The sequence below is a fragment of the Capricornis sumatraensis genome, chromosome 7 (assembly GCF_032405125.1).
Source record: "Capricornis sumatraensis isolate serow.1 chromosome 7, serow.2, whole genome shotgun sequence".
NCBI lineage: Eukaryota > Metazoa > Chordata > Mammalia > Artiodactyla > Bovidae > Capricornis > Capricornis sumatraensis.
Window position 1 is genome coordinate 21,242,875 of NC_091075.1, and position 72,089 is coordinate 21,314,963.

The following is a 72,089-nucleotide window of genomic DNA, read 5'->3' on the forward strand; positions in this document are numbered from 1 at the left end:
CATAGCCTGTTGCCTCAAAAACAGTTTTAAGTGACATCAGATCACATGAGGTTTCAAATTCCTTTTAAAGCACTTTCCAGTTGGATGAATCACAAAATAAAATGACCATGGCTCTGGAAAGTAAATAGAAATCCCTTTCTATTTTATTCTTTTACATTACACTGTTGGAAAAGCTCAAACAAGCAGTATAGTTTTCTAAACCACATGGGTCTCACCACAGACCCAGGCATCTCGGTGCTGGTGTCCAAACACTTGGATCAGGGGCTTTGCCTTCATCTCTTTGGGTGGCAACTGAGAAATGGTCCACGGAAAATAAGATGAACAGATGTGGAAAGAAACCAAACTGTGACCCTTAATTTTGCAGGTTGAAGAAACCAGATTATGCCAGACCCTTGCTGCACGCACAGGAAAGAGGTTAATGGTGGGAGCACGTAGGGACAGTGCTATGGTTTGCATAGATTAATTGCTGGTTCAAAACCAAACAGGTTGATGATTGGATCTGTAGTCAAGGATCAGTCAGCTTCTGATGAGAATTAATTGAATGCAGCAAAGGACAATCCTTAGCAATGTGCTAACCACCTGTTATTAGAACCTAACCAATCCTGGACATCGCCGAGGTTGCCTTAAAAACCCAAATGATTCGTCAAACACAATGCATGTCTGAACATAATGAGCCAGGCTACACCAATAAATGTCCTGGGATCACAAGAATTTTTGAACCAAACATCACAAGGCAAGGAACAGAATACCGACAATACATAAGCCATAAAAAATGAAAATGAACAGAAGGAATAAACATTTTGAAACTCACTTCATCAAGCTAATCAACCAGTGCCTAAAACCAGCAATTCTTCTGAAGCCTCTTTAAGAAGCCCACAGAGCACCCCCACTGACACAGCACAGCTGGCACTCCTCTGCTGGACGGGACCCTAAAGACCAGACATAAGTTGCTCAAAAAATTTCTTGAAAGGGGCAAGTCCAGTGGACAACAAACTAGACTCATCCTTGTGGAAGATTTCCATTCTAAAGGGAAAACAATGAGACTGATAAGGTCTCTGATGCTGCTGTTGCTCTGTTGTATTCGACTCTTTGCAACCACATGGACTGTAGCCTGCCAGGCTTCTCTGTCCACTCGATTCTCCAGGCAAGGATACTGCAGTGGGATGCCATGCCCTCCTCCAGGGGATCCTCCAACCCAAGGATCAAACCCAGTTCTCCTGCATTGCAGGCAGATTCTTTACCATCTGAGCTACCAGGGAAGCCCAAGAATACTGGAGTGGGTAGCCTATCCCTTTTCCAGGGGATCTTCCCAGCCCAGGAACTGAACCAGGGTCTCCTGCATTGCAAGCGGATTCTTTACCAGCTGAGCTACCAGAGAAGCCCAGTAAGGTCTCATATAAATAAAACCGTAGTCCTTTCATTGACCCCATGGACTTTTCATAAGTGGTCTGTATTTTCAGTGCAGTGTAACATCACCAAAGTGACTGTCTGCTTTATTGATCTTTGTTAGATACAGTTACAGATAGTGAGTGATAGATCATGTATATAAGGCACATAAGGTCAGATATACACAACAGCCCTTTATCCTAAAGTTAGGTGCAATATCTATGAACCATAATTAAATTTGCTTAAACTGAAATGATTAGGTCCTTGGGGATTTTTGCTTCAGATAGTTGTGGGTGTTTTGTTTGTTTGTGTTTTTTTTTTTTTGGACAGTAGATTTAAAGTAATTAAATATTTTTTTCAAAGCCCTGTAGCATAAATCTATTTGAAATATAACAGCTATGAGAAAGAGAAAAAAGAGGGGAGGGAGGGAGCAAGAAAATGGGTTTTGAAAGGAAAAAAAAAGTGCTAGTTTTAATGAACTGGGAATGGTTTCCATCAATCTATATATAACTCATTAGCTGTCTTGCATAACAGATGATTGGTTTTCATTTGCTCAGTAATAAAAGATTTCCAGTCCTCAGAGTAAAAACCCACATGAGATGTAATATCTTCCCATGTGAATAATTATTCAGTGGTCAAGAAAAGACAGAGGCTTCATCCACAAGTGGCTACCAGATTGAACCAGAATCAAGAGTTCCAGTCAACCCTGGTTTAATTTCCAGCAGAACACATTTTTATCCTTCATTATTTCAAAAAAATATTTGAGTGATGAACATAACAGACAAAAATCCCTTTCCTTATATTCTGGAGGGTGGAGATAGTCAGCAAAATATACAGTGCCATACCATATATGTTACACATTAATAAATGCTAAGGAGAATAATAAAGCTAGAGCTAGGGGTAGACAGGCTTCCTGGGTGGCTCAGGGGTAAAGAATCCACCTGCCAATGCAGGAGACTCAAGCGATGCAGGTTCAATCCCTGGGTCAGGAAGATCCCTGGGAGAAGGAGATGGCAACCCACTCCAGTATTCTTGTCTGGGAAATCCCATGGACAGAGGAGCTGGGTGGACTACAGCCCCTAGGGTGGCAAAGAGTCAGACCCGACTTAGTGACTAAACAAGGAGTAGGAAACAAGGGAGAAGGTTGCAGTTTTATATTGAAAGAGCAGGGAATGACTTATTTAGAGAGTGTCATTTGAGCTAAGATCTGAAAGAGGTAAGCAAGTGAGCAAGGTAGATAGCTAAGAAACAGAATTCCAGGAAAGGGAACACCAAGGGACAAAGTCTGTGGAGGTGGAGTATCGGGTGTGTTTAGTAACAGTAAGGAGGGCACATGTGGATGGACTGGAGTGAGGAGAGGTGGGGCATGGGAGTAGAAATTAAAGGGTTCTCAGGGATCCAAGTTATGGGGCACCTATACATTAATAGGACCTTTCTTTTCACTTTGATTGAGGTAGGGATCCTTTGAAAGATTTTAAGCAAAATAGTAACATATATGACTTATGCGTTAAAAAAGGATCTTTCAAGAAGACTGTTAGCCATGACATGGATGGATATGATGGTTACAATATTCAATTTCAAAAATGTCTGAATTTTTTAAATCTTCAGAGTTAATCTAAAATGAACTTCAAATTCCTCATTTTACAGTGATGATATTAATGTCCAGTGATGATGGGTGACTTTTCCCAAGGTTATGCCAGTAGTAAGTGGTTGAGTCACATTTTTTTTTAATCTGGAGTAGACTAGAAATAGAAGTGATGAGTTCTGTTCTTTGAAACAAGAGAAATTTATTTGGGAAGAGCTCATATACAGAGGGCTAAATGACAAGATTTAATTACACTTTAGGTTTCTATTTGATCTGGCAATTTAATGTAATTATAGCCTAAATCTTCATTATTAGTTATCCTAGTGACAGTGTCATTTACTTTTGCATATTCTAGATGCTCTTATCAGTTTTATTTTATTTTTTTAATTAAATTTTTATTTTTACTTTATTAAACTTTACAATACTGTATTGGTTTTGCCATACATTGACATGAATCCACCACGGGTGTACATGCGTTCCCAAATATGAACCCCCCTCCCACCTCCCTCCCCATAACATCTCTTTGGGTCATCCCCATGCACCAGCCCCAAGCATCCTGTATCCTGCATCGGACATAGACTGGCGATTCGTTTCTTACATGACAGTATACATGTTTCAATGCCATTCTCCCAAATCATCCCACCCTCTCCCTCTCTCTCTGAGTCCAAAAGTCTGCTCTACACATCTGTGTCTCTTTTGCTGTCTCGCATACAGGTTCATCATTGCCATCTTTCTAAATTCCATATATATCTGTTAGTATACTGTATTGGTGTTTTTCTTTCTGGCTTACTTCACTCTGTATAAATGGCTCCAGTTTCATCCATCTCATTAGAACTGATTCAAATGTATTCTTTTTAATGGCTGAGTAATACTCCATTGTGTATATGTACCATGGCTTTCTTATCCATTCATCTGCTGATGGACATCTAGGTTGTTTCCATGTCATGGCTATTATAAACAGTGCGGCGATGAACTTTGGGGTACATGTGTCTCTTTCAATTCTGGTTTCCTCGGTGTGTATGCCCAGCAGTGGGATTGCTGGGTCATAAAGCAGTTCTATTTGCAATTTTTTAAGGAATCTCTACACTGTTCTCCACAATGGCTGTACTTTGCATTCCCACCAACAGTGTAGGAGGGTTCCCTTTTCTCCACACCCTCTCCAGCATTTATTGCTTGTAGACTTTTGGATCGCAGCCATTCTGACTGGTGTGAAGTGGTACCTCATTGTGGTCTTGATTTGCATTTCTCTAATAATGAATGATGTTGAGCATCTTTTCATGTGTTTGTTAGCCATCCGTATGTCTTCTTTGGAGAAATGTCTATTTAGTTCTTTGGCCCATTTTTTGATTGGGTCGTTTATTTTTCTGGAATTGAGCTGCATAAGTTTTTGAGATTAGTTGTTTGTCAGTTGCTTCATTTGCTATTGTTTTCTCCCATTCAGAAGGCTGTCTTTTCACCTTGCTTATAGTTTCCTTTGTTGTGCAGAAGCTTTTAATTTTAATTAGATCCCATTTGTTTATTTTTGCTTTTATTTCCAGAATTCTGGGAGGTGGATCATAGAGGATCCTGCTGTGATTAATGTCGGAGAGTGTTTTGCCTATGTTCTCCTCTAGGAGTTTTATAGTTTCTGGTCTTACATTTAGATCTTTAATCCATTTTGAGTTTATTTTTGTGTGTGGTGTTAGAAAGTGATCTAGTTTCATTCTTTTACAAGTGGTTGACCAGTTTTCCCAGCACCACTTGTTAAAAAGATTGTCTTTACTCCATTGTATATTCTTGCCTCCTTTGTCAAAGATAAGGTGTCCATATGTGTGTGGATTTATCTCTGGGCTTTCTATTTTGTTCCATTGATCTATATTTCCGTCTTTGTGCCAGTACCATACTGTCTTGATGACTGTGGCTTTGTAGTAGAGCCTGAAGTCAGGCAAGTTGATTCCTCCAGTTCCATTCTTCTTTCTCAAGACTGCTTTGGCTATTCGAGGTTTTTTGTATTTCCATACAAATCTTGAAATTATTTGTTCTAGTTCTGTGAAAAATACCAATGGTAGCTTGATAGGGATTGCATTGAATTTGTAGATTGCTTTGGGTAGTATACTCATTTTCACTATATTGATTCTTCCGATCCATGAACATGGTATATTTCTCCATCTATTAGTGTCCTCTTTGATTTCTTTCATCAGTGTTTTATAGTCACTTTTAGAAAAACTTGGAACTGAGGAACAGTCTTACCATGGAGTTGAAAGGCCTAACTTGTCTACAGAGTGGATAAAGTAGACCTGCCTCTAGGTTTGCTAAAAATCTTCCTGGCTACATAAATAAAGCTTCAGTAGGACTAAAAAGCCTTCCTTATAGAGAGTGATTTCAATGAATAACCTTTGATCATATAGACCATGACCACCTTTAGGTTATTCAAATGGCTAGGTGCCTGAATAAAACCCCTTCTGGTTCTTCAAAAGTTAGATCTAAGGCAGATAGAGTTTCCTTATGGAACATAGTCTTCATTAGCCCAAAGGATGGAGTTCCTTTGGAGCACTGTTTGGCTGAAGCTACATATTCTTCAAAGATGGCATCCTTCCCCTCATAGGTGGAGTTGTCATTCTCCTGCAGCCTGAGTACTAACAACAAAGATCAAAATTCAATTTGGATAAACTTCCATCTGAAGGGAATCTGAATACCTTTCATCATATGGAAGAAAAAAAAGTTTTAAAGCGTCAAACACTCAAGGAGCAAGTAGCACTAAAAATAAGCCCAAGAAAAAGTTAAAAGCTCATACAAATTCTAAGTTAAACAAGCACTGTCAAAACCCCAGGGATATGTCAGCCTTTTGAACACTGCCACCATAACCACATCAAGGCATGCAGTAAAAGACTTCAATGAATCAGATTATGAAACAGACAATTAAGCATCCACACATTCTTTTGTCTTCCAGTTTGAAAATAAAAGAAAGAAAAGTGGCTAGCATTCTCACAGAGGTCTTATTAACATGACTAAGTTATCAAAATAGAGCCTATCAGAAGTAGAAATGGGCCAAGTCAACTGGTAGAAAACATAATTAAGGATTGCAGGACAGGTTATAGAAAGGAAAGACAAAAGAAAGGAGGACCTCCACTAGGCTGTTGTAATCTAGATGTGAGGCTGTGAGGAAGGTGTGAAGGGACTGATTCCAAAGTCAACATTAACTACAAAGGAAAGATTGGCCTCTGAAGAGATTTCAAGTGAAAGACTGATAAAACCTGGAGATTAGCTAAATCAACAGAGAGATTAAAAAAACAAACAAACCTCTAGAACGTCATATGTAGATGACCAAAAAGCACATGAAAAGATGTTCAATATCGTTACTTATTAAAGAAATGAAAATGAAAGCTACAATGAGGCATCACCCTCATACAGGTCAGAACGGCCATCATCAAAAAAATGTATAAACTAAATCTGGAAAGGGTGTAGAGAAAAAGGAATCCTTGTACACTGTTGGTGGGAATGTAAATTGGTACAGACACTATGAAGAACTGCATGGAAGTTCTTCAAAAAACTAAAAGTACACAGAGGTGGAAGGAGAAGATAGGATAAATTGAGAGAGTAGCACTGACATATATACACTACCATGTCTAAAACAGACAGCTAGTGGGAAGCTATCGTATAACACAGGGAGCTCAGCTCATTGCTCTGTGATGACCTAGTGGGGTGAGACGGGGCAGGGTTGGGAGGGACCTTCTAGAGGGAGGAGATATATGTATAAATACAGCTGAGTCATACTGTTAGACAGTAGAAACTAATATAACACTGTAAAGCAATTATACTGTAACTAAAAAATATTTTTTAAAAAAACTAAAAATAGAGTTACCATATGATCCAGCAATCCTACTCCTGGGTATATATCTGGAAAAAATCATAACTCTAAAAGATATATGAAAAAAATAAGTAAATCAAAGATACATGCACCCCAATGTTCACTGCAGAACTTAACAACAGCCTGGACATGGAAACAATCTAAATGTCCATTGACAGAGAAATGGATAAAGAAAACATGGTACATAGATATAATGGAATGATACTTAGCCATAAAAAAGAACAAAATAATACCATCTGCAGCAACATGGACTGAGCCCTAGAGATTATCATACTAAGAGAAGTAATTTAGACAGAAAGATAAATATCATATGATACCACTCCTATGTGAAATCTACAAAAAAAAAAAAAAGATACAAATGAACTTATTTACCAAACAGAAAGAGACTCACAGACTTGGAAAACAAGTATATGGTTACCAAAGGGGAAAGACAGGGGTTAGGAGAAGGCAATGGCACCCCACTCCAGTACTCTTGCCTGGAGCCTGGTAGGCTGCAGTCCATGGGGTTGCTAAGAGTCGGACACGACTGAGCATCTTCACTTTCACTTTTCACTTTCTTGCATTGGAGAAGGAAATGGCAACCCACTCCAGTATTCTTGCCTGGAGAATCCCAGGGACTGGGATGCCTGGTGGGCCTCTGTCTATGGGGTCGCACAGAGTCGGACACAACTGAAGTGACTTAGCAGCAGCAGCAGGATAAATTAGGATGTTGGGATTAACATAAATAAACTACTATGTATAAAATGTTGGGGTGGCCAATACTGTATGGCACAGGGAACTCTACTCAATACTATGGGAAATGAACCTGAAAAAGAATATGCATAACTGAATCAGTTTGCTATAAACCTGAAACTAACACAACTTTTTAAATAAGCTATACAAAAATATAATTAAAAGCAATTTTTTAATTAAAAAAAACAAACCTCTAGGACTTCAAATGTAGTAAAAAAAAAATCACTGACAGATGTAAGCAGTTAAAAAAGGAACTGGATTAAAGAGAAGAGAATAAAAATAAAAGCTGCCATTTACTAACTTCCCATGTTCCAAGCACAGTGCATTCATTATCTCATTTAATTTTCTCAACAACTCTATGAGATCTGGTCTATTCATTTACTTATTCATTAACAGTTGCAACTGCCTACTGTGGACCAGGCGCCCTCTTTTGTAAACATAATTTTTTTTTTTATACCTAAGGAAAGTGAAATTCAGACAGGTAAGATAATTTGTCCAAGGTACCCAGAGCCAGGGCTGGAATGTGAGCCAAGATTTGATGGGTTCCAGTGTCGTGTTACGAGTGTTAGTGTTGGATTTGTTGAATTCAAAATATGACAACTGACAATAATTTTAAAAATAGGCCAGTTGTTAAGAAGATAAGGAGAAAAATAGGATGTGTGAGCCACAAAGCTAGTGGCAGTAACCGAGTATGGAAGGACCAGGTCAATCAGCATAGAGAGAGAGAAAGAGAGAGAGAGTGTGTGTCTGGCATAAAGCATCTTTTGAGGGCACTCACCATGGTTAATAATGTGGAGGGTCTAAGGTTATTAATTCTTCTGGTCTCTAGGGCAAGAACAGATGTTGTGGAAGTGAGATGACCCCCGATCATCTTTGACATTCAAAACAGATACAATACGGAAGATATTAATAACATATTAAGTTATTCAATTCACACAGATTAGATAAGCCTACGTTAAGTTATATTTTGAATCAATACCATTCAGGATTGTATTGTGTCTTTCCCAAAAGATATATTGATGTCCTCTACCCCCAGCACCTCTGATTGTGACCTCACTTGAAAATGAGGTCATTGCAGATGGAATTAGTTAAGATGAAGTCACACTGGAATAGAGCGGACCCTTCTCTTTTAGAAGAAGAGACGCAGAGCCACACCAGACGTCACGTGATGAGAGAGGCAGAGACTGGCGATGCATCTGTGAGCTAGGGAACTCTGAGGCTGCCAGCAACCCTGAAAGCCGAGAGCGAGGCAGGGAACACATTGTCCTCAGAGCCCCCAGGAGGAACTGACCTTACCAACAACCTGGTTCAGATTTCTAGCCTCCAGAATTGTGAGAGAGTAAATTTGTTGTTTTAACATACCCCCTTTTATGATACTTTGACAGTGGCCCTAGAAAATGAATACACGTGCTCAACAAACCAAACATTTAAATCATGCTTATGATGCCCAGGAACTGTTTCTAAATACGACACAAAATTAAATCAATTAATCACCACAACAACATAAAATGGTTAAGTACTATTATCTCCATTGTACTGATGAAGAAACTGCGACGGTGAGTTTAGATAACTTGCCAAAGCGAGACCGGAGATCGGAGCCCACACAATCAGGTTCCAGAGTATCTGCACCGAACCACCATACTCTTCCGCGTGCCATTCTCCCAAGACTTCCTATTGCCCCTGCTTTTCAGGACGCCATGGCTGGTACTTAGTCTCATTCGCAAAGCACTGGCAATCTTGGAATGACATAATATCCAAATGATGGCAAGGCTCACTGTTGTATGGGTACAGCATTTCAGCAAACGTTTTACACAGGTAGTTTCATATTTAATCCTTGAAACACTCTGTGGCTGGCCTAATTACTATTATTATTTTAAAATGAAGAAACTTGGGCTTCAAGAGTTTAAGAGCTTGGCCCTACCTCCGCAGCTGGACCTGGAAGTGTTGGATATCAAACTGAGAGCTTGTGACTATAAAATATCCGCTCTTTCTTTTACACAGCCCTTCCTCTGTGAAACCGTCTGTTACTCTATCCTTACCCCTATTCTTACGCCCCGCCTCCCCAACCTCCACTGAACTGACTGCTTTTCTACGCTCTCATCAGAGTCTGCAACGCCACATATTTATATTGCCTTCCCTGCCACTTGGGAAAATGAGCAAGGAGACGAGTCTTATTAATTGTAAAGAATAAGCATAAAATAGGCATTTGCTGAAGGAAGAAATGAATAAACGATGGCACTGAAATACAAAATATTATTTCATCTGTCAATAAAATAAAGTGTACGAGAATGACTACCTGATGATAAATTTCTGCAGTGCTTCCACAACAGACAATGTAGAAAGCTTTGAAATAAACATGCTCACCATATGTAGTTTAGAAAAATGCATTACTGTGGTTTCTACCAAAACAACAGGCATCAGTAGATCTTAAATTAAATCTTACATATTCAGTCTCTCCCTCTCACTCATCCAGTCCCATTCCCTAGGGGTCTAGGTCCTTGGAAGAACTCTGTGTATGCTGATCATAGAATCTTTTGTGTTGTGGAACTTGTTGATAAAGATGGGACACAGTGATTTGAATGACAATTACATAATGTTGGTAAATGTATTATATATATATATATATATATATATATATATATCTACATGTATGTAGGTATGTATATACTTCAAAACAGTTTTGCAGGGTTAACAGAAGTTACACTAACCTTCTGACTCTGGTTAACCATTCACAACATTTACAAAATAACACAGAATAAACAAAACTGCAACGAAGACTGATGAGAGATTTTACAAAGCTGCCCAGGAGGTGGTATACGGATCAGTGGAGAACTGGAAAGCATCCCTGTTGGCCGCCAATTCTCTTCTGGAGTCATCTTTTTGCTTCATTATTAAGACAGACAGGATACTCCCTTCCTCAGGGGGCCAAAAACCAGACCCACTCCACAATAAGCCAGGACCAATGTGCCTTAACTAGGAAGTTGAACTAGGTTTGCCTCAGGGCAACACACTCCCGCAAGTCCCATAAACTTTCCAGGAATCCACCAGATTAGCCAAAAGAAACAATACTGTGAAGTTGAAGGAAAGGGAAGAAGAAAAAAAAACAAAAAGAAAAGAATCCACATGCAACTAAACTATCTTTCCATGTAATCCCCAGCTGACTCAAATTGGCAGTTCTTTAACAGCAAGAGCTAAGAGCAAAAGAGCTATCAGAAACTTCTTTTCCTTATGTGGGAACCTTGCATGTGAAGGTCCAGGCCGAGTCATGGAACAATATGGAAAAACACATGTATGTGTCGTTCACTGCCTATGAGGATAGTCAACCTCTTGTCAGCTTTGTCAACAGCCTATGGGACAGATGTCTGACTTTCAATTCTTGTCTGCTTTCTCACCTCCTTTGTCAATTTATTCCATATGCAGCACACAGGCAAGGAAGGAAATTTGAAGTCTACACTGTAGGGCAGCCATTCATTGCAGTAAATGAAACTATTTCCGTTTCCTAAGAGCTACTAGGAAAAACCATTTAAAAATGCACACACACACAAAGCACACTGGCCACACAGTGTGGAAATACAATGAGTCTAAATTGGTAGCAATTATTCTGGTGTTATTCAGCCACTCAGTGGTGTCCAATTCTTTGGACCCCATGGACTGCAGCACGCCAGGCTTCCCTGGCCTTCACTATCTCCCAGAGTTTGTTCAAACTCATGTTCATTGAAGCAGTGATGCCATCCAACCATCTCCTCTGTTTCCCCCTTCTCCTGCCTTCAATCTTTCCCAGCATCAGGGTCTCTTCCAATGAGTCGGTTCTTTACATAACGTGGCCAAAGTATTGGAGCTTCAGTAGCAGTCCTTGCAATGAACATTTAGGATTGATTTTCTTTAACATTGACTAGTTTGATCTCCTTGCAGTCCCAGGGACTCTCAAGAGTCTTCTCCAACCCCAAAGTTCAAAAGCATCAATTCTTCGGTGCTCAGCTTTGTTTATGGTCCAACTTTCACATCCGTACATGACTACTGGAAAAACCATAGCTTTCACTAGATGGACTTTTATTGGCACAGTTATGTCTCTGCTTTTTAAACCTCTTCTTCAAAAGAGCAAGCATCTTTTAATTTCATGGCTGCAGTCACCATCCACAGTGATTTTGGAAGAAAATAAAGAAAATAAAGTCTGTCACTGTTCCCACTGTTTCTCCATCTATTTACCATGAAGTGATGGGACCAGATGCCATGTTATTCATTTTTTGAATGTTGAGTTATAAGCCAGCTTTTTCATTCTTCTCTTTCACCTTCATCAAGAGGCTCATTAGCTCCTCTTTGCTTTCTGTCTTTAGGGTGGTGTCATATGCATCCATATCTAAGGTTTTTGATATTTTTCCTGGCAATCTTGATTCCAACTTGAGCTTCATCCTGCCTGGCATTTCACATGATGTACTCTGCATAGAAGTTAAATAAGCAGGGTGACAATATACATCCTTGATGTACTCCTTTCCCAATTTGGAACCAGTCCGTTTTTCCATGTCCAGTTCTAACTGTTGCTTCTTGACCTGCATACAGGTTTCTCAGGAGGCAGGTAAGGTGGTCTGGTATTCCCATCTCTTGAAGAATGTTTCACAGTTTGTTGTGATCCTCACAGTCAAAGCTTTAGTATAGTCAATGATGCAGAAGTAGATGTTTTTCTGGAATTATCTTGCTTTTTCTATGGTCCAACAGATGCTGGCAATATGATCTCTGGTTCCTCTGCCTTCTCCAAATTCAGCTTGTACATCTGGAAGTTCTTGGTTTATGTACTGTTTAAACCTATCTTGGAGAATTTTGAGAATTACCTTACTAGTACATAATAGATACATATTGACAAAGTTCATAATGGGATTACATTTATGCTGGATTATATTATAATATAAATATTGAAATTAAAAATTACCTATTGTCAAGTTACATATAAAATCCCTTGGAATTCAAATCCTAAAAGATGATGCTTTTAAAGTGCTTCACACAATATGTGGGCAAATTTAGAAAACTCAGTAGTGGCCACAGGACTGGAAAAGGTGTTTTCATTCCAAAGAAAGCAATGCCAAATAATGTTCAAACTACCATACAATTGCACTCATTTCACATGCTAACAAGGTAAGAACCTATCATTTTGGACTATCTATACTATTTTTCTCCTATATACATAAAACTGAGGGCTAATTGCAATCAATAGTTAATAATTAAAATTTCTAGAAGTCAATAAAACTCATTACTTTCTCCTCCCATAACATGTAAACCATGAATGAAGTTACTTTTTAGATGAGACCATATCAATGAAGACTATCTGACAAAAGATTGTAATGTCTATGTGCTAAACTATCTGACATTTAAATAATGATGTCACAAAGACCAACAGAAAACTGAGGAGGATGGAGCAGTGTATAATACAATAGGGAAACTGTTTTGAATTTAAGGGATGATGACAAAAAAGTGTATCCACTGAATGCTGATGTATCTAAGAGCAAGAGCCCTTATATAACCATGGTAAAGTACTTAATTTTAGCTCTTTAAATATTATATGCCACATATATGTATATGAAAAAAAAAGTGTTAGTCACTCAGTCTGGTACAACTCTCTGCAACCCAATGGACTGTAGCCCACCAGGCTCCTCTGTCCATGGGATTCTCCAGGCAAGAACACTGGAGTGGGCTGCCATTCTCTTCTCCAGGGGATCTTCCCAACCCAGGGATCGAACCTGGGTCTCCTGCATTGCAGGCAGATTCTTAACTGTCTGAGCCACCAGGGGAGCCCATAAATGTGTGTGTGTGTGTGTGTGTGTATGTGTAATTATATATATACACACACGTATATACACACACAAATTTTAATTCTTTCACTCACTCTCCATCACAGGCATGACAAATATTATCATAGATACCAAGAAATTAAATAAACCTGTACAAAGTAATACAGCTAGTTCATGAACTCATGTCTTCTTATTTCAAGTCTAGACCTTTTCCTATGAATGTGGTGGCTGCATTCCCTATAAGCTAACATAAAACAGTAAATACCATCTAATGAGTTTTTGGAGAATCAGGAGTGAAGTCTAAGATAAATTAAGAGTAAATGTTTAAATAAAAGTGAAAAGTCACCTATAAAACTTTTGAGCAGATTGGGTAAGAAAAAATAAAATCATTTATATATTTAATAAAAACTTTGACTTATTACATGAATAATAGTTGGTACTGTATTTATCTACAGCACTTTACTGCTTTCATTTATATGTACATCCAGTCAGTCACTAAATACCATCAAGCATGTACCAGAAACTGGCTGGACACTAGGAAAGTGAAGAAGCAGTCAGATGGATCCCAGTCCTTGCCCAACAGGAGTGCATGATGCTCTAAACTGAATTAAAGGGAACATAAGTTTCAAAGTCACAAGAAAAATGAGGACCTCTCTGCCAAATGAGGATAGTCAAGCAGATGGTAAAGTCAGAGTAAATGCCACAGTATGTAAACATATTGCCAGGAGATGGGGGGACAGAGGATTAGATGGTTGGAAGGCATCATCGACTCGATGGACATGCATTTGAGCAAATTCCAGGAGTTGTTGATGGACAGGGAAGCCAGGCCTGCTGCAGTCCATGGGGTTGCAAAGAGCTGTACACAACTCAGAGACTGATCAATAACATTGCCAGGATTTGTCCTTCCTAAGTTCAACTTGGAAAAATACAAGATAAGCAAATGGTGGAAAACAGCAACCATCATCGATTAAAAATAAATATGGCTGTGGATACCTGATCCAGGCTAATACTTTGTTGTTCCTTCAGACTGACATACTTTAAATAGTTAACATTTATTTAGATAATATATAGAATACTGTATGAGAAAATAACAGAAATGGGGCCCCCTTGTGGCTGTCTCCAGTTTCTTCTCGAAGGTCTCAAACAGTTTAATACTGGTCCCAACTTGACACCTTACTACTAGGAAAATAGAAGCCCTACGATTAATTGTCACCCTCCTTTTACACTGACAGCTTAGGGACAATATTTTTTGCATCTCAAATGGCTTATGAAAGTATGACTTTCAATCACGTTTTTACTAGAAATGATTAAGAAATGCAATCTGATATATCCTTTTACATATTCCATAATATTCTGGCAACCTAACAATGGTTTAGCCTCATTTATAGTTCAGGAACCACATAAGTAATCTAGCTAATGTACTTATCAATCCAAGAGTATGCCTATGCCTATTCCACACATGTGCAGAATAGAATAGATTTAAAAGCTCTTCAAGAGCATATTTTCAAATTGATATGCACAGTGTCTTCCATCAAAGGCAGATGGTCCCTTAACCCTGCTTTAACCTTGTCAGGAATTTGAAGAAAAACTAGTATTTCTTCTCTTTTGTTTCTTTCAACCAGTAAACAATGGGTGTGTGAGCAGGCTTCAGAGGTTTTAACTTGGAATTATTTACTTGAGCATAAAGTTCTATAGGACAACTGCAAAGAAGACAATAAGAAAATAATCTTTGACATAACAGAACTAAACTCCAACATTTTCAGTAGATCATCAGTTCCTCCAAAGCAGAGGAATTTGGTGGAAATATGGGGGCTTGGGCTCCTGTAAAAATTATCTAGTGAAAGATGCATTTTGGCTTCCTAAGAACTACTACTCTTCTGTGCTCCTAACTCTATATACAGAAATTGCTCCCATCTTAGAAGCATGAGTCTTATTTTTGTACACAAACTTATGAGTAAATCCACTACTTAAAATCTTCATTGTCAGTCCTTCTCCAGGTCAGTATGATGTGTGCCATGATGATTTTATCACAGTGTGGGACAGAAGGTAACTAATGAGCCTGTCATAGCAACAACAACCTCTGGTGGAGCGGAAGCACATATTTTATCTGATAAGAATAAGGCAACTAAGCTATTCAGCTCAGTATGCCTTTTCATCTGCTGCTGTCATCATAAAATTCCCAAGTGTTGGATTTCTAGTCTGAGATGTTTCCTTCAGATGAGGTAGGCTCCTGCAATTATCTGCTCTAGTAGAAGCCACTACCAATTGTGCACTCCTTCTTATTGAGCTCAGAGTCATTCTGAACACGATTCTCTGTCCTCCTCCTGAGTACAGGCTTGGTCCATGAAGAACATTATTCTAATATGATTTATTTCCATACTTGACTTATTTCCACATAAAATTTAATTATTCATTTGGGAAGAATTATTTCCCTCATGGCTCAGAGGTAAAGGATCCACCGGCAATGCAGGAGATGTGGATTCGATCCCAGAGTCAGGAAGATCCCCTGGAGGAGCAAAGGGCAACCCACTCCAGTATTCTTGCCTGGAAAATCCCATGAACAGAGAAGCCTGGAGAGCTCCAGTCCATAGGACCACAAAGAGTCAGACATGAATGAGCACAGAGAGTATTTCCCAATTAAGATTTTGGAAAACCAATTTTAGACATCTAATTAGACTGGGCTGGAGAAAAATAAAATGCTGGAGATTATGACTTTAAATGTTTGCTTTCAAAATGAACAAACTCATTAAAAGAGATTGCATTATCCAGAAATTTTGTAAAACATATGGAAAGCAGAAATTAAGAAAATACACATATGTGTGAAAACAATTACTCAATTTGGCAATCAAAATCATACTTCCAGTAGAAAAGAGAAAAAGGAAAGTGTCAAAATAAAATTTCTGACCCCACTTTCTGTATATATCATAAATTGGATCAAATGTAAAGTGGAAAATACACAGAAAACTTAAAATCAATAATATAATGAAAGGAAGCATGCTGCCCAAATACATAGGCATTTAAAGCTGGAAAGAACTTCAGAAATAATCTAAGCATGCTGCTCATTTTTTCAAAAGGAAGTAGAAACCCAGTGCAATTAAAATTTTGCCTACAGTTTTACAACTAGTTAAGGACCAGTTAAGAACCAGGACTAGTTAAGAACCAAGCTGAGGTTCTCAAGCCTCTCAGTGTAGTACTTTCTTCCCACTCCCACTTAAAATAAATCCCAGTAGAAGATAAGCCTTTAACTTTAAACAGAATAAGGATTGCAAGTGCCGAGGGACCAATTCTTGTCTGATATTCTCCACTGTGCTTCTATCCCAGCTCAGCTCAGCCAAACAGGAGGAAGAAGAAACAGATTACAGAAGCAAAGGAGGGTTGCCTCCTTAGGCAGAACTGTGGCAGTAACCCCAAGGAAGAAGAGTAATAGCCGCCATCTTGGATGGCAGCAAGGACATGGGGGAATGGCGGAGCAACGGTACAAAACATATGTTGTCTTTCCTTGCAAACTATAGTAATTCAACCTAAATAATTGCATGTATTAATGCTTGGCAATTGTGGCATTACTCTATCTTTTAAAAAGAAGAGTAAAGAAAGACCTTATATATTAACAGAAGGAAAGTACCATAAGCAAACAAGGCATGACCATGACTCCTGTACTCTAGCAAACTGAAAATTATGCAGTAAAGCCAAACATGGTAATGGGCAGAGATAGCTATAAGAAGCCTATTTGCATATTTTGCAGGCTGCCTGCTCTATTTCAGGAGTTGTCACCTGGAATGGAAGGTAGCCAAGTTATGTTGAACAATCCCCCAAGGAGAGCAGCAATGAACTCTTCCTAGCTCAACAGCCTCCTTGAGCCCCCCAGTGAGGTTATGTGAACAAGCCCAGCTGCAGCTGAAAAAGGCCAATTAGAGGGCAGTACAGATGGCTCTCCCTGTGGAGCTATATTTTTCATACTATAATTTGTTACCGTCAGGCCATACTGAACACAAAAGAGAAGGAATAGGGAAGAGTGGCATCTATGCAGCCCATAGCGCCAACACTGTACTGGCCTATGTAAAGGAATGTATCTTCCAGCAGTGTGTTTTGTTATATCTTGCACCAAAAGGGTAAGAAAGACTGTACTATTTATGATTAGCAAAACCATGGGATTCAAAGGAACCAGAGGCAGTATATTACTAAAAGCACTGTATTGTAGGCACAATAAAATCACAGCAAAAAAAATTTAAATATTCAATCAACAGCTAAGACATTAAAAAAAAAATTTAAGATGCTGAAATTTTTCTTGTGGCTCATGACACTGGCATCAACAAAAACACTATTACTTTTGTTATTGTTTTTTTAATGTTAAAAGTGTGAATTTCCCCAAGATATTTTTGCCTCCCAGTATGCCTTGAAATTTCAACTACTGGCAAAATATCCAATAAGAATCACACTGCAATGTCAGTTTGTGCTCTGTTAAGACTGAGGGTCAGAGTGAAGTATTTTAGTTTTCTTTTTCCTGTCTAGAGTTCAAGAATCATGTGCTGTGCTTGGTCACTCAGTTGTGTCTGACTCTTTGCAACCCCTTGAACCCACTCCTGTGTCCATGGAATTCTCCAGGCAAGAATACTGGAGTGGGTTGCCATTCTGTTCTCCAGGGGAACCTTCCCAACCCTGGGATAGAACCCAGGTATCCCACATTGCAGGCAGATTCTTTGTTGTCTGAGCCACCAGCACAGTGAGTTCTTTTTGCTAACAGGAAGGAAAGTAGAGACACAGTTTGGGAGGGGTACGATGCATGCAAGTAACTTCTTGTGGTGGAAGGAAATTCTCTCTCAATTACTCCAACTTTCTTAATAAAATAAGAAGCTATATAATCAGTTAAAAGAAAGGATAAAGGAAAGGATCTGGAGGTGTAAGGAGAGAGAATGAAGTATAATCCAGAAAAGAGATAATAAAAGGAATCCAAATTGGAAAATAAGAAGTAAAACTTTCACTGTTTGCAGATGACATGATCCTCTACATAGAAAATCCTAAAGACTCCACCAGAAAATTACTAGAGCTAATCAATGAATATAGTTAAGTTGCAGGATATAAAATTAACACTCAGAAATCCCTTGCATTCCTATACACTAATAATGAGAAAGTAGAAAAAGAAGTTAAGGAAACAATTCCATTCACCATTGCAATGTAAAGAACAAAATACTTAGGAATATACCTACCTAAAGAAACTAAAGACCTATATATCAAAAACTATAAAACACTGATGAAAGAAATCAAAGAGGACACTAATAGATGGAGAAATATACCATGTTCATGGATCGGAAGAATCAATACAGTGAAAATGAGTATACTACCCAAAGCAATCAACAGATTCAATGCAATCCCTATCAAGCTACCAGCGGTATTTTTCACAGAACTAGAACAAATAATTTCAAGATTTGTATGGAAATACAAAAAACCTTGAATAGCCAAAGCAATCTTGAGAAAGAAGAATGGAACTGGAGGAATCAACTTGCCTGTTTTCAGGCTCTACTACAAAGCCACAGTCATCAAGACAGTATGGTACTGGCACAAAGACAGACATATAGATCAATGGAACAAAATAGAAAGCCCAGAGATAAATCCGCACACATATGGACACCTTATCTTTGACAAAGGAGGCAAGAATATACAATGGAGTAAAGACAATCTCTTTAACAAGTGGTGCTGGGAAAACTGGTCAACCACTTGTAAAAGAATGAAACTAGATCACTTTCTAACACCACACACAAAAATAAACTCAAAATGGATTAAAGATCTAAATGTAAGACCAGAAACTATAAAATTCCTAGAGGAGATCATAGGCAAAACACTCTCTGACATAAATCACAGCAGGATCCTCTAAGACCCACCTCCCAGAATTCTGGAAATAAAAGCAAAAATAAACAAATGGGATCTAATTAAAATTAAAAGCTTCTGCACAACAAAGGAAACTATAAGCAAGGTGAAAAGACAGCCTTCTGAATGGGAGAAAACAATAGCAAATGAAGCAACTGACAAATAACTAATCTCAAAAATACACAAGCAACTTATGCAGCTCAATTCCAGAAAAATAAACGACCCAATCAAAAACTGGGCCAAAGAACTAAATAGATATTTCTCCAAAGAAGACATACGGATGGCTAACAAACACATTAAAAGATGCTCAACATCACTCATTATTAGAGAAATGCAAATCAATACCACAATGAGGTACCACTTCACACCAGTCAGAATGGCAGCGATCCAAAAGTCTACAAGCAATAAATGCTGGAGAGGGTGTGGAGAAAAGGGAACCCTCTTACACTGTTGGTCGAAATGCAAACTAGTACAGCCACTATGGAAAACAGTGTAGAGATTCCTTTAAAAATTGCAAATAGAACTGCCTTATGACCCAGCAATCCCACTGCTGGGCATACACACAGAGGAAACCAGAATTGAAAGAGACACATGTACCCCAATGTTCATCGCAGCACTGTTTATAATAGCCAGGACATGGAAACAACCTAGATGTCCATCAGCAGATGAATGGATAAGAAAGCCATGGTACATATACACAATGGAGTATTACTCAGCCATTAAAAAGAATACATTTGAATCAGTTCTAATGAGATGGATGAAACTGGAGCCGATTATACAGAGTGAAGTAAGCCAGAAAGAAAAACACCAATACAGTATACTAACACATACATATGGAATTTAGAAAGAGGGTAATGATGACCCTGTATGCGAGACAGCAAAAGAGACACAGATGTATAGAACGGACTCTTGGACTCTGAGAGAGAGGGAGAGGGTGGGATGATTTGGGAGAATGGCATTGAAACATGTATACTGTCATATAAGAAACGAAGTGCCAGTTTATGTCTGATGCAGGATACAGGATGCTTGGGGCTGGTGCATGGGGATGATCCAGAGAGATGATATGGGGTGGGAGGTGGGAGGGTGATTCAGGATTGGGAGCTTGTATACACCCATGGTGGATTCATGTCAATGTATGGCAAAACCAATACAGTATTGTAAAGTAAAATAAAGTAAAAATAAAGTTAAAAAAAAAAAAAGGCGGGTGAGCCATGGGCAGATTAAAAAAAAAAAAAGTCAAATACTGAAACGTATAGAATGCAGTCAAACCACTGTGGATGAGCTAGGTGAAGAACCCATCTATTCTGCAAATACAATGAAAATAACATTAAGCTTCTTTCACAGAATCCTGAATTTTCTGTATTTTAGACAGTGCTGATCTTAGCATCTTTCTATTCCAAAAACCTGTGTTGTGATCTATTGCACAAGAACAAAATACTCCCAAATCTAAACACCTCATCATTGAGAAAGTCTCTTCTACTTTCTGCAAAGACATCTTGATTCACAAATGTCAAGTTTACCCTAGCTAATGAATGTCTTGGTTATAATAACTGCCTGCTAGCTGTAATAAATTTCAGAGCTTGGCCAAAGTGAAAAAAAAAAAAAATGAATGAATGACTTACACAATAGAGCAGGAGTGGCTGGTTAGTTCCACTTTCAAATAGTGCTCATGAATTTAAAGTGAGACCAATTAGTATACAGTTTCAAGCTTTTTTCCCAGTGGCATTCAGCAGAACAGGCATAGGCACACAAGATGGGAGACATATTTAACCAGAGTAAACACAAAAAAGGAGTAAGGGGCAAAAGAATTGAGGGTGTATGCAAGGAACTAACTAAAATTTGAGTTTTGTACAAGGAACCTACAGAATTTGAGTTGTACAATGACATACAATAATGCAAGTGAAGATAAGACAAGTTAAGGGATAATGAAAAGGTGAATTATTAATTGAATGAAAATTTCCATGTGATAGACGAGTTGTTAATTCAGTTTACTAGGAGGAAAGAGTTAGGAATATAGGAGGAAGCAGTCTGAAAGTGAGATAAATGAAATCAAGGTTATGAATTGAATTAAAGCTATTGATAACTACAAGGTGAAGAGGATGGCAATAAGATGGTGCCTGTGATAAGGTAGAAGACAAAAGCCACTGAAGAATTAAAGAAAGTGTGGGGGGTGGTCAAGAGGTCAGAATGTGATGCTGATATCACCGAGAATTCTGACAATGTTAATGCCCTCCAAAGTTCACACTTGTATTTGAACAAGTTAGGGTTCTCACTCATTACATGAAGAGATAATATAAATCATGGGCAATCATGGACTATCTCAGTAAAAGGGTATGAACAGAAACAAATGATAGTATTTAGACTTCAGGTGAGGCATTGAGGAAGGATCTAAGAAAGCCAGTGTCACTCTAGACTGGATGGTGTCAGAAAGTGGGAACAATTCTGTAACTGAGTACTTCAATAAATCTTTCTAGGGAGGGCAGACAAGCAAGGATAAAGCTATAAATGGGGGAAAAAATGCAGCAATTACTCATTTTAGCAGAGACAAAAGGTATTTGGTGTTTTAAATACAGTTACAAAGTAGCCTTATTTTCTCTCTCCTTTATCATAGTCTCAGAGTCTGAGGTTGATATTCTCTGAGATTGTTTATTATCCAATAAAAAAGTAACACAGCAGATGATAACTAGACTTATTGTGGTGATCACTGCATAATGCATAAAAATATTGAAACACTATGTTGTACATCTGAAACTAATAGGATATTGCATGTTAATTATAATTCAATAAAAAAGTAACAAACCAGCTTCCAGATGTCAGGGGATGTTCTCTGGTTTAAAGATTACTTTCTCAACAAGAATAATGTTAAAAGAGAGTGTTGGTAAAATCTTTAAGGAGTAAGAGGAAGGGATTCAGGAGGGTAAATGACTGAAAACAAGTATAGGGCAGGTAAAATCTGACAACATGAGATACAAAGATGTATTTGTTTGTTTAAATAGGAGGTTGGGTGGATTGACTGGAAGCAGCAATAAGAAGTAAGGATGGTACTTCTTCCATCTCTAGGCCCAACAAAAAAAGAAAACCAGTCATGATGAAAGAGGGCTACAGAAGAAGCAATGTCTACAAGGGGACATTCGATTTTGGTAATAGCAGAAGATAAAGGGAATATTCACAGAAGAAAATGAAGATATGTGTATAATGGAAATGTTTCAAAAGATTGAGAACAGTAGAAGACAGGGATGCCACATGAGGGATGATCTGGTCCTCTGGCAGATAACAGTCGTAATGCTGTGAGTGTTTATGGGAAGGAGGGAGGGGATAGAAAAATTCACCAGAAATTACTCAAAACTCTGGACTCTGACTTGAATCACGGCATCTGCATTGGAGCAATCTTCATCTTTGCACAAATACTATCAAAACTATCAAAACTCTTGCCACAAATACTATCAAAACTCTGACCCACAAAGGGTACTCTTACTCTTAAAATGTAGGCTTCCCTTCCCTTCAGACTATAAAGAGTTACTGTTGCTGTGTGTGCTGTGCTCAGTCATGTCCAATGCTTTGTGACCCCATGGACTGTAACCTGCCAGGCTCCTCTGTCCATGGGGACTCTCTAGGCAGGAATACTGGAGTGGGTTGCCAAGCCTTTCTTCCGGAGATCTTCCCAATCCAGGGATCAAACCCAGGTCTCCTGTACTGCAGGTGGATTCTTTACCATCTGAGCCACCAGGGAAGCCTCTACTTGCTAGTTCATTGAAATGTTTTCATTACTTGAATTTTCCCATTGATTCAAACAATCCAGAAGGTCCTCAGTTAATCCAATGTATTATGTAGTAACCTGACATTACATTTATTTTTGGAAAAGTCTCCAGATGACTCTAAGAATTTTCTTCCTATTCTTTACTGAGTAATTAAATAATTAATTGTGGATCTCATTTACTCGTTCTTTTAGTACTTGCTTCAATTAGGCAGTCATTTAACTTAACTGTTCAGTCATTAAAATAGGCATTACTGGACCACCATAGGCAAAACACTATGCTAAGGACTGTTTATTCCATTTATTCAGTCATGAATTTTGATGTATTACTAGGAAGTAGCATATCATTGTGTTTACGAACGGGGCCTCAGGGAGACTTCCCTAGTGGTCCAGTGGTTAAGATTCTGCCCTCCCACGTAGCGGGTATGGGTTTGATCCCTGGTCAAGGATCTAAGATCCCACATACCTTGTGGCCAAAAAACCAAAACATAAAACAGATGTAATATTTTAACAAATTCAATAAAGCCTTTAAAAATAGTCCACATACCCCCCTGCCCCCGCAAAAAAATCTTAAAGAATCAGGGCCCAGGACCTAACTATCTGGACCTGGACAGCAGATTCACTGCTGATGACTGAGTGACCTACCTTGTGTAAGCACTCTGTTTCAATCTCTGCATTTGTAAAATGGAGTTAATAATATTAACAGTACCTAGCTCATTTCACAACCTCTGAGCTAGGTACTGTTAATATTAAATATGCTAAGACATGGAAAATATTCAGACCAGTGACTTCTTGACTTCTAGATAACATATGCCACAGTGTTACTTGCCATGGTTATTACAGTTACTGATTTCATCACCTTTATTTTATCATAGTACAGTGAGAAAAGCCCTTTATCTATATTTGAATGTCAGCTGTGGAAACTATTTAATGTCTCTGAGATTTCCCTATCTGTAAAATGTATAGCACAGTACTAATTTTAACAGGATCATGAGAGGATTAAACGCTATGGTAAATATGCAAATGGCTAATATAAAGTAGGCATATAGTAAGTATTAGTTTCCTGCCCTCTCATTTACCACTATTAACATGAAACCTAAATATATTTCCAAAGACAACACTCTTCTTCACGTGTTGCTTAGCCTTCAGAGCATAATACAAGTACAGACAAGTACCCAATGAAGTTTGTACACACCTAAGAGGCAAGTATCACTAAGCAGAGAGGAATAGAGAGTCACTTCCTTTAGAAGTAAGAATTTCTATAAGCACCAATCTTCCTTTAGTATTAAAAATTTCACCTAGTACATGGAGGCAGAGAAAAATGATCCAAGGTAGGTACTGGAGTTTTATATAAAGTAATCTGGTTTGCCCTCTTAGAGGCAGAAGAGAATAAATTTTTTTTTCAAGAGATAGAGTGCAAAATTTCTAAAGCATCATTCAATGACTTCTGCCTGAAACTACACAACTTTCCATCCCTTTAGTCTCTTACTTCAACCAGTTGAACAGCTTTCTTCCAATTTCAAACTAGCCCTGTGATAATGCCATCCCAGAAAGGCACTATCAGATTCAAGGAGGTATCATGATTCCCCGCATCATTCAAGTAAAATCAAAATGGAGGAGACACTTCTAAGTGCTCACATTCTAAGCCATGACACTGAAGAGAATAATCAAGTCTAAGAACACCGTGAATGACTAATGTGGAGGGGTAATGTGCTGGCTACTGAGCATCCAGCAATGAATAGGTTATAGGCAAAGGGTCAGTGATGGTAAAGGAGCTGAAGTAATCAAGACACAATTAGGAGCAAACACTGTATCAAATTGGAGATGACTTGTACCTGGGGATACTAAGGAGAAGAAAGATTGTAGGATAATTTCTAGATTTCTGGCTTGGATGACAAGGTAAGTAGTGATATAATTCACCGACAGAAAACAAGATGGATAGATATTTGGTTTCTGTTCCTTTATTTCTTCAAAGGAGGCAAAAATAGAGAATATATTTTGTGTTGGTATTACTAAATATACCACTTGAGAACTCAGGGGGGAAAGAATGGATCTATTAACTGCTGAGTTAAATCAACATATACACTAGAGATAAAGCAATGGGAATAGAAGAGAGCGGCCAACCCAGGAGACCATGTCCCTCCCTGCTTCTTCCTTGCCATTCACAGTTACGCAAAACAGTAACATTAAGATGGAGAGTCATCTTCAGACATTTCTACTGCACTCTCAGTAATGTAAACTATATGGTTGCCAAGAATAAAATGGTGCTTTGAGCACTCTCTTATCCCAGCTCTGTGCACTATTTCCCTCATTTTCTCTAGCTAATGAAGAGAAGAATCAATCCAACACTATATATACCATGTACTTGATAAGTAGTATTTTAAGGCCTAAACTAATTGACTCCTGATAAGGGAAGATATTTCCTCAACACTTCTAAAGATTCTATACCACGTCCAAAATTCCCAACAGTGGTAGATCTGTGGACCAATCCAGCAGAAAGTCAAACTGAAGGAACTAGGTCAAAAGTTTAGTACTATTCCTACTGGGCAGCAGGAATTATGAGTTATATTTTCCCCCAGATTTTTTTCTACTTTTCTGTGTTAAAAATGCTCATAATAAATATGCATTGCCTTAATAATCAGGAAAAAAAATTTAATGAAGTCAGTCTGGCAAAATCTTCCAGATCAGCCAAAGATGCTGGCGGAGTCAACTGAAAAGGAGGTTTCATGAAAATCACTGGGGGATATGCTCAGCACAGAGTTACTGGATAGCTGAAGAAGACTAAAGCAGGGAACGTCATCAACTAGCAAGTACTCTCAAGGTCCTGTTTTTGTTTTATGAAATATGGTCAAGACCTCCCAGAAGAGCCTGTAACAAACATAACCTTCAAAACAGGAATTATTCATCTAATGATTTCTGCAGGCAGCAAAAATGAGTCCTTCCTCTGCAGAAGTAATTTTCTGCAAGGCAAGTTAAATTTATGGCATTATGTCAGTTTCATAAGCCAGGAACTTTGAATCTATCTAGAAGAGACAAACTAAGGACCACTTTGCATCCAGAAGAAACTGAAATGTAATGTCGATATCCTTCCAATGGAAAGAATTCTTCATTTTTGTTTTCAAGCACATATAGTCATCTTACATTATAGAAATGGAATGGTTCAATGATAGTTGTTTAGACTTGGCTTCATGAGTTAACCAATAGTGCAAGACAAAGGCAAAAAGAGCTACTATTACTCAGAATTAAGAGAATAAAAATCACTGCTCCTTTGTTCAAGCTGTTTTCTTTCTTTTGAGACCTAGCACAACATCAATTTCAAGTTAAAATGAAGTGTTACACTTCAATAAAGTTGGAAACCAAATACTGAACTTATAGTACACAATGGAGTGAGCAGCCTACAAATGGAAGGAAAATAGTCAGGCTTTTTTGCCTATGTTTATTTGCCAAAATGAAAAGAAATTCAAAGCCATCAAGCACTTACATACCATGTCTAGCATTTAATACGATATTTTTACACTGCAACAGAAGTAAAAACAGTTTGGTGTACCGCTAAGGAGTATGTAAAATAGTGCATTTCCATCCCCTCATTAGATGGCCTGATCCACCAGCAAAGGCCATCACATAAACCAGGATGAGGCTTTGACCACCACCAAGTCCTAAATGAGAGTCTTCAGTTCCTAGGAAGATTTGGCTCAAATATCAGACATGGTTGGTGAAAACTAGAAAAGTGGGTTGACTTTTTTCTATGAAAAGAAACATCATAAATGCTAGAAAGTGTCTTGATTCTTTTCATCAATGGGAAATGAATTATAATTAAGGAAACTTTCCTTTCTCCGGACACATTTCTTTACACGTCTTAAGCTATATGAGAACAGTATGGCACTGTCCTCAGAAATCTCTGTGGACACACAGCGTCCAGTCTTACATTTCTGTCCCTTACTTGTTTGTTTAGCCACAAACTTATCCAGAAGCCTATGCATTACTTTGTTCTCTTTCCAAGATGCACTTACAAGCTTATTTGGAATCATTTCAAGTCCTGATAAGGGCAGTTAAATTTAACTGGAAAGGTTTGAGAAGCCTGAAAGAGGAAATCATGGAAGAAAATGATAAGCTGTTTTTAGAAAGAGGTTGCTTGAAAAAAGTTGAACACAGATACTCACATTGTAAATGTATCAAATGCCATGAACTGTGTTTTAATAGTTGAAGCAGTAAATTTTCTGTTATGTGGGCTTTACTACAACAACAAAAATAGCTCAAATAAAAGGAAAAAAAAAATTCCACCACAGACTGACAGCATCTCAGAATTATAAATAACTTTAAATGTTGTCTAGGCAAATGTTTTTTAAGTTGCTGGCAGCAACCATTGTGTAAGTCATGAAGTCAGCTTACATAAGACCAACATATTTTCACAAAATAATAGAAGAGAGAACCTCTGAGTATGTCACATATAATAAGGGCAAGTATAGTTTAATGAAACTGTGCTTCAGTTGTATGTGTGTGCTTGTGCTTATGCACTGAGTTGTAATATAAAATGTATTTCTTACCATATGTTACAGTTTTAAAAGTTAGAGGTATCTAGACTGACCCAATTTTTCATCTTATGCAACTATAGCCTCCTCAAATTTCTGATCCTTACATTAAAGATGCAAAGTAGAAGATTCTAAGTTTACCAGTGGTTGAGTACAAAAATGACAATAGACCTAATTAATAAAATAAGATATAGACAAATACCAAGATCATGGGCATGTCCAATCTTGACATAAGTGTAAGACTGTAGGACTGATGTTGACTAGTAGATAGCCTGTGTGATCTGTCATTTATAAAAATGACTCAGGAGGTGAACTTGAAAAATGTAGGACAAGTCATTTCCATGCCAAGGAACACAACAGGATAGAAATGAAGTCATAAGGCTTTTTAAGATTTAAAGAAAGCAAAATCTCTTCGGGGAAAAGCAACTGGAATTCTGCAGAAATTATTTCAATTAAACTGTGTGACAAATATTCTGGGGTTCAAGGAAATGAAAATGTAGTGGGACAATATAAAGCCACTAGAAGCGATTTTTCTTATTTATATGCAATCTTAACAAAAAATATATGGAATATTTCTGTCTCTGCAGTCCTGAAAAACAAAATTATATGCCCTAGGGAAATAATGAGAAAGAAAACAAGAATAGTATAAAATAGGCAATTCTTTGCACAGAGAATTATAGTGAATTTATTCTAAAAAAGGTACAATTTTAAAAGGCAACAAGCAAGAAAGAAGGAGAAAGCAAAGTCACTAGTAATTTCCATATTTACACATGGCATTTAGCTCTTTCAGATAGTGAAATAGCCACTAAGTAGTTCATGTGGGTATAGACACACTTTGAGTAGCCACAGATGAAACTGGTAGTGGGTAAGGTGGCAAATCTGGGGGAAAATGGCTAAATTATGGGGCTTCCCTGGTGGCTCAGATGATAAAGAATCTGCCTGCAATGCAGAAGTACCAGGTTCAATTCCTGGGTCGGGAAGATCCCCTGAAGGAGGAATGGCAACCCACTCTAGTATTCTTGCCCAGAGAATCCCATGGACAGAGGAGCTTGGTGGGCTACATCCATGGCGTCGCATACACTTAAAACGATTACAGGATCTAACTTCTTAGCTATGTTCCTTGTGAAAACATACAGTAAATAATTTCATTTATTTCCCTGAAGGAAAAGTCTTACAGAGAAAACAATTTACAAATGGTTGGAAACCATCAGCTCACATACTGTAAAACTAATAAAAAGCAATCTACCTTCATGCAGAATCATGGTGAATACAAATCTAGACTAATGTATTGCAATTCTGGCCCCAGGGATCTAAGAAACATATAATGGAGTCTGAGAAAACCTATAGAGTTGGACATTTCTAAACCAATTAAAATTTGATATAATCTTCAATATTTTCAAAAAATTGATCAAGTATAGTAAGTGTTATCTTTATCTTTGGTACCACTGAATATTGAGTGAGGGTAAACTATTCAATAAAAGTCAAAGTTATCTTAACCTTAAATTCTTACTGGTCTGTCATAATAAACTAGAACATTTCAGTCAACAATAGGGTTTTTTTTCTGCAGCATTCACCTTTTTATAAATAAGATGTTTCAACACATATGCCCCTTCTTCCTGATCTTCTGAGACCCACTAGGCACTCCTGGCACAGAAAACACGGACTTTACTTCTGGTCTAAGTCACTCATCAATGACAGTCAGATGCTTTCCTGAAACATATGACAAAATAGAAAATGCAATACATCCTAAAATAACATTTACCCTATACACAATAGGGTACCAACAAGAACTTCCTGAAAACCTAGAATTAAAATTTTCTACTTCCAGAAATGCTGAAAATAAAAACCCAAAAGCAAAGACCTTTATGCAAGATAACCTTTTCTGCTGTACTGAAAATAATTTCTTGGCAGCACTCAAAACATTCCACAATTTTTCTTAGACAAAAGAGGTTTTACTGTGGCTTAAGAGGCTCTACAGCAAGGATATTCAAACAAACTGTACTTGAAAGCAGTTAAGAGAAGTCACCACTTAACCTACTCAGAAAAAAAAAAAATGGGGAAAAGGAAAACACTATCACCTTCTGAAAAGTAAAGTGATAAATTATTCCTAAATGACTAAAATGGCTACCTAAAGAAGTAACCAAAGTGACATAAGTGAGTAATTGAGGAATCTAAAACATCAAAATTCTAATTCACATGATTTAGAGATACAAAGAGCTTCCCTAGCAACTCAAGGATAAAGAATCTGTCTGTCAGTGCAGGAGACACAAGAGACACGAGTTCGATTCCTGGGTCAGGAAGATCTCCTGGAAGAGATCTTTGATCTCCTTGCCTATGAGGAAATGGCAACCCAGTCCAGTATTCTTGCCTGGAAAATCCCATGGACAGAGGAGCCTGGCGGGCTACAGTCTATGCGGTCACAAAAGAGTCAGACACGACTTAGTGACTGACAACAACAACAACTGAAATGTGATCATATATTGAAAAGGTGAAAACTATTTATACCCACCTCCTAAAGAAGAAACCTAATGTCTAATTTATAATGATTCTTATGGAAAAATTAAGGATAACCAACATGAAGTCAATTTTAAAGGAAAAAAAAAAAATCAAAATATGTCAAATGTTTTATTCTAGTAAAACTTAACCAGCAGGATACATGCATCTGGCTTTGATGGATAAACAGTCCCCTGGCTTACCCTCCAGCAGCTATAAAACTGAACAAAATATGTGAAAGGAAAAAAAAAAAACCCATGAAAGAAAAACTTTGTTCTCATTAGAGGATAGCATTTGTTCTCATTAGAGGATAGTCTCATTATAGGACTGAGATATTGAAATGATCAAATTAATTTATAAATCATTTAATTGTTTGCCTCTTCAAAGAAAGATTAAGAAGATCAGGACACTTAATAATGTAACATTAATAATGTTGAGTGTCTAAAAATAAGCCAAGAAACAGGCATATGTTACCCATAAGTGAGGAGAAATTTCAGTCAATAAAAATAGACCGAGAAATTACAGAACTTTTAAAACAAAGCTATTATAAATATGCTCTGCATGCTCAGGGATTAAAGAAAGCATAAAATAATGAGAAAAACAAAGCTATAAAAATAAAGTTGAAATTTTAGAGATGAAAAACACAATCTGAAATGACATTTTAACTGGGTGAGTATAAAAGTGGATTAGACACTGCAGAAGAAAATTTCAGTGAATCTGAAGTCACAGCAACAAAAGCAATTAAAACAAAACCATAAGAAAAAGATAAAAAACTGAACAGAAACACAGTGACTGGTTGAACAAAAAAATATATATGGTCAAAATGTTTTAAATTTAATGAGAACTATAAACCTAGAGATTCCAAACACTCAAAAAACTGGAAAAAGGAAAAACATGAAGGAAATACAAATAAGATACATTATAATCATATCACTAGAAATTAGTTATAAGAAGAAATAATTAAATCAGGTAGGACAAAAAGATACAATTCATACAGAGATAACAATGACCAATGAATTTTTGCCAGCCACTCTTCAAACTGCAATATAGTGAAACTGCATCTTTAAATGCACACCAATTGGAAAGGAAAAAGTAAAGCAGTGATTACTCTCAGACAACATGATTAAGTATGAAAAAAATTATAAGGAAGCTCTAAAATATTATTAGAACTAATAAGTAAGTTTAGAAAGATAGCAAGATATGTGGTAAAAAGGTAAAAATCAGTTGTATTTCTGCTATTTTCAACAATTAAAAAATAAAATTTTCTAAATTCCATTTTTCAGAAAATAATTAAATACATTAAATGTAATAAAATAGGTGTAAGACCTATTAATTGAAAACTACCTAGAATCAATAATAGAATTTAAGGATTTCTAAAAATATGGACTGAAACACTTATTTTTAAGATGGAAAATCTTTTCTAATTGATCTATGGATTCAATGTAATTCCAATCAAAATCCTATCAGACTTTTCAGAGAAATTGATAAACTGATTTAAAAATATATATGGAAATTCAAAGCACAATTCTGAAAAAAAAAAAAGCTGCAGGAATACTACCAGTTTTTGAAACTTATTATGAGTGCACATTAATAAGACAATGTGATATTCATAGACATAGCAATGAAACAGACTAGAGAGTCCAGAAATAGACACATTCTTGGAAGGTCAATTGATTTTATACAAATGAGATGAGATCGCAGAGTCAGACACAACTGAACAACTACATAAGAAAAAGTCCCTTGAAACATATTATTTACCTAAAAAGGAAATTTAAAATTATAAAAACTTTTATAAGAAAACATAAGAGAAAATCTTCAAGGCAGGCAAAATTTCCAGAAATAGGTCAACATAAAGTACCATCAAATTGTAGTAACTGTGATTTTAAAATTCTGTTGGAGAAGACTCTTGAGAGTCCCTTGGACTACAAGGAGATCTAACCAGTCCATCCTAAAGGAGATCAGTCCTGGGTGTTCATTGGAAGGATTGATGTTGAAGCTGAAATTCCAATACTTTGGCCATCTGATGCAAAGACCTGACTCATTGGGAAAGACCCTGATGCTGGGAAAGATTGAGGGCAGGAGGAGAAAGGGGTGACAGAGGATGAGATGGTTGGTTGGCATCACCAACTCAATGGACATGGGTTTGGGTGGACTCCGGCAGTTGGTGATGGACAGGGAGGCCTGGCGTGCTGCAGTTCATGGGGTAGCAAAGAGTCGGATACGACTGAGCAACTGAACTGAACTTTCCAAAGAATTGCAAATGAAGCAACTGACAAAGGATTAACCTCCAAAATACACAAGCAGTTCATGCAGCTCAATATCAGAAAAACAACCCAATGAAAAGATGAGTGGACGACCCAAACACATATTTTTTCCAAAGAAGACATGCAGATGGTCAACAAACACATGAAAAAAATGCTCAAAATTGCTCATTATTAGAGAAATGCAAATCAAAACTAGAATGAGAGGCATCACTTCACCCCAGTCAGATTGGCCATCATCTAAAAGTCTATAAACAATAAATGCTGGAAAGTGTGTTGAGAAAACAGAACCCTCCAACAGTGTTGGTGGGAATGTAAACTGATACAACCACTAGGGAGAATGGTATGAAGGTTCCTTAAAAAACTAAAAATACAGCTACCATATGAGCCAGCAATCCTACTTCTGGGCATACATCCAGAGAAAAACCACAATTCAAAAAGAGACATGTAACTCAATGTTCACTGCAGCACTATCTACACTAGCTCAAACACAGAAGCAACCTAGATGTCCATCAACAGAAAAAAGCATAAAAAGTTGTGATACATATATACAATGGAATATTACTCAGTCATAAAAAGGAACAAATTTGAGTCAGTTGAACTGAGGTAGACAAACCTACAGCTTGTTGTACAGCATGAAGTAAGTCAGAAAGAGAAAAACAAATATTGTATATTAAAGCATATCCATGGAATCAATAAAGATGATACTGATGAACATACCTGCAGGGCAAGACTAGAGACAGACAGAGAGAATGGACTTGTAGACACAGTGAGGGAAGGAGAGGGTGGAACAAATGGAGAGAGTAGCATTGAATATATACATTACCATGTGGGAAACAGCTAGTGGGAAGCTGCTATACAACACAGGGAGCTCTACCTGGTGCTCTGTGATAACCTGGAGGGGTGGGATTGAATGATGGGGAGGCAAGGAGGCTCCAGAGGGAGGGGATATATATACTGATGCTGATTCACACTGTTGTATGCCATAAACCAACAAAACATTTTACAGCAATTATCTCCCAATTAAAAACCAATAAAAATAAATTTTAAAAAATAATGAAAAAACAAGTAAAAATTAAAATAAAGTCACAGAGCAGGAAAAAATATTTGTAACTCATATATATCTGATATAGAACTTCTATCCAGAATATATAAACAACGTCTAAAATTCAGGAAGAAATTAAGGAATAAATTAAATACAGGCAAAAAGTTTGAATAGAAACTTCACAGATGATATACCAATGACAAAAAGGTATATAAATAGATGCAATCATCATTGTTCATAGGGTAATGTCAATTAAAAATAACAGTAAGACTAAAATTCAGAAGATTTATAACACCAAATGTTGATGAGGATGTGGAGCAACTACAACTTTCATAAATTGCTCGCAGGATTGTAAAATGATACAGATTCTTTAGAAAACAGCTTTGCAATGTCTTAAACAGTAAAGCATGCATTTACATTCCAATCCACCATTAGCATTCTTAAATATCTCCCAAAGAGAAATGGAAACATATAGCCACACAAAGACATTACACACAAAGGTTCAGTTGAGTTTGTGACAAAAGCTAGACATAATATTTACAAGTGTCTATGAACTTGTGAATGGTGAATGGATTTACAAAGTGCAGAAAATCCATACAAACGCAGGCCCGTAAGGGTGCCCGTGGCAGCCAGGGACAGCTCTGTACGCACTTGAACTGTTCTGTTTCATTCAAAAATCCTTTCAAAATATTTTAGTTTTACCTTCCAAAAAAAAAAATGACAAGATGCTAGATTCTTGTTATATCAATCTCTTGGTCTTGTCAGATCCCCCATATAAAAAAGCTAGTAAACAGCAATGAGAAGGAACAATCTACTGATATGCACAACACTGCAGACAGTGACTGCAGCCACGAAATTTAAAGATGCTGCTCCTTAGAAAGAAAGCTATGACAAACAGTGTATTAAGAAGCAGAGTCATCACTCTGCTGACAAAGGTCCATACAGTCACTATGGTTTTTCTAGCACTCATGTATAGATGTGAGAGTTGGACCATAAAGAAGGCCGAGCACCAAAGAACTGATGCTTTCAGATTGTGTTACTGAAGAAGACTCTTGAGAGTCCCTTGGACAGCAAGGAGATCAAGCCGGTCAATCCTAAAGGAAATCAACCCTGAATATTCATTGGAAGTACTGATGCTATGAAGTGATAGTGAATGACAGAGAAGCCTGGTGTACTATAGTCCATGGGGTCACAAAGAGTTGGACATGACTTAGTGACTGAACAAGAGCATGAATAATATGAATGACACTCAAAATCATTATACTAAGTGAAAGTAGCTAAAACCCGAAAGAATGCATACTTAATCATTCCATTTGTATAAAAGTCTAGAAAAGGCAATAGGGAGTTCATGATCTGAGCCACAGTCAGCTCCCAGTCTTGTTTTCGTTGACTGTATAGAGCTTCTCCACGTTTGGCTACAAAGCATGTAATCAATCTGATTTCGGTGTTGACCATCTGGTAACGTCCATGTGTAGAGTCTTCTCTTGTGTTGTTGGAAGAGGGTGTTTGCTATAACCAGTGCATTCTCTTGGCAAAACTCTATTAGCCTGTGCCCTGCTTCATTCTGTACACCAAAGCCAAATTTCCCTGTTACTCCAGGTGTTTCTTGGCTTCCTACTTTTGCATTCCAGTCCCCTATAATGAAAAGGACATCTTTTGGGGGTGTTGGTTCTACAAGGTCTTGTAGGTCTTTATAGAACCTCTCAACTTCAGCTTCTTCAGCACTACTGCTCAGGGTATAGACTTGGATTACCATGATATTGAATGGTTTGCCTTGGAAACGAATGGAGACCATTTTGTCGTTTTTGAGATTGCATCTAAGTACTGCATTTTGGACTCTTTTGTTGACCATGACAGCTACTCTATTTCTTCTAAGAGATTCTTGCCGACGGTAGTAGATATAATGGTGATCTGAGTTATATTCATGCATTCCAGTCCATGTTAGTTTGCTGATTCCTAAAATGTCGACGTTCACTCATGCCATCTCCTGTTTCACCGCTTCCAATTTGCCTTGATTAATGGACCTAACATTCCAGGTTCCTATGCAACATTGTTCTTTGCAGCATCGGACCTTGCTTCCATCACCAGTCACATCCACAACTGGGTGTTGCTTTTGCTTTGGCTGTCTCTTCATTTATTCTGGGGCTATTTCTCCACTGATCTCCAGTAGCATATTGGGCACCTACCGACCTGGGGAGTTCATCTTTCAGTGTCCTATCTTTTTGCCTTTTCATACTGTTCATGGGGTTCTCAAGGCAAGAAAACTATAGTGGTTTGCCATTCCCTTCTCCAGTGGAACACATTCTGTCAGACCTCTCCACCATGACCCGCCCATCTTGGGTGGCCCTACATGGCATGGCTCATAGCTTCATTGAGTTGGACTAAGCTGTGGTCCATGTGATTAGACTGGTTAGTTTTCTGTGATTGTGGTTTTCAGTCTGTCTGCCTTCTGATGGTGAAAGATTAGAGGCTTATGGAAGCTTCCTGATGGGAGAGACTGATTGAGGGGGAAACTGGGTCTTGTTTAGATCATGCTCAGTAAATCTTTAATCCAATTTTCTGTTGATGGGTAGAGCTGTGTTCCCTACCTGCTATTTACCTGGGGCCAACTATGGTGGAGGTAATGAAGATAATGGTGACCTCCTTCAAAAGGTCCCATGCATGCACTGCTGCACTCTGTGCCCCAACCCTGCAGCAGGCCACCACTGACGCATGCCGCCCCAGAGACTCCTGGACACTCACAGGCAAGTCTGGGTTGGTCTCCTGTGGGGTCACTGCTGCTTTCTCCTGGATTCTGGTACACAGAAGCCTCTGTTTGTGCCCTCCAAGAGTCTGTTTCCCAGTCATGTGTAACTTCTGGCAGCTCTATGGTGGGGTTAATGGCGACCTCCTCCAAGAGGGCTTATGCCATACCCAATTCTGCTGCACCCAGAACCCCTCCCCCTGCGGCAGGCCACTGCTGACCCATACTTCCACAGGAGATGCTCAAACACAGTTCTCTCTCAGTCTCTGTGGGGTCCTGGGTCCTGAGGCACACAAGGTTTGTTTGAACCCTCTGAGTGTCTCTGGCAGTGATGGGGTTTGATTTTAAATGCCAATTTGGCCCTCCTACCATCTTGCTTGGGCTTCTCCTTTGCCCTTGGGCATGGGGTATCCTCTCACAGCCACTTCAGTGCCTACCATCTTACTGGGGTTTCACTGAACTTGGACGTGCAGTATCTCCTCACTGCCACTCCGGTGAAGCACAGCCGTGGCTCCTGACCTTGGACATAGTGAATCTCATGGCGGTGCACTCCAGTGCCGCACAGGTGCTGCTTGCTTTAGCGCCCTAAATCAAATCTCTTATGATTATACAGTGGAAGTAAGAAACATATTTAAGGGACTAGATCTGACAAACAGAATGCCTGAAGAACTATGGGTGGAAGTTCACGACACTGTATAGGAGACAGGGATCAAGATCATCCCCAAGGAAAAAAAATGCAAAAAAGCAAAATGGCTGTCTGAGGAGGCATTACAAATAGCTTTGAAAAGAAGAGAAGCTAAAAGCATAGCAGAAAAGGAAATATATACCCACTTGAATGCAGAGTTGCAAAGAATAGCAAGGAGAGATAAGAAAGCCTTCATCACTGATCAGTGCAAAGAATTAGAGGAAAACAAGAGAATGGAAAAGACTATGCAGCAGTGGCCATAGGACTGGAAAAGGTCAGTTTTCATTCTAATTCCAAAGAAAGGCAATGCCAAAGAATGTTCAAACTCCTGCATAATTTCTCTTCAAGAAAATTAGAGACACCAAGGGAACACTTCATGCAAAGACAGGCTCAATAAAGGACAGAAATGGTATGGACCTAACAGAATCAAAAGATATACAGAAGAGGTGGCAAGAATACAAAAAAGATCTTCACGACCTGGATAATCACAATGGTATGATCACTCATCTAGAGCTAGACATCCTGGAATGTGAAGTCAAGCGGGCCTTAGAAAGCATCACTATCAACAAAGCTAATGGAGGTGACGGAATCCCAGTTGAGCTATTCCAAATCCTGAAAGATGATGCTGTCAAAGTGCTGCACTCAGTATGCCAGCAAATTTGGAAAACTCAGCAGTGGCCACAGGACTGGAAAAGCTCAGTTTTCATTCCCATCCCAAAGAAAGGCAATGCCAAAGAATGCTCAAACTACCACACAATTGCACTCATCTCACAAGCTAGTAAAGTAATGCTCAAAATTCTCCAAGCCAGGCTTCAATAATACATGAACTGTGAAATTCCAGATGTTCAAACTGGTTTTCAAACAGGCAGAGGAACCAGAGATCAAATTGCCAACATCTGCTGGATCATCAAAAAAGCAAGAGAGTTCCAGAAAAAATATCTATTTCTGCTTTATTGACTATGCCAAAGCCTTTGACTGTGTGAACAACAAAAAACTGTGGAAAATTCTTCAAGAGATGGGAATACCAGACCCCCTGATCTGCCTCTTGAGAAATGTGTATGCAGGTCAGGAAGCAACAGTTAGAACTGGACATGGAACAACAGACTGGTTCCAAATAGGAAAAGGAGTACGTCAAGGCTGTATATTGTCACCCTGCTTATTTAACTTCTATGCAGAGTACATCATGAGAAATGCTGGACTGGAAGAAGCACAAGCTGGAATCAAGATTGCCAGGAAAGATATCAATAATCTCAGATATGCAGATGACACCACCCTTATGGCAGAAAGTGAAGAAGAACTAGAAAGCCTCTTGATGAAAGTGAAAGAGGAGAGTGAACAAGTTGGCTTAAAGCTCAACATTCAGAAAACAAAGATCGTGGTACCTGGTCCCATCATGTCACGGCAAATAGATGCGGAAACAGTGGAAACAGTGGCAGACTATTATTTCTTTGGGCTCCAAAATCACTGCAAATGGTGACTGCAGCCATGAAATTAAAAGACACTCATTCCTTGGAAGGAAAGTTATGACCAACCTAGACAGCATATTAAAAAGCAGAGACATTACTTTGCCAACAAAGGTCCGTCTAGTCAAGGTTATGGTTTTTCCAGTGGTCATGTATGGATGTGAGTGTTGGACTATAAAGAAAGCTGAATGCCAAAGAATTGATGCTTTTGAACTGTGGTGTTGGACAAGACTCTTGAGAGTCCCTTGGACTGGAAGGAGATCCAACAAGTCCATCCTAAATGAGATCAGTCCTGAGTATTCATTGGAAGGACTGATGTTGAAGCTGAAACTCCAATACTTTGGCCACCTGATGCAAAGAACTGACTCATCTGAAAAGACCCTGATGCTGGGAAAGATTGAGGGCATGAGGAGAAGGGGACGACAGAGGATGAGATGGTTGGATGGCATCACCAACTGGATGGACATGAGTTTGAGTAAACTCCGGGAGTTGGTGATGGACAGGTAGGCCTGGTGTGCTGCAGTCCATGGGGTCGCAAAGAGTGTGACTCGACTGAACGACTCAACTGGACTCGAAAAGGCAAATCTAATCTACATCTATGTGAAGAAAACACACCAGTGGTTATCTAGGTCAGGAAGAAATTGGAGCATTACCAATGTAGAAGCCCAAAGAAACTTCCTAAAACGATGGAAGTTTTCTGTATCTTGATTACTGTACACAGAATAATTTCAAATTGTAGCGCTGGAAAAGACTCTTGAGAATCTCTTGGACTGCAAGGAGATCAAACTAGTCAATCCTAAAGGAAATCAACCATGAATATTCATTGGAAGGATTAATGTTGAAGTTCTAATACTTTTACCATCTGATACAAAGTGCCAACTCATTGGAAAAGACTGCAATGATGGGAAATAGTGAAGACAAAGGAAGGGAGCAGTAGAGGATGAGATGGTTAGAAAGCATCACTGACTCAATGAAGATAAGTGAAAGTCACTCACTTGTGTCCACCTCTTTCTGACCCCATGGACGATAGAGTCCATGGAATTCTCCAGGCCAAAATACTGAAGTGGGTAGCTGTTCTCTTCTCCAGGGGATCTTCCCAACCCAGGGATAGTACCCAGATCTCCCGCATTGCAGGCAGATTCATTACCAGCTGAGCCACAAGGGAAGCCTCCAATGAAGATATGTTGAGCAAACTTTGGGAGATAGTAAAGGACAGGGAAGTCTGGCATGCTGCAGTCCATAGAGTTACAAAGAGTTGGACATGACTTAGCAACTGAACAACAACAATATGAAAACTGTGAAAGTGTTAGTCATTCAGTCATGTCTGATTCTTTGTGACCCCATGGATGGTAGCCCACCAGGCTCCTCTGTCCATGGAATTCGCCAGCCAAGAATACTGGAGTGGGTAACAACAATATACATGTCAAATGTATCTAATTGTACACTTAAACAAATATATTTTATTGAATATAAACCCTACCCCAATAAAACTGATTTGAAATATGTATTAAGAGACAAGTTCTGTATACTGAATGAACGCTTATCTAAAACATCTGGAGAATAGGAAGCAGATAAATAAATATTCAATGAGGCGCTGTTATATGTATCATCCCTATTTCTTTATATCCAATGAATTAGAAGGCTATATATGATAAATTTTACACTGTAGCTGTGTTAACTGAAAGTGTTTCTATAATCGAAAAACTGTTTTTCAATATTGTTGTACCCTGGAATCATTTTATGAAAAAGGATTATTAATATTGTATTATAGAAAATTAAAGCATAGATAATTGGGTTAAAACCAATCTGAAAGTAAATATAAGCTCAAATAAAGCTATAAAGTAGCTATGTAATAAAATATTACATTTGTCCCTATATATAAATATGCTATTTATCTAGCTCACACTACAAATAAATTAGAAATTTGGAATTTATTGACTCTACAATTAATATGAAACTATTAAATAATTTTTAAAAGCTGAATTATGAGTTATTATTTTATTTAGTCACCCAGTTTTCAGATCAAACAATATGCTTTTTGTGAGAATACCTGATTGACACGTGACTTCTCAAAGAAAACAAATTATGAAATTTTACATCTTAACAGGCTAAAGAAAATTAAAAAAAAAAAAAACCAGCACCTTCTCATGTAGAGCACATCTTTGTCTTGTCCACTCTTTGGTTTTATTTTCTATCTTGTAATTTTTGTTTAATAATCATCTCTTGTAGTCACTCTAGCAGATAAATTACAAAAGGATATCATGTAGAGGAATCTTTCAAACTGTTGAATTAATTTCTTACCTTTCAACCAGATCTACAGTTTAAAGCAGAATTAACCTAACATGAAGGTTAAAAGAAGTTTTTCTTTTTATTACCTACTCTGAAGTTTGATATTCCCACCTCTTAAGAATTTTCCACAGTCTGTTGGGATCCACACAGTCAAAGACTTTGACATGGTCAATAAAGCAGAAATAGATGTTTTTCTGGAACTCTCTTGCTTTTTCAATGATCTAACGATTGTCGGCAAGTTGATCTCTGGTTCTTTTGCCTTTTCTAAATCCAGCTTGTACATCTGGAAGTTCATGGTTCACAGACTGTCGAAGCCTGGCTTGGAGAATTCTGAGCATTACTTTGCTAGAGTGTGAGATGAGTACAATTGTGTGGCAGTTTGAACATTCTTTGGCATTGGAATGAAAACTGACTTTTTCCAGTCCTATGGGCACTGCTCAGTTTTCCAAATTTGCTGACATATTGAGGGCAGCACTTTCACAGCATCATCGTTTAGGATTTGAAATAGCTCAACTGGAATTCATCACCTCCACTAGCTTTCATATTGATGCTCCTAAGGCCCACTTGATTTTGCATTCCAGGATGTCTGACTCTAAGTGAGTGATCCCACCATGGTGGTTTTCTGGGTCATTTCTGTGTATTCTTGCCACCTCTTCTTATCTTCTGCCTCTATTAGGTCCATACCATTTCTGTTATTGTGCCCATCTTTGCATGAAATGTTCACTTTGTATCTCTAATTTTTCTTGAAGAGATCTCTAGTCTTTCCCATTCTGTTGTTTTCTCTATCTTTTTGCATTGATCACTGAGGAATGCTTATCTCTTATCTCTCCTTGCTATTCTTTGGAACTCTGCATTCAAATGGGTATATCTTTCCTTTTCTCCTTTGCCTTTAAGTTCAGTTCAGTTCAGTCACTCAGTCCTGTCCAATTCTTTGCGACCCCATGAACTGCAGCATGCCAGGCCTCCCTGTCCATCACCAACTCCCGGAGTTCATTCAGACTCACGTCCATCGAGTCCGTGATGCCATCCAGCCATCTCATCGTCTGTCGTCCCCTTCTCCTCCTGCCCCAATCCCTCCCAACATCAGAGTCTTTTCCAATGAGTCAGCTCTTCACATGAGGTGGCCAAAGTACTGGAGCTTCAGCTTTAGCATCATTCCTTCCAAAGAAATCCCAGGGCTTAACTCCTTCAGAATGGACTGGTTGGATCTCCTTGCAGTCCAAGGGACACTCAAGAGTCTTCTCCAACACCACAGTTCAAAAGCATCAATTCTTCGGCGCTCAGCCTTCTTCACAGTCCAACTCTCACATCCATACATGACCACTGGAAAAACCATATCCTTGACTAGACGGACCTTAGTCGGCAAAGTAATGTCTCTGCTTTTGAATATGCTATCTAGGTTGGTCATAATTTTTCTTCCAAGGAGTAAGCGTCTTTTAATTTCATGGCTGCAGTCACCATCTGCAGTGATTTTGGAGTCCCCAAAAATAAAGTCTGACACTGTTTCCACTGTTTCCCCATCTATTTCCCATGAAGTGATGGGACCGGATGCCATGATCTTCGTTTTCTGAATGTTGAGCTTTAAGACAACTTGTTCACTCTCCTCTTTCACTTTCATCAAGAGGCTTTTTAGTTCCTCTTCACTTTCTGCCATAAGGGTGGTGTCATCTGCATATCTGAGATTATTGATATTTCTCCCGGCAATCTTGATTCCCGCTTATGCTTCTTCCAGCCCCAGCGTTTCTCATGATGTACTCTGCATAGAAGTTAAATAAGCAGGGTGACAATATACAGCCTTGACGTACTCCTTTTCCTATTTGGAACCAGTCTGTTTTTCCATGTCCAGTTCTAACTGTTGCTTCCTGACCTGCATACACATTTCTCAAGAGGCAGATCAGGAGGTCTGGTATTCCCATCTCTTGAAGAATTTTCCACAGTTTCTTGTGATCCACACAGTCAAAGGCTTTGGCATAGTCAATAAAGCAGAAATAGATGTTTTTCTGAAACTCTCTTGCTTTTTCGATGATCCAGCAGATGTTGGCAATTTGATCTCTGGTTCCTCTGCCTTTTCTAAAACCAGCTTGAACATCAGGAAGTTCATGGTTCACATATTGTTGAATCCTGGCTTGGAGAATTTTGAGCATTACTTTACTACTAGACCACCTTTGCCTTTAAGGAAGATGAGAATACCAGACCAACTTACCTGCCTCCTGAGAAATCTGTATGTCAAGAAGCAATAGTTAGAACTGGACATGGAAAAACAGACTGGTTCCAAATTGGGAAAGGAGTATGTCATGGCTGTATATTGTCACCCTGCTTATTTAACTTATATGCAGAGTACATCATGCGAAATGATGTACTGGATGAAGTACAAGCTGGAATCAAGATTGCCAGGAGAAATATCAATAACCTCAGATATGCACATGACACCACCTTTATGGCAGGAAGCGAAGAAGAAATAAAGAGCCTCTTGAGAAAGAGAAAGAAGAGAGTGAAAAAACTGACTTAAAACTCAACATTCATAAAACGAAGATCATGGCATCCAGTTCCATCACTTCATGGCAAGTAGACGGGAAAACAATGGAAACAGTGAGAGACTTTTTTGGGGGCGGCTCCAAAATCACTGCAGATAGTGACTGCAGTCATGAAATTAAAAGACGCTTGCTCCTTGAAAGAAAAGCTATGATCAACCTAGACAGCATATTAAAAAGCAGAGACATTACTTTGCTGACAAACGTCCATCTAGTCAAAGCTATGGTTTTTTCAGTATAGATGTATACCGTCATGTATAGATGTGAGAATTGGACTATAAGGAAAGCTGAGTGACAAAAACTGATGCTTTTGAACTGTGGTGTTGAAGAAGACTCTTGAGAGTCCTTTGGGCTGCAAGGAGATCCAACCAGTCCATCCTAAAGGAGATCAGTCCTGGGTGTTCACTGGAAGGACTGATGCTGAAGCTGAAGCTCCAATACTCTGGTCACCTGTTGCAAAGAACTGACTCATTGGAAAAGACCCTGATGCTGGGTAAGATAGAAGGCAGGAAGAGAAGGGGATGACAGAGGATGAGATGGTTAGATGGCATCACCAACTCGATGGATATGAGTTTGAGCAACCTCCAGGAGTCAGTGATGGAGCTGGCATTCTGCAGTCCATGCGGTCACAAAGAGTCGTACATGCCTGAGCAACTGAACTGAACTCTGAAGCTACATTTATTATATCATTAACTCTTTTACTTTACATACACTAAGAATATACAGTGTGGCAAACACTGATAGGGATATAAAGATAAGGCAAGATTCACAATATCAGAGTCTACAGAAGATACATATTTAAGGGGAAAAGATTCTGCCTGTATTCTTTGGAATCCTACCTCCAAATAATTTACTACTGATAATAAACTACTTAGAGAGTTTACAATAACTCAAGTGTATTTCCTTTCCTCTGAGATGTCAATCAAATCCAACAGAAAAGAACTAAAATTATCCATGGAAATGGTACAAATTACTTCATAATAAATGAAACACAGGAAGATTTTGTTTTAAATCACTTTCTGGAGCAATTCATCCGTGAGTATAGGTATCTTGTTTTACGGATTTTGTTAAAGATTTAGTTTATATGACCACTCCATAATGCTTTTCTACCTGCCACGAGCAGGAATATATTAGATGAATTAGATCTCTGCTTCCTTTGATGCACATTGTCTCATTGTTCTGTATTAACTACCTGTGATTAATCTTTTAACAATAAAAAACAACAAAAAATAGTAATAAAGCAAAAGCAACACAATAGTCCATTTTAGCAGTCAAGAAAAATATCTAAAACAGAAAAATTACTCTCTATACACATGCAAGGATTGCTAAAATCAAATTCAGACATTAATAACTGATCCAAGATGTCTCAGAACTTCATAACCCATGGCTGTCAAAAATCACTGATATAATAAAAGAACACCAGAAATTGAGGTTGTGTTAATGTGGTATGGGTAGGGATGAATTTCCAGGGTAATCTGACAAATATATCAAAGGACTGAAAACCTAGAACTGAAGAATCCAAATAAAAACTAAGTCAAAACATGCCATTTTTATTTTCAAGACAGTTAAACCAATTGCTCTTTTTTTTTTTTTGGAATGAGAAGGAATCATTGATAATTGAAGCAGCATAAGATGCTCATACTTTTTTGATGGAATTATGCCAGAAAGAAAGAAATCTTCAAACAGTTTTCAAATGCAAAGTGGTCAGGAGGTACTTTTGGAAGGTCAGCTGATTAATCTTGAGGGTTCTTCCCTCTTTTTCCAAATGTCACATATCACAGAGCCAGCCTTAGAATTCTCACAGAACGATGTTTTTTGGTAGTTCAGATGAGATTCCCCAGTGTCTCAAATGGTACAGAATCTGCCTGCAATTGAGCCCTAGGCTCAATTCTTGGGTCCAGAGGATCCCCTGGAGAAGGGAATGGATACCCACTCCAGTATTCTTGCCTGGAGAATCCCCTGAACAGAGGAGCCTGGAGGGCTACAGTCCATAGGGTCACAAAGAGTTGGACATGACTGAGCAACAAAGCATGACAAAGTGCACTCCAGAGTTGGTGTACTTGATCAACATTCTTTTAACAATAAGGAAGCCAGAAAGTATGAGGTATTATAAGAAAATGGACCATCTCATACACGTAATATTTGTGTCATTCAGGATTCTCCAGAGAAACACCACCAACAGGATACAGACAGATAGGTAGACAGGCAGATGAGATAAGAGATGGGCTTCCCAGGTGGCTCAGTGGGTAAAGAACCTGACTTCAATGCAGGAGATGCCAGAGATGCTGGTTCGATTCCTGGGTCAGGAAGATCCCCTGGAGGAAGGCATGGCAACCCACTTCAGTATTCTTGCCTAGAGAATCCCACGGACAGAGGAGCCTGGCAGCTGCAGTCCATAAGTCAAAAAAGAATCAGACACTACTGAAGCAACTGAGCATAGCACAGAGATAGAGATGTATGTAAAGATTTATTATAGGAATTGGCTCATGCCATTATGGAGGCTGAGATGTCTCTCATCTCCTGAGCTCATAATGTAAGTCCCGGGCCAAGTGTAAAGGTCTGAGAAGCAGGAGCTCCAATATTCCAGGATAGGAGAGGATGGATATCTCATCTCAAGAAGAGAGAAAATTTGTCTTCCTCTGCTTTTTCTGTTCCACTGAGGCCACTGAGTGAACTGGAAGATGTGCAGTTCTGTCGGCGAGGGCAGGTATTCTTTAGTCAGCCTCCCAGTTCACATGTTAATCTCTTCCCAAAATACCCTCACAGACACACTGGGAAATAATGTTTTACGAGCTATCTAGATATCGCTCAGGCCAGTAAAGCTAACATAAAATTAATTATCACAGTATCCTAATTGAAATACTTTTGTTTATCTGCTTTGGCAAGGAGCAGAAACCCACCCAAACCACCTCATGTTAAAAGAGTTAATTCCAGGCTACAACATGGTATCTCAGAGACAAAACACAGAAGTGTAGCGTGAACTGACCTCGAAAAACTATTAGAAACCAAAGATTCTTTGACTTCCAGGACTCCTATGGTCAGTTCATTGGTAACTCCTTACTGTATATGGAGTTCATGCTTATAAATGTGCAAGGAAGACCTTCTTCAGTCTGGCTCAACTCACTTACCAACCTGATCACCTAGCACACCTGTCCCATTCCCATCACTACATCACTCACTGCTGCTGCTGCTGCTGCTGCTGCTGCTGCTGCTAAGTCACTTCAGTCATGTCCGACTCTGTGCGACCCCAGAGACAGTAGCCCACCAGGCTCCCCCGTTGCTGGGATTCTCCAGGCAAGAACACTGGAGTGGGTTGCCATTTCCTTCTCCAATGCGTGAAAGTGAAAAGTGAAAGTGAAGTGGCTCAGTCGTGCCCGACTCTTCGCGACTCCGTGGACTGCAGCCCACCAGGCTCCTCGGTCCATGGGATTTTCCAGGCAAGAGTTCTGGGTGGGGTCCCATTGCCTTCTCCTACTCCTCACTATTCCTTAGCACATCCCACTCTCTCCTCTATCCATGACTTCCCTCGCACCCAGTCTTAGTTTCCTTTCAGCTCTGTTGAAAAATTACCCACACTAAGAAATCCACAAAAACAAACCAACCACTCCCTTTTCCAAAAAGTTTATCCCAATCTCCCCAATTAGGGTTAATCTTCTCTTCCTTATCCTGTTATGTTACAGTCTTTCTCTTCATAAAGATGATCTCCCGGGGCGTGGGGTGGACAACAAATATACAACAGAAGGCTTTTTGAAAAGGACTCTAAAGCTCCAGTAAAGGACCACACCCTCAAACTCTGAACACAGAGTAAAGTCCCCAACATAAACTGATAACCCTCCTTGTTAGAAAAACCAGGTACGTGCTCCCCTCATATAGCGTTCAATAGTTTACCGTCATTTCAGCTAAAACAATAATGCACAATTATCTAACTAGAAGTATTCATTTAGTCAAAACAAGGGGAAACAGACAGCACAAGTTGGTGAACATTCATAAAGTTGAGTTACATTCCCAGGATTCTGTGGGTTATCTTACAGAGTTAAAACAGGAAGATAAAGAACAGTGATACCTACATCTCAGATCCCAACCTATCACCTCCATTAGGGCATGGCTTTATGCCAGTTGCCTTAGTGGCAATCAAGTTAAAGCAAACTTTCCCTTAGGAAACCCCAAAATACCATGAGGGAGCTAGAATAGAAAAAAAGATAGGCTGTGAGGGCATATTTTCGTTTTTAAGCATATAGGTAGAAATGTTAGCAGATCCCAAAACAATGGTGATTTTCCAGGAATCTTCAAAAGACACTAAATAATTTTTAAGACTCAGTGATAAACAAAATTAAGCTGAGAATCAGCAAATAATTCATGTGCTACTATTTTTTTAATCTATTTGTTCATTCAGCAGATATTTACAGATTATCTACCATACACTAAGTTCTGGCCCTGGTCTTCAAGGAGCAAGTGTGTTCAGTCATGTCTGACTCTTTGTGATTGCATGGACTGTAGCCAGCCAGGCTCTCCTGTCCATGGAATTTTCCAGGCCAGAGTACTGGAGTGGGTTGCCATTTCCTTCTCCAGGGAATCTTCCTAACACAGGGATCGAACCCATGTCTCTTGCATCTACTGCATTGACAGGCAGATTCTTTACCAACTGAGCTACTAGGGAAGCCCCGGTTTTTAAGGAGACACAGATGTTTTCCAGGAGACATAGAGACTTAACCAGAAAGGATGCACAACTTGCTTTAATGTAATATGAACACTACAATATCACTTTTTTTTTTTTGTCTATTGGATTTCTTTATGAAGTATCTGCTATGCAGAATTTGAATTTATGATTCTTTTCCTTTTATGGTATGCTATTTTGTGTATTTAGAGAAGATTACAAAACTACTCATTATCAAGGATTCTTGAACTATATATTCTGGAAAACTGTCTAAAAACCTCAGTGACACACTAATAATAAATAGCATAACAATATTTTACCATCTTCTATTTACATATATCTCATATCTATGAAGAGATAACATCCCCATTTTATACAGAAAATGAAATTGAGGCGCAGAGAAATTATTTTGCAAAGTCACAAGCTCTAAAGTACAAATTCAAAATTCATTGTGCATCATGAACACCCTGTTAAAATACCTACATTGTTGGGTCCCATCCCCACTGCTTCTGATTCAGGAGGTCTTAAATGAGGTCTAACAACTTGGATTTATTTCTAGCAGTTTCCCAGGTGAAAATACTAATGGTAACAAAATATTCTGAGGACACAAAAAAGGAGAGTCCTTCTCAAAACTAGGAAAGGAGAAACACTATTTACAGAAAAGATGATATTGGAACTGGACCCCTAAAAGATGTCTAGTTCACCAAGCAGGAGATGTATGAGGCAGGCCCACAGGAGCAGATTCAGAGGTATAAGAACTCAATATATACTTTTTGGCAACTGAGTAGGAGGGGACATGAGGTCACTTTCTCAGGTGATGGTATCATTCTATACATTTCCCTCCTTATAATGGGAGGGTAGAAGAAAATGATAAAGATACAAATAAACTTAAAGAAAGAGAAGGATGCTGAGGTAATTTACACTTGATAAAATCAAAGCCATCAACGTGACTAGTCAAGTTTAAGAAAGATGTTTTAGGACTATTCTAAGCATGGATGTGAGAATTGGGCTATAAGGAAAGCTGAGTGCCAAAGAATTGATGCTTTTGAACTGTGGTGTTGGAGAAGACTCTTGAGAGTCCCTTGGACTGCAAAGAGATCCAACCAGTCCATTCTAAAGGAGATCAGTCCTGAGTGTTTATTGGAAGGACTGATGTTGAAGCTGAAATTCCAATACTTTGGCCACCTGATACGAAGAGCTGACTCATTGGAAAAGACCCTGATGCTGGGAGGGATTGAAGGTGGGAGGAGAAGGGGATGACAGAGGATGAGATGGCTGGATGGCATCACTGACTCAATGGGCATGAGTTTGAGTAAACTCCAGGAGTTGGTGGTGGACAGGGAGGCCTGGCATGCTGCAGTCCGTGGGGTCGTGAAGAGTCGGACATGACTGAGTGACTGAATTGAAGTATCTTATTTCTGGATTTCTCTGAACATCGTTACCTGGTTGGAACTTCTACTTTTACACTGGTTTCCACTGTTTTTTTACGATATCAACTGCAACAGTCCTACTTTTTCTAAGAGTCATCTTACTTTTCACTCACTCACTTTACAGAATGAGTCTTAGGAACATGGCTTGCTTGGTGGCTGGATTATATATGTATATTTATACACACACACTCTTAAGCTTACACTGGTCTATAATACATACACTAATGTTCACACTTGTTTAATACAAGCACATTAAAAAAAACATTTGGTTGTTAAAAATTGATGTTTATTAGTAGAGACAGTTAAATTTCAAGAGCTGTCACAATCTAATGCTGTGGTTTTTGTGGTTGTTTTGGAGTACAGTATAAGCATATTGCACAATGCAAAACCCAGCTGCTTGTCTTCCCTGTGCAATGAAGTATAATTCTTTGGGAAGCCGGATATCTGGTTATTAGTATATATCCATTCTCTGGTTCCACTCTCTCAAATAAAGTTTTGTCTGACAGATGTCGCACAATCTTCACCAGATCAAAACCACATCTGGCAAACAAAGAAGGACACTGTCAATATTCCAATGGAGCCATGATATTTGCCCCCAACATTCTCTCGTATCACTTCAGTCCTACTTGAGACAAAAGTTGAAACATTTCTCACTCCAGAAAATATTTCCAGGGTACCATTTCTCCAGTGAAAGGATAACAGAATCAGTTGAGTTTCTAGTAGTTATACGTCCATTGTTTACTTGAATAAATAAATACCAGTATGACTTTGAGTAACTTATTTAACATCTGTTCCTTAGTTTCTCTGCCTGTAAGATGAGAATAGAAGTAGTATGCACATCATATGGTTGTTAGGAATATTAAATCAATTATTATGACTATGAGTTAATATAAGCTAACCTAATCAGTTAATATAAGGTCTCACTTTATTGACATCTCCATTTCTCTTCCATTTATTGAAATCTACTGTTATGGGGGGAAAAAAAGCTGCAGTTAGATATATTTAGTCCACTGTTTTCTAAATTTAAAAAAACTGTATTTGTATTGCACCAGGTTGGGTATGTTTTTATAAGATTAAGAAATAACTTGAACTTGTACAGGATGTACATTTTTTTTTCATTTTGATTTGCTGGCCTTCTGGGCATGTTGGATATGAGGGCGGTGGAAACAAAATGGTCCCTGGGGTTCAAATTTGCCAGGAAAAATGAAGAAGTTTTACACGAAGAGTTGGGAACACAATTTTTGAAGTGAAAATTATTTATTTTGTGAATTCAGACCAGTAATGTTAAGGTAATTGTATTCTGGATGTGTATAGGAGCTCTGCATGATTTTTAAAAATATTCCTAAGATTTCTTTCTTCTAGACTCATAGAACCTTAAATGAAGTACATAAATACAGTTATAGAATGATTTCATGTGACCAAAACTAAGATAATGTTATTAAAATGTGCTTATTGGTGGTGGTAAAACTATTTTGTATGATACTATTGATGGCTTACAGTGAACGATGTCAGATTTGTGGTCTCTGAAGAAGATTTAGCTTCAGGACCAGGGACCAGGCTTGATCACCTAAGAGCTTTTGTGTAGCAGAGTTTTATTAAAGTAAGAAAAGGGACAGAGAACACTTCTGACATAGACATAGAAGGGGGATGATAGTGCCCCCCTTGCTGGTGTTTGCAAGGGAGTTATACACTTTTTTAAATTGGTTATTACAATTAATCAAAAGAATATCTCAAGGTTGTAAAAATTTTACCAGACCGACTCCCACAATTTACATTTTAGGATAATAGGATTAGAACTTAGCAATAGCAAGATCCTACCAGACCCACTCCCATAATATACATTCTAAAATATCAGGATTAGCCAGAAGGTTTTCAGGAAGGAGAAACTGTCCTGAAGCAGGATAGCTGTTGTTATATAATCCCTAGTACAGAGTTCAAACTGAGTTGTTTGTTGTGTAATCATGAGTTTGAGACTTAAGTTTTATGTGACTGACTAAGGAATGCAGAGGGGAAAAAAATTGTCTTTTCCTCCTCCTTGAGAATTCCAGACCCCTATCTCTTCCTTGAGAGCCCCAGACCCCTTTCTCCTCCTCGGGGAACCTGTACTTCTTATCAACCTGCCTAGGAATTGACTCTCTCACACTATCATTAATACATGACATGATGCATTTGTCAAATTGAAAAGAACTTTACAGCACTAAAAGTGACCTTAATGTCGGCAAATAAAAGTAATTTAGGAAATCATGAAATCCCAAACAGGAATGATGACTATCAAAGGAGGATCTATTTATTATAAACATATGAGGAACTCACTGAAAGGGTTGGGGGACTTGTAAGTAACCTGAAATGTATGGAATCTGTTAAACTTATGACAAAATGAAATGCACATAAGTGCTGTATCCTAGTTATTAAGTTGTTTCCTATGGTTGATATTAATAGTTTCCAAGTCTGCTACTATTGTACAAGTATACTAGAATTGAACGTTTAAGTAAAGGATAGTGGATGGTAACTGTCAGATTTCTCACTGATGTAGTAAGGATTTATAGGTAAGTACGGCGAAGAGCCTTGAATGACCCATGTGTAATGCACTGGAATTGAAGACATCAATAGGAAAACATGTTCAGGGTAATGCAGGTGCAGATGATTACATACATAAATATCTGTAAGTCTGTGTATAGAAAGCAGTTAATATAGACATATATTTAATGAAATGATTTCTCATAGGCAAAGAGAATGCATAGATCCAGATCTTAGATTCTAATACTATTCTCCAATAAAAGAAGTACGGATAGACAGTTGATTCTAGGACAGGGGCAGGAAATAAACAATATGGGCCTGGAAAAAAAAAGACAGAAAGAGAAAGGCAGAAAGTTGGAGGAAGGGAAGGAGAAACTCACATTGATGAGGACATTTCAAAGAAGCATAGGTACCAAAAGAAAGAGATCCCAGAAGCTAAGGCTGGAATGCTTTGAGTAATATAAAGTAGTGTTGAATACCCCAAATATAAAATAAATATTCATAACTCTATACTGACATAAATGAATGAATAAAGAAATGTATGAAGAGTAAGATAAATTAATCGATGCAGAAAAATACTAAAGTATTTAGGTAGATACTCCTCCCTTAACAAAGGGAAATATAATTTCCCATTCCTTAAGTACAGGCTATACACAGTAACTTCTTTCCAATGAATATAGTTACATAAAGGGAAAGGAAAAATAAGAACTTTACAAAGGAGAAGCACGACCCACACATCAGCAAGGTGATGAAAGTCATTATTAGTGATGACAAATCAGGTCAACAGCTTAATATGAACCTGAATATGAAGTGATGAGAATTTGCATTTTATCCCTGTAGTCTTTCTCCCATGAATACATAAATATTGTTTAGTCATGAGAAAAAATACCAGAAAAATTCCAACAAAGAGGCAGCCTACAAAATACCTGATCAGTATTCTTCAAAACTGTGAAGATCAAAAACAAAGAAAGTAAGAATCCATCACAGCCAAGAGGAGCCTAGTGAAAAAATGCAAGTGAATGTAATGTGCTATCCTGGCTAGAATCCTGGAATTGAAAAAAGGGTATTATGCAGAGAAATCTGAATAAAGTATGGATTTGGCTAGTAATGTGTTAGTATTGTTTCATTTCCAAATCTGCTGACATATTGAGTGCAGCACTTTAAGGGCATCATCTCTTAGGATTTTAAATAGCTCAGCTGGAATTCCATTGCCTCCACTAGCTTTGTTTCATAGTAATGCTTTCTAAGGGCCATTTGACTTCACATTCCAGGATAAAAAAGGAGAGTGAAAAAGCTGGCTTAAAACTTAACATTCAAAAAATGAAGATCATGGCATCTGGTCCCATCACTCCATGGCAAATAGAAGGGGGGAAAGTGGGAGCAGTGACAGATTTTACATTCCTGGGCTCCGAAAATCACTGTGGACAGTGACTGCAGCCATGAAATTAAGACATTTGCTCATTGGAAGGAAACCTATGATAAACCTAGACAGCACATTAAAAAGCAAAGACATCACTTTGCCAACAAAGGCCCACATAGTCAAAGCCATGGTTTTTCCAGTGGTCATTATGGATGTGACAGCGGACTATAAAGAAGGCTGAGCACTAAAGAACTGATGCTTTTGAACTGTGGTGCTGGAGAAGATTCAAGAGTCCCCTGGACTACAAGGAGATCCAACCACTCAATCCTAAAGGAAATCAACCCTGAATGTTCATTGGAAGGACTGATGCTGAAGCTGAAGTTCTAATTCTTTGGTTACCTGATGTGAAGAGCCGACTCAATGGAAAAGACCCTAATGCTGGGAAAGACTGAAGGCAAGAGGAGAAGAGGACAGAAGAGGATGAGATATTTAGATAGCATCATTTACTCAATGGACATGAATTGGAGCAACTCCAGGACAGAGGAAAGACAGGAAGCTTGGCATAATGCTGCAGTCCATGGGGTTGCAAAGAGTTGGCACAACTTTGCAACTGGACAACAACAATTGTTTCAACAACTGTAACAAATGTACCAGACCAAAATGAATAATACTAAGGTGAATATTAACAATTAGAAGAATTTGGCACAGGGTGTTCTAAAAAATAAAGTCTATTTTCAAAGATATGCTCATCAGGAGAAGCAAATGTGATGAGATGTGGAGCTCGTTTATGTCCAGGATATTTCCTGTATTAGTTTAGGCTCTAAACATATCTTAGAACAGTGGGTTATACCAGCTTTGCAATGACTGACCCAATTGACATGACTTCAGGAAGAACACAGGATAGTACCGAAACTTTCTGGTTACGTTACACATTTGTGGGAAATAGAGACATGTAATATGACCTTGAAATGGTGTTATCTGCAATGCTGTGACAGGTGTAGATTCTGGGAGCAGCAAGTAGCATTCCCGATCATTGATACTGTATAGGAATTAAAAGTCAGAATTTCTTCAAGGACAATGAGTTAATTTTTATGCTAGCTATTAACTAGAATTCCTATTCATTGATGCCATTTTTGCTGTCTAAACTCAGCTGTCTTCATACCATGCTGGCTCTAAGTCAAGTCTGGGGGGAGTATTGAAATGAAAACAAGAAATGGTCAAAATGAGCAATGATCTTTACCACTTAAATTCTAGCATGTACATATTTACCATGATGATAATGAATATTAAGTTTTAGGCTTCCTCATTGGCATTAATCCTTATGAAGATTGTGTGCTTGTTTTATATTCTTAATTTTATGTTTATTTTCTTTAAAAAGAGCCTCTGAAATCATATGACACCCAAAGACCCAACTGCTCATCATATAATTGAAAGAAGGACTATCACAGACATTTTAACCCACAAATAATTTTAAGTATCAGTTCAATCAAATAATTTCAGCATTTAACAGTAAAGTAGATACTTGCAGTAGAACTGGTAACCACTGGCAAATGAAGTCACTGTTTTACTCCCTATATGCTCCCCTAGGGAAAGAACTAAGGGGAACTGAGAAAATCAAATATAAGAAATCCAGAATGGTTTGTGTATGTGTGTGAAGCTGATTATCAGCTACTATGCATTAACCTATTAATTATTTAACAATATCACATTAAACATGATATTTAAGTACTAACAAATGATAATATTGTAAGAGAATTCTTTATGATTTCTGTCTGATTCTCTAATATAAGTTAAACTATGACAATCTCATTAAATCCTTGAATGGTTTAAAGCTGTTTTTCTCTTTTTTTTTTAAGAAGTGATGAAAAAATGTTTATTCTCTAATCCATTCCAGGGTACATCATCCTGTCTTGCTAATACAACATAGAAAGGGGAAAGACTGCTTTCATTAATGTCCTCCCCCATCTACAAGACCCACTTCATGAACTGCTTACTGTATCAGACACTGGACTAGATGCCACAGAGCAAACTGATCAAAGAATCTCTAGCCTAGAACACCTCCCAAACTGGTGGATAATGAAAACATGACAGGCAACTATTACACACGATAGTAAAACAATGCAGAAATGGCATATTCTCATGAAACGAGACAGTTATCCCTTAGTTGACTGGCAGCGGCCACATAACACTTACTAGAGCTGGTGACCACTGAGAAGAACAGAAGAGTTTTGAGTAAGTCATACTGCAAACAGTTTGGTGTTGTTGAGCAAAAATTTTGGTATAATGGTTGTTAAAAGTTAAGGCTAGAGAGTTAAACGATGACAACATCATGAAGGAACTTAACATAGGATATGAAAGAACAGAACTTTAGCCTGCAGACGACACATCACTGAGCAATTTCAAAAAAGGGAAATACATGGTCATAACCAGAACAGTCTGATGGCTGTGTGCCAACGTGTATCAAAGAGCCAAAAATTAGGAGCAGGAAGGTCAATGAGGAGACTGTTGTAATCAACAAGACCCTGGTAGTTAGACTGGTAAGAAGTGATTCAAATGTTAGAAGCAGTTCTGGATCAACACAACAGAGCAGAAAGATCCTGCATGTATCATCTCCAACAGACACACCAAAACTACAATGATACAATGATAGAATGATTGTCTCTGAGAAGGACCTGAACATTAGCAGAATAGCTTTTCTACCACTAAGGATATAAAGAAAAGGCAATTATCAAGATGGGCAGGAGTGGTAGGGATACAGTCTAATCAGAATTCATATCCCAAGTGCACAACCCTATCAAGAGGGATATCACAGCCACCGAGGTCACTTCTGAGGAGCACAGTGTCCAAGACCCACATCGGGCTCCACAGCCCAATGGATGTGAACCAGGAAGGTGAGCCCCCATAATATCTGGCTTTGAAAACCAGCATGGCTTATATCCAGGAGAGCTGGAGGGCTTTGAGAAACAAAGAGACTACCCTTGAAGGCCTCATGAAACTCACTGTAAATAGTAGCACAAAGGCAGCAGCTTAAAAATCACATGAATAATATAAGAAAGAGTATGACTAATTTTAGAGCATATGTGGGGGTGCTATGCAGGGACCTGGTGGCAATTTCTCAAGGACAGAGTGCTAGCAGGTATAGTTTATTTTTATTTTCCTTCCACCCAGTTGGCCCAGCACTGAAAGTCACCATTTCTGTCCTCTCTATTAATCTAGCTAACAACAAGTGCCCTGCCCTGATTAATGTTGCCGTAAGAAAAGGCAATGCCAAAGAATGATCAAACTACCACACAATTGCACTCATACTACATGCTAGGAAAGGAATACTCAAAATTCTCCAAGCCAGGCTTCAACAATACATGAACCATGAACTTACAGATGTTCAAGCTGGTTTTAGAAAAGGCAGAGGAACCAGAGATCAAATTGCCAACATCCGCTGGATCATGGAAAAAGCAAGAGAGTTCCAGAAATCATCTGTTTCTGCTTTATTGACTATGCCAAAGCCTTTGACTGTGTGGATCATAATAAACTGTGGAAAATTCTGAAAGAGACAGGAATACCAGACCATCTGACCTGCCTCTTCCAGAAACCTATATGCAGGTCAGGAAGCAACAGTTAGAACTGGACATGGAACAACAGACTGGTTCCAAATAGGAAAAGGAGTATGTCCAGGCTGTCGATTGTCACCCTGCTTATTTAACTTATATGCAGAGTACATCATGAGAAATGCTGGGCTGGAAGAAGCACAAGCTGGAATCAAGATGGCCAGGAGAAATATCAATAACCTCAGATATGCAGATGACACCACCCTTATGGCAGAAAGTGAAGAGGAACTAAAAAGCCTCTTGATGAAAGTGAAAGAGGAGAGTGAACAAGTTGGCTTAAAGCTCAACATTCAGAAAATGAAGATCATAGCATCTGGTCCCATCACTTCATGGGAAATAGATGGGGAAACAGTGGAAACAATGTCAGACTTTATTTTTTGGGGCTCCAAAATCACTGCAGATGGTGATTGCAGCCATGAAATTAAAATATGCTTACTCCTTGGAAGGAAAGTTATGACCAACCTAGATAGCATATTGAAAAGCAGAGACATTACTTTGCCAACAAAGGTCCATCTAGTCAAGGCTATGGTTTTTCCCGTGGTCATGTATGGATGTGAAAGTTGGACTGTGAAGAAGGCTGAGTGCCAAAGAATTGATGCTTTTGAACTGTGGTGTTAGAGAAGACTCTTGAGAGTCCCTTGGACTGCAAGGAGATCCCACCAGTCCACCCTAAAGGAAATCAGTTCTGGGTGTTCTTTGGAAGGACTGATGGTAAAGCTGAAGCTCCAGTACTTTGGCCACCTCATGTGAAGAATTGACTCATTGGAAAAGACTCTGATGCTGGGAGGGATTGGGGGCAGGAGGAGAAGGGGACGACAGAGGATGAGATGGCTGGATGGCATCACCGACTCATGAGTTTGGGTGAACTCCGGGAGTTGGTGATGGACAGGGAGGCCTGGCGTGCTGCAATTCATGGGGTCGCAAAGAGTCAGACACGACTGAGCTACTGAACTGAACTGAACTGAAGGACCCCTGAGAGTCCCTTGGACTGCAAAGAGATCCAACCAGTCCATCCTACAGGAAATCAGTCTTAAATATTCATTGGAAGGACTGATGTTGAAGCTGAAACTCTAACACTTTGGCCACCTCATGTGAAGAGCTGACTCATTGGAAAAGACCTTGATGCTGGGAAAGACTGAAGGCGGGAGGAGAAGGGGACGACAGAGGATGAGATGGTTGGATTGTATCACCGACTCTATGAGTTTGAGTAAACTCCAGGAGTTGGTGACGGACAGGGAGGCCTGGGGTACTGCAATCCATGGGGTTGCAAGCAGTCAGACATGACTGAGCAACTAAACTGAAGGACCTGCCCTGCCCAGCATGCCCACTCTAACTGGCTCCTGCCAAACAGCTCCCATCCCATCCCACATGGTGAGCATCTCTGGCTGGCACCAATATACCTTGAAAGTGGCTCCCATTCTAAAACCCCAAGCCCACACACCAGTGTACCCACAACAGTCATGGTGGGGCCTTGCAGCTAGTCACTCAAAGAGCCAGCCCCAACCTCCAGTATACCCACAGCAGTCACAACAAGGCCTTGTACACAGCCAGCCAGGGACCAGACACTCCCACCAGGGCATCCATAGCAGTTCAGGCCAGGTATTACAATGGCTGGCCTGGGTACCAACCCAGCCAACCAGCAAACCCACAACCATTATGGCCTGACCATAACAGCAGGGTCCACACAGCCCATGCAAGGGATACCCCTAGAACACTTAGATTTGGTAATTAGGGGGTATTGCACCCCAGAGTCCCACAGGACATTTTCTACGTAAGGCAATGTTTTCAAGACCAGGATATATAGCTGATATGCCTAATACATAGAATTAAACACAGAGAGTTAGGCAAAACAAAGTAATGAAGGAAGACCTTCCAAACAAAAGAACACAGACAAAACTACAGGAGAAAAAAAAAATGAAATGGAGAAAAGCAATTTATCAGGTAAAGAGTTAAAAATAACAGTTATAAAAGTTGACAAACCACTGTCCAGTTTCACCAAAAAGAGAGAAGACCCAAATAAACAAGATAAGGAATGAAAGAGGAGAAATCACAACTGATACTGCAGGAATACCAAAAAAAAAAAAAAAAAAAAACTGTATAAGAATACTATCAACAATTATATGACAACTGAGAAGAAATAGACAAGTTTCTAGAAACATGAACCCCACTAAAACTGAATAAAGAAGAAATAAATAACTTGAATAGACCAATTACTAGAAATGAAATAGAATCTGTAATTTTAAAAAATTTCCTACAAATAAAAGGCCAGGACCAGATAGCTTCACAGGCAAAATCTACCAAAGAACTTATACCAATCTTTCTCAAACTCTTCCAAAAGAGTGAAAAGGAAAACACACTCCCAAAGACATTCTATGAAGCCACCATCACCATAATACCAAAATCAGACAAACACTACCAAAAAAGAAAATTACAGGCCAATATCTTTGATGAATTCAGACTCAAAAATTCTTAACAAAATATTAGCAAACCAAAACCAACAACACATAAAAAACCATGACAAAGTTGGATTCATCCCAGGGTCACAAGGATGGTTCAACATACGCAAAATCAATATGATACACCACATTAACAAAAGAAAAGACAAAAACCACTGCTCATCTCAATAAAGGTAGAAAAAGCATTTGATAAAATTCAACATCCATTCATAATACAAACCCCTAAGAAAGAGGGTATAGATGAAACATATCTCAGCATAACAAAAACTATTTTTGAGAAACACACTGCTAATAATATACTCCACAGTGAAAAGCTGGAAGCCTTCCCACCAAAATCAGGAACAAGACTAGGATGCTCTCACCACTTCTGTTCTGCACAGTACTGAAAGTTCTAGCTGTAAAAATCAGACAAGAAAAAGAAATGAAAGGTATTCAGATTGGTAGGGAAGAGGTAAAACTGTCATTATATGCAGATGACACAACATCATATATAAAAACCCTGCAGTCCATGGGGTCACAGAGAGTTGGACACGACTGATCAACTAAGCAACAACAAAGACTCTAGACAAAGACTACTAGAAATGACAAATGAATTCAGCAAGGTCCCGGGACACAAGATTGACATACCGAAATTTGCTGCATTTCTTTACACTAAATGAAATATCAGAAAGGGAACAGAAACAAACAATTCCTTTTAAAATAACATCCAAAAAATGCTTACAATTAAACCTCACCAAGGAGGTAAAAGAATTATATGCTGAGAACTAAACAAAACATTAATGAAGGAAATTGAAGATGGTTCAAAGAAATGGAAAGATACTTACTATGCTTGGATTAGAAGCTTTAATATTCTTAAAATGACCAAAAATGTAGTCCAATCCTTATCAAACTACCCATGACATTTTTCACAGAACTAGAACAAATAATTCTAAAATTTATATGAAACCATAAAAGACCCAGAACTGCCAAAGCAATCCTGAGGAAAAAGAACAAACCAGAAGACATAACCCGCCCAGACTTCAGACAATACTACTACAAGGCTACAGTAATTACATTATAGTATTGGCCCAAACCAGACATACCAATCAACGTAACAGAATAGAGAACTTGGGACAATTAATCTTCAACAAAGGAGGAAAGAATACACAATGGGGAAAAGACAGTCTCTTCAGTTAGTAGTACTAGGAAAGTTGAGGCAACCACATGCAAATCAAGGAAGTTAGAACACACCATCACACCATACACAAAAATAAACTCAAAATGGATTATAGACCAAATATAAGATAGCCAAAGACTCCTTCAAGAGAAGATAGGCAAAATGGACATAAACTGTACCAATGTTTTCCTATGTCAGTCTCCCAAGGCAACAGAAATAAAAGCAAAAATAAACAAATGGGACCTAATCAAACTTAAGCTTTCACACAGCAAAGGAAACCATAAAAAAAAAAAAGACAACCTACAGAATGGGAGAAAACATTTGCAAACAATGTGACTGACAAGGACTTAATTTCCAAAACAAATAGCACATACAACTCCATAACAAAATAAACAATCCCAACAAAAAACAGAAGACATCAATCGATACTTCTCCAAAAAAGACATGCAGATGGTGAACATCATTGCTAATTATTAGGGAAATTATGCTCATCATTGCTAATTATTAGAGAAATGCAAATCAAAATTATAATGAGGAACTGCCTCACAGTCAGAATGGCCATCATTAAAACTTTAGAAACAACAAATGTTGGAGGAGGTATGGAGTAAAGGGAACCCTTCTACATTGTTGGTGGGAATGTAAATCGGTGCAGCCACTACAGAAAACAGTATGGAGGTTCCTCAAAATATTAAAAACGGAGTTGCCATATGATCCAGCAATCCCATTCCTAGACATATATCCCGACAAAATTATAACTCTAAAAGATATGTGGACCCATATGCTCATAAGCAGCACTATTTACAGTAGCCAGGACATAGAAGCAACCTAAATGTCCATCTAAAGAGGACATTTATGTACACATACATATATGCACACACAATGGAATACTATTTAGCCATTAAAAAAGAATGAAATAATGCCATTTGCAATAACATGGATGGACCTAGAGATGATCATATTAAGTGAAGTCAGAAAAAGAGACAAATATCATATGACAGGTAGAATGTAAAATACGACACAAATAAACATATCTATGAAACAGACTCACAAACATAGAGAACAGACTTGTGTTTGCCAAGAGGGTTTGGTGAGGGAAGGAACGGTTGGGAATTTAGGATTAGCAGATGCAAACTATTGTATACAGGGTGGAAACAAGGTCCTACTCTACAGCACAAAGAACTATATTCAATGTATGTAATAAACCATGATGGAAAAGAATGTGAAAAAGAATCTATACAGATATAACTGAATCATTTTGCCATATGGCAGAATTGGTACAACACTGTAAATTAACTATTAATATATTTCAGTAAAATTGTTTAAAAAGAAAGTTGTAAAGATGCTCCCTGAACTTTGGAGAAGAATAGATGAACACAGTGAGAACTTCAAGAAAGAAATAGAAAATATAAAAAAAGAACCACAGAGCGGAATAATACAATAAATGAAATGAAAAATGCAGTAGAGAAAATCAACAGCAGATTTGAGAATGTGTGAGAACAAACCAGTGATCTTGAAGCCATGGTAGTGGAAATCACCCAATCAGAAAAGGAAAAACAAAGAGAAATTTTTTAAATGAAAATAAAAAATTGAACTGAAACATGTATACTATCATGTAAGAAATGAATCGCCAGTCTATGTTCGATACAGGATACAGGATGCTTGGGGCTGGTGCACAGGGATGATCCAGAGAGATGATATGGCGTGGGAGGTGGGAGGGGGGTTCAGGATTGGGAACTCATGTACACCCGTGGTGGATTCATGTCAATATATGGCAAAACCAATACAGTACTGTAAAGTAAGATGAAGTAAAAATAGAAATTAATATATATATATATAATAAAATAAAATAAAAATTTTAATGAAAAAATTAAAACAATGTAAGTGACATCTGGGATGTTAAGTATACCAGTATGTACATGATAGGGATCCCAGAAACAGAAGAGAGAGATAAAGGGACAACAAATCTACTCAAAAAATAATTACTGAAAACTCCTCTAACTTGGCCAAGGCAATAAACATCAAAGTCCAGAAAGTGGGGAGAGTCTCAAACAAAATGAACCCACAGGTCCCCATTCCCAAACATACTATGATTAAAATGTCAAAGTTGAAGAGAGAATTTTAAAAGCTGCAAGAGAAAGACAACTAGCTGTGTACAAAGCAACCCCCACAAAATTATGAGTTGACTTTTCAGCAGAAACTTTATAAGCCAGAAAGGAGTGACATGATATATTCAAAATGATAAAGGGAAAAAACTTATAACCAAGAATACCTTACCCAGGAAGACTATCATTCAGAAGCGAAAAAGAGATTAAAAAGTTTCCCAGGCAAACAAAAGCTAACGGGGTTCATCAATACTATACCAGCCTTCCAAAAAATGTAAAAGGGAAAGAAAAAATGGAGAGAAAAAAACATAACTAGAAACAAGATTCAAAAAAAAATCTCAATTGAAAATGTGAATGGATAGTAAAAGTGGTTGACCAGCCACCTATGAATCTAGCATGAATGTTCAAAAGTCAAAAATAACATCATCTGTATCTAAAATAATTACTAATTAATTTCTATTTTAATACACATAATAGATGCAAAATATGACGTCATGAACATAAAATTGTTGTGGAAGGGGAGTAAAAACGTTGTGCTTTTAGAAGGTCCTCAGACTTAAGTAATCATCAACCTAAAACAGAATCATATATACATAAGTTACATATGAAACTCATGATAACCACAAACCAAAAAACACATACACAAAAAATGAAAAGAAATAAAGACAAACATTTATAACTCAAAGTTGTCATCAAATCACAGGGGAGAGCACAAGAAGAATGGAACAGATAAGAATTTAAAAAGTAGATTATCATCACATTCTTTTTTCATAGTTTTGTAAGTTAACTGAGAGAGTCTGCCTCTGCAATAAACATCTCGTATCTTACATTACTTTTGGGATGTGATGGAATACAATAAATCTAGAAATTCTGAGCAAATTACTGTTGTTATATACAAAATATCAAAATTTGCAAAATTTTGGCCTTTCTCTAAGACCTCATGACAAAATATCTTAGTAGAGGAAGCCATATCAATCACAAATAATGTCTTATTAATGATTTTGAGCTTGCCAATAACTATTCTTTCTTTAAATTATTTTTCAGCTCTCCAAAAATGTCTCAACATTTACATACATATGTCTCAACATTTATATTTATCCTGACAGACTACTTGAGGATTCTTTACATAATTTACATAATCTTACATTCTTTACATAATCTTATTTTGACAGTTTCTTAAAATTTATCTTTTATGCATCCATTGGCCGTAATCAAAATTTCATGAACTCCAAATGTCATAGTTGGCTGTGGATTTATTTAGAGTAACAATAAAGAAAAAGTGATGTGGAGCTGAAGCTCCATATCAGCTCATGCTATGTCTGAAGAGAGTAAAAATTAAAGAAAAAAGAATTCACCTGGCCAAATACATCTCTGAGATCAACTGAATATTGTTGAAAGGCTTATCTGTAAGGTTTCCAGGCTTCTTTGTATCACTTCTTTAAGGTAGGCTAGGACCTTGTTAAATAGAATACTTATTCTGTTCATTGCTTTGTTTTCTGCCAGAAAATTGAGAAGTCCCTGCTCCCCACAATTCAGTATTAGTAACATGGAAATAGAGCCGTACATAGGTAAATAACTTATTCACAACTGTTACCACAAATATGCACAGCTCAACATATACAGCCCACACTTTCCCGGTTCATGCATAGTAAACATTTTGAAACAAATTTTTTCTAACTCACAGAGGTAGTTCACGGATTATAATATTGAAACAATCAGTGGAAGGGCTTCCGTGGTGGCTCAGTGGTAAAGAATCTGCCTGCCAATACAGGCGATGTGGGTTCAGTCCATGACCTGGGAAGATCCCACAGGCCCTGGAGCAACTAAGGCTGGGTGCCACAACTATCGAGCCTGTGCTCCAGAGCCTGGGAGCCCCAACTACTTAAGTCCACGTGTCTTAGAGCCCGCACTCTGCAAAAGGAGAACTTACCACAGTGAGAAACCTGTGCACCACAGCTACAGAGTAGCCCCCTCTCACTTCAACTAGAGAAAAGCCCGTGCAGCAACAAAAACCCAGCCCAAAGAAAAATAAATTAGCACGTGTATGTATGATAAGTCGCTTCAGTACTCTTTGTAACCCTATGGACTGTAGCCGGCCAGGCTCCTCTGTGCATGGGATTCTCCTGACAAGAATACTGGAGTGGGTTACCATTTCCTCCTCCAGGGGATCTTCTCGACCCAGGGACTGAACCCATGTGTCTTGTGTCTCCTGCATTGGGAGGTGGGTTCTTTACCATTAGTGCCACCTGGGAATAATTAGGTAAAAGAACAAGGTTCAATTCTTGGGTCCAGAAGATCCCCTGAAGAAGGGAATGGATACTCCAGTATTCTTGCCTGGAGAATCCCATGAACAGAGGAGCCTGGAGGGCTACAGTCCACAAAGAGTTGGACATGACTGAGCAACAAAGCACGACAAAGTACACTCCAGAGTCAGTGCACTTGATCAACATGCTTTTAACAATAAGGAAACCAGAGAAGATGAGGTATTATAAGAAAATGGGCCATCTCATATGTATAATATTTGTGTCATTCGGGATTCTCCAGAGAAAGAGGACCAACAGGATATATAAATATACACATACTGATAGAGATGGCTTCCCAGGTGGCTCAGTGGGTAAACAACCTGCCTGCAATGCAGGAGATGCCAGAGATACCAGTTCGATTCCTGGGTTGGGAAGATCCCCTGGACAGAGGAGCCTGGCGGGCTATAGTCCATAGGTTGCAAAGAGTCAGACACAACTGAAGTAACTGAACATTAGTACAAGACAGCACAGAGACAGAGATAAAGATGTATGTAAAGACCTATTATAGGAACTGGCTCATGCCATTATGGAGGCTGAGATGCCTCTCTGCTGAGCTCATAATATAAATCCTGGTCCAAGTTTGAAGGTCTGAGAAGCAGAATAATTAAGTAAATAAAGTTACTGTAAAACAAATACAAATAAAAATAATCACCTCAGTGAAAAATCAAACATTCATGAAAATTTGACTTTCTTGGAAGAATAAAAAAAAAAATAGTTTTATTTTGAGATAGGACAATGATGAAGACACTATGGTACTGTTATCCTAGCCCTGGAATACATAGGAAAAACAATCATTAAGAAAGCAGGGTTCCCTTTGACGGACTCTTAGGTAAGATATTTAAGCTATATGTATCGTAGATTGCACATGTTCTATATATCCAACAGCGATCCAACAGATAAGCACAGCATGAAATAATGTATTTAAAAGTAGATATTTTACCTTAGGAATATTAAGGAACATCAATAAATATTTTTGGATCTAACATGACAATTCATAACCACAGTACCTTAAAATACTAAGTTTACTGTTCCTCTGGCTCTCTAGACGTTGTCCCTTTTATGTGTCTTACCAACTCTTCCCCTGTCCTCAGCCCCTACACACATACTGACTTGGCTTCTTTAGGATCTTTTAGGTTAAACTTAAGGTTTAAGTCCTGATACTCAAGTTTTAGGTATTTATTTCAGAATTTTTACAGAAGTCATTGATGCCAAAGTCTCTGAGTTACTAAGTGATTCTGTGTTTGTAGAGATTCAGCTGAATACTCACATCCAGACTTTTCAAAAAATCCGAGCTCCTGCCTCTCCTTGACATTAACCCAGCCCCAGTCTCTTTCCCTCATCATCTACATGACTTCAGAGATGAGTTTTTTTAAACTGGCTGATTCTTCTGTTAATCAAAAATAGTCATTTTTCTGGGTCACTGGAAAAAAAGGAGTTGAACATATCTAACAGAAAGCTTTATATAATGACTAGGAAGATTGTAAATCTCTTTGGAAGCTGAAAAACTATTCTATTTTGAGAAAGAGCAAGAAAAATTTACCTTTTATTAATCAGGGTAGAATAATTCTTAACATTGAAATAGTTTTTACTATTGTATTGCTATCTGCAAATGAGAGCAGAAGTTTCAAGTTCATTGTTCACAGATGAATGAAAACCTTACGGTCTTCAGAAAAATAAAGCAAGATTGGATAGTTATTTAATTCATGAATCCAAACAACTGAAACTGGTGGTCATAATTATTGAAAAAATGTTCATTAATAAAGTCTTGGCTATTAAAAAAGCAATTTTAAAAATGGCAATAGACAGCATGGCCAAGTTGATGAAGTAGTCATACTATGACCTCCTGCCATAGGCACACTAAAATTACTATTTACAGAGCAACTACTGAACCGAAGACAGCAGAAAAGATCTTTCACAACCAAGATGGGTGGGATAGGCAAAGACATGGGATAGTTAAAATCCATACACCTAGGTGGAAAACCCACACATGGGGGGGATAATTACAACTGCAAAGTTTATCCCCCAAAGTGCAAGAGGGTCCAAGCTCCATATCAGGTCCCCGTGGCCTGCAGATCCTGTACCAGAAAGCAAGCTACCAGAAGGTTTGACTTTGACCACTGAGGAAGGCAAAGAAAAAAAGTCAAAATATACCTTGAAACTAGTGAAAACTGAAACACAAAATCCCAAAATCTATAGGATCTGGAAAAAGCAGTTCTAAGAGAATCTATAGTAATAAAAGCCTAGCTCAGGAAACAAGAAAAATATCAAATAAACAATTTAACCTTTCATCTAAAGGAACTAAAAAAACAAAAAGTTAAAAGTTAGTAGAAGGAAGGAAATAATAAAGAAGAGTGGAAATAAATGAAATCAAAACTACAAAAATGATAGGAAAGACCAATTAATCCAAGAGCTGGTTCTTTGAAAAGATGAACAATATTGAGAAACTTTTAACCAGACTCCTCAGGAAAAAAAAAAAAAAAAGAGTGGGCACAAATAAATAAAATCAGAAATGAAATAGAAATTATAACCCAAACCACAGAAATATAAAGGATCATAAGAAATTACCATAAACAACTATACACCAACAAACTGGACAACCTAGAGGAAAGGAAGAAATTCCCAAATCATACAATTTTCCAGTAACAGATCAGAAATTTAAAAAACCTTAACAGATTTGTCACTAGCAATGAAACTGAATCAGTAACCAAAAATCTCTCTCTCAACAATCAAAATTTCAACAACAGATGACTTCCCAGGGAAATTCTAACAAACATTTAAAGAAGAGTTAATACCTATTCTTCTCAAACCATTCCAAAAACTGAAAAGAAAGAAACATTTCCAAACTCATTCACTGAGATCAGTATTATCCAGATACCAAAACCAAAGATATCATTTTAAAAAATTACAGGTTACTATGCCTGATGAATATAGATGTAAAAATCCTCAGTAAAATAACATCAATTCAAACTCAGCAACATACAAAGGATCATACATCATAATCAAATGAGATTTATTCCAGTGATGCAAGGATGGTTCAATATTTACAAATCAATTAAGATGACATACCACATTAGCAAAATGAAGGATAAAAATAATGATCATTTCAACAAGATGCAGAAAAAGCATTTAACAAAAATCAACATCAAATTATGATAAAAACTCAACAAAGTGGTCATGGTAGGAACGTGCCTCACCATAATAAAGGTCATATATGACAAACCAACAGTTAACATAATATTCAATCATGAAAAGCTGAAAACTTTCCTTTAAGATCAGGGCCAAGTATAGGGTGCTCACTATTTCCACTTTTATTCAACATAGTACTGGAAGTCCTAAACAGAGCAATCAGGTAAGAGAGAGAAAAGAAAAGGCACCCAAATTGACAAGAAGTAAAACTGCCACTGTCTGCAAATGGCATAATAGTATGCATGTGTGTTAGTCAACAGTCATGTCCGACTCTTTGTAACCCCTCGGACTATAGCCCACCAGGCTACTCTGTCCATGGAATTCTCCAGGCAGGAATACTGGAGTGGGTTGCCATTCCCTTCTCCAAGGGATCTTCCCAACCCAGGAATCAAACCTGAGTCTCCTGCATTGCAGGCAGACTCTACCACTGAGCCACCAGAGAAGCCCAATAGTATGTATCACTTCACTTCAGTTGCTTCAGTCGTGTCCGACTCTTTGTGATCCTATGGACTACAGCCCACCAGGCTCCTCCATCCATGGGATTCTCCAGGCAAGAATACTGGAAATACCACCAAGACTCTATCAGTTCTAATAATGAAGTCAGTAAAGTTGTAGGATACAATATCAATATATAAACATCTGTAGTGTTTCTATACACTAGTAAAAGACTATCAGAAAGAGAAATGTAAAACACAATCCCATTTCTGATCGCATCTAAAATAATAAAATACCTAGGAGTAACTTTAACCAAGGAGCTGAAAGACCTATACTAGGCAGACTGTAAGACACTGATCAAAGAAAGTGAAGACAATGCAAACCAATGAAAAGATATACCATGCGAGAAATAAATTGTTAAACTGTCCACAGTACCCAAAGCAATCTACAGAGTGAATGTAACCTCTGTAAAAATACCAATAGCATGTTATATAGAACTAGAATAATCCTAAAATTTTTATTAAATCACAAAAGACCCAAATAGCCAAAGCAATCTTAAGAAAGATGAACAAACTTGGAGATATCATGCTTCCTGATTTCAAGCTCTAAGACAAATCATAGTTATCAAAACTGTAAGATAGTGGCACAAAAAGACACATAGATCAATGGAACAGGACAGCCTAGAAATAAACCATGCTTTGTTTACAACAAAGGGACAAGAATGTATGATGGGAAAAAGTTTCTTCAACAAATGGTGATGAAAACATGGAACAGCTACATGTTAAAGAATGAAACTGGATCATTTTCTTACACCACACACAAAAACAAACACAAAATGGATTGAAGAGTTAAATGTAAGACCTGAAACCATAAGACACACAGAAGGTCACATAGGAAATACACTCCTTAACATCAGTTTTAGACATATTATTTTAGATCTTTCTCTTCAGACAAGGGCAACAAAAGCAAAAAAAGAAAGAAAGAAAGAAATAGGACTACATCAAACTGGAAAACCTGGCAGAACAAAGAAAGCTATTAACTAAAAAGTGAGCTCTGTGAATGGGAGAAGATAACTGTGAATGATACATCTGATGAGGGGTTAATCTCCAAAATACTTAAAGAATTCACACAACTCCATATCAAAGAAACAAACAATTGCATTAAAAAGTAGTCATAGGATCTGGACAGACATTTTTCTAAGGAAGACATACAGACAGCCAACAAACTCATGAGAGACGCTGGGCATCACTAATTACCAGTATCATCAAATCAAAACCACAATGACATACCATATCACACCTTTCAGAATGGCTATTATCAAAAAAAAAAAATGAATAATATTGGCAAGGATTTGGAAAAAAGGAAATCCTTATGAACTACTGGTGGGAATTGCCATAGTCTGCAACCACTATGGAAAACATTATGGAGATTCTTCAAAAAAAGAAAATGAGGGATATAATATATAGCACGAGTAATATGTCACTTAGTAACAACATCATATGGTGGATATATGGCTACTAAACTTATTGTGGTGACCAATTAGCAATGTACATAAATGTTAAACCACTATGCTGTACACCCGAGAGTAGTATGTTTATACTTCAATGAAAAAAAAATACGTTAGAAAATAAGTCAATTGATTGATTGCAGGAGGTAGGAAGAGAAAATATCAAGGATAATTCCTAGATTTTCATCTCAAGAAACTGAGGACAAGATTATGCCACCAAAGAATACTGAAGGAGGAGGTAATTTCAAACGGGAGATTGTGGGTTCGACGTTGGATTTTGCTGTGTTTTGGAATCTGAAGTGCTTCTGACACATTCATGTGAAACTGCTGTCCACACTCAGATGAGGCAAGAGCTCAGAGGTATGACTATCATAAGTCTTCTCTGATTACCTGAACCAGACGAAAGTTCTCTACAGAGATTCCCTGTAACACTAAAAACGAGATGTTAGTATATCTCTTATGACACAAATTAACCCTGCTTTAAAATTTAGTTCTTGTGTGGTGCTTTTACTATTTGGGTCACATGTTGGCAGCCCCCTTGATGAAGGAACTGTCTCTCTTATTTGTCCTCTTACCTAAAAGAGCCTAGCAAGTGTCCTATATATAGAAGATATGAAAGTGTCAAACACATAATGGCTGCTCAATGTTTACTGAATGAGTGAATAAACAAAACATTTACTGTGTTGATAATTAAAAATAATATGTAGGCTGCACAACTTTGATAATTTACATTTGAAAATATATGGGTAACATATTCTAACAATGCTAACAATAGCTGCCATTTTATTTTCCTTCTTTTTCTTGTTCTTGTTTGCACAGCCAGAAGGCTCAAGAGAGTACAACTGGTCACGAAAGAATCCTTAATACTGGAACGGAGTATTTGCTTTCCCATGAGTTTGCATGACCTTCTCTCTCAGCACTATCACTAGCAGAGTTATTTCTCAGCTAGAATGATAATATCCTTGCATTCATTCTCTGGGGAACTAAAATAATAATTTCCTGATATCAAAAGCCTTGTAGAAAGAATTTTAAGCTACTTTGTTTGTATATGCTATTTCTTAAATACCTGGAGAGGAGCTTAAAGAATGGTAAAAAAATAAATAAATTTATGGGGAAAATTTAATTATCATTATCAAATAACCAAAATTTTTTTAATTTAAATGACTGTTGAAGTCCTAAGGAAATAAAAATCTACATTTTGTACTTTACAGAGACAGACCACCCCTTAAAAAGAAATAAGCAAATATGATTGGGATTTAATGAGAGGATCTAGCTTAACTGATTACAGATGTAGGTGAACTACTAATTGAAGCCATGAGCATGATACCATTTTATTAACTTGCCGGTTCAGCTAGTGGAATTTGGGCTATTATTAAGGCTTTTTTTTTTTTTTTCTTTTTGGTTATTTAATACCTACCACTGACTACTACTCAATTCATGGTTCCAGTGATATTCAATTCATTTTTAAATGGCAATCCATCTCCATGTGAGCTTCTCTTAAATATTAATTTAGGTGACCCATGATACAGTTTTTGAAGAGCAACCAAAATAAAAGAATAAGCTTCAGCTGAACACGTGATTTGAGGCCGGGTGAAAATCAGGCAGATTTTTACTGACCTAACACTACTGCAACTCTCTTCCTTCAGAAGAGTCTCACCAAACTATAGGTATGCTGGAAGTGAAAGTGAAATACAAACACATGACTTTACTTCCTTATAAATCTATTGCTATTTTTCAAGAAAGACGCTTAACTTGTACACGCCCTTCTCTAAAATACACTCTCCCATGAGCATCATATTAATCTTATCGTGACTTCCAATGAAGTCCAACATAAATTCCACTTCTGGGACTCCTCCATAACTTTCAGACACCCTCAGCCCTCTGTGATTCCCTTTCTTTCTGTCCATATGATTTTAACAGAACATTTACTGTATTTCTATTCCATCAGGTACTGTGCTGGGCCCTGATGTCACCAAACTCAAACTCACAAAGGTTCTAGGAGAATAAGAAGACAGAAAAATAAGCTGAGAAGTAAATATAATGTCATGAGTACTGTGAAAAAATTGTATTTGTTGTGTGTGCAGGTGAAGGTAAGAGAATAATTACTTTAAAAGTTCTTTAAGAGGTAACAAATGAACCAAGTTAAGGGTTAAACATTTTCTCCTCGATCAGGATATCACTATAATAATTATTACTACACAACTGAATAACAAATATGGCATTTTGTTAACAATTATTGAAAGTATTTTTTTTTTTACTAGAAATAGATCGATTTTTTTTCAGTAAGTTCATATATCTATGTGCGTGCATGTGTGCTCGGTCATGCCTGACTCTTTCAGATCCCATAGACTGTAGCCCACCAGTCTCCTCTGTTTATGGGATTTTCCAGGCAA